Raw genomic sequence first — 72,089 nt, forward strand, 5'->3', positions numbered from 1 at the left:
GATGTATTCCCTGTAACACACACCGTTGAGATTGCATGCAATGACAACAAACTCAGTCCGATGATGCTGTGACACACCGCTCCAGACCATGACGGACCCTCCACCTCCAAATCGATCCCGCTCCAGAGTACAGGTCTCGGTGTAACACCCATTGCTTTGACGATAAACGCAAATCCGACCATCACCCCTGGTGAGACAGAACTGCGACTCGTCAGTGAAGAGCACATGAAAGACAGGGTCCTGAAAAAGGGACGTTTCTTTTTTTGTTAAGTTTATATTTGGGAGTTTCTCCCATTCTTCTCTGCAGATCCTCTCAAGCTCTGTCAGGTTGGGTGGGGAGTGTCACTGTACAGTTATTTTCAGGTCTCTCCAGAGATGTTCGATCGAGTTTGATCGGGTTCAAGGCTCCTTCTGAGCCACTCTAGGACATTCAGAGACTTGTCCCAAAGCCACTCCTGCGCTGTCTTTGCTGTATCCTTAGGTTCGTTGACCTGTTGGAAGGTGAGCCTTTGCCCCAGTCTGAAGTCCTAAGCGCTCTGGAGCGCTGTTCTTTGCTCCGTTCATCTTTCCCTCGAATCCTGACTAGTCTCCCAGGCCCTGCAGCTGAAAAACATCCCCACAGCACATTTCAGTTTCATTTTACGTTTAGAACATTTTAGTTCTTCTTTCGCCAGTTCACCTGTGCTTTCCTGCACTACTTCACGAGCAGCTAGTAACAGCCAAGTTAACCCCTCCTCCCAATCTGCAGACAGTTCTGTACAGCATGCACAAAGCAAGGATCTTGTTTCTGGAAAGGTGAATTTTTAGAAGTAGAAGGAGAGAGATATATTCTCTAGAGACGTTTATACCAGGTGATGTCATCGCATATGTATGAGGTGGAAGAACATGGTTGGTTAAGGCATATTGAGCAGGGCAAGAGGCTCTACAGTGAAATAAGACAGCAATTACTAACCAGGACATTAATGGACGAGGCATATTGATATTAGAGAGAAGAATGCATAGCCAAGTGATCATATGGGTCCAGTGGTTGGGCTGGCTGAGGACATGGCGATTCAGACAGTTAGCAGGCCTTGGCTAATAAGCTAGCAGTTAGTAGGATGGGGCTAACAAGCTAGTAGTTAGCAGACCGGGTCTAGCAAGTTAGCAGAAGGGCCTTTGGGGGACGTCGCGATGGAGGTAAGTCTGTTTTTGCTGCATCGTGCGGTGACGTCGATAGACCGGTTGTGGATTAGTAGGGTCCCAAGTAGCTCTAGGTAGCTAGCAGGCCGCGGTTAGCAGAATGGGCCTTCAGCAGACGTCGCGCCTGAGGGGCCTGTTGGAATCCTCGGGCAGATTATGTCGGTATTCCAGTCGTAGAGGATCGGAGGGGTTCAGTGCCCCGTACCGGCAGTAGAATGGGTCCGGATATTGTAGCCCAGGAGTGGGCTTCGGTGGTAGCCCAGGAGCCCTAGCCGGGCTAGCTTCAGGCTAATTGGTGCTTGCTCCGGGATGGAAACGCTAGCCAGGAGTAGTCACCCGGGATTGCGGTTAGCTAGTTATGAAGATCCAGATGAAAATATTCAGAGTTTGCGGTAGGAATCCAGGGATATGGCGAGAAAACAAAATAGCTCCCTTATGCTCTGGTTTGAGTCACGTTGTACGAACTGGCGAGAGCTTTCCGAGCTAAAGGTTAGCTGATGACCGCTAGCAGTGGTTTGCTGATTGATAGCTGGTAGCTGGTTAGCTGACTCACTTCAGTTGAAGGATTCCAGAACCGAAGTAAATAGAAATAGGTTAGAAAAAAACAGATCCACGCCATATTGGGCGAGGCAGGGTTACAGGAGACTATTTAGAAGTAAAGGTATATACAAGGGACAAGACAGGACAAAGACGTCTGACTGCTATGCCATCTTGGATCGTTAAATTGTTATGGCTGTATTGTTTAAAAAAAAACAAGAATGTTGTGGGTCCATCAGACCCGCGAACATTTGGTGAATAACAAAAACATGAACACCAAACAAGGGTTAAAGGGCACATTGTCGGCTGTCTAGTGCGCTCCTTTGTAACGCGCGTTCAATCCCGGCCAATGTGTTGTATACACTTCTTAGGCAACCGGCACCTTCAATGACAGTTTAGAATGAAAACATAACTCAAATCAAATATAATAGGAAGCTCAGTAACAACAGTGAACACTAAATAGGATATAGCTCAACAATAAATATGCCCAATTCTAATTGTAAATGCTTCAAATATTTTTAAGGTTTCAGGTAACTTATTTCTTCAACAGTCCAGACATAATACAGCTATAGACGTTTACTTTTATTGTCACATACACCAGATAGGTGCAGTGAAATGTGTTGTTTATACAGTGGTTTACAGCATCTGTTAAAGTCTACAGCCATGTTCAGTAGCCAACACCCCAGAGGAAGGAAGAGAGAGATCTGGAGAATGGCCACAAGAAGGCATTGAAGGACCATGTGGAGGTTATAGTGCATTACACGTTGACATGTATTTCTGAATAAAACTTAAAATTAGCACACTTGATTATGTTTGAGTTAGCACACAGCACAATTACTGTGCATTGTGATGTTACTTCTTAGGCACAAGCTATTTTACTTTACGAGCTGATGGGAAAGAAGCCCATGAAATCTTCGCTTTTTTTAAACATACTATGCCATGTGTTGCGTAACAACAGAAAAAGATACCACATAATCAAATGAATACAACCAAATATATTTGTATACTTTCTTTTCTATTTTTTTCACAAATCCATTTGACAAAAAGTGTTTCAAAGCAATTTGCGCATACATCCCCAAGGGCAAGCTGAAGTTAACACCGGCAAGGTACAAGTCTCCAAGTAGAGAGACACACTGAGCCTCTAAAGGGGTGGCCTTCTCCTGTTGTTTTCTGAGAGATGTTCACCTGCACTTAATACAGATCGACCTACAGTATGAAGTACATTGTGTGTGTTCCTGGTCACTTCTCTTCACTGGTATGGCCTTACTCTGCCATCCTCCCACAGACCACGTCATCAGTTTTACAGTACAAACAACCTTGTAGGTCTGGACACAGAGTGCATTCCACTAGAGTATCACCTCTCCCTCACACACACATACATACATACACACACATATACATACACAATCCCAGGACAACATTCATCAACGTCAGGGGACTTTTCGCCAACAGTGCATTTCTATACAGCCGTGTCCATTTCAGTTGTCCCTGTACAACTTGGGGTTTTGCAACCTAGTACTGTACATACAGTCTAAGCCAAGGTTCCTCTGTATATGTTATATCACTGCTGTCTATAAGGCAGCCTCTCAACAGGTGATATTCAGTGCCTACGGAAAGTATTCAGACACCTTGACTTTTTCCACATTTCTTACGTTACAGCCTTATTCTAAAATGGAAGAAATAAAAATAATTCCACATCAATCTACACACAATACCCCATAATGACAAATCGAAACCAGAAATATCTCATTTACATAAGAATTCAGACCCTTTGCTATGAGACGCGAAATTAAGCGCAGGTGTATCCTGTTTCCATTGATCGTCCTTTAGATGTTTCTACAACTTGATTGAAGTCCACCTGTGGTAAATTCAATTGATTGGACATGATTTGGAAAGGCACACACCTGTCTATACAAGGTCCCACAGTTGTCAGAGCAAAAACCAAGCCATGAGGTTGAAGGAATTGTCCGTATAGCTCAGAGACAGGAGTCTGTCGAGGCACAGATCTGAGAAAGGGTACCAAAACACTTATTCATCATTGAAGGTCCCCAAGAACACAGTGGCATCTATCATTCTTAAATGGAAGAAGTTTGTAACAACCAAGACTCTTCCTAGAGCTGGTCGACTGGCTAAACTGAGCAATCGGAGAAGAGCCTTGATCAGGGAGGTGACCAAGAACCAGATGGTCATTCTGACAGAGCTCTAGAGTTCCTCTGTGGAGATGGGAGAACCTTCCAGAAGGACAACCATCTCTGCAGCACTCCACCAATCAGGCCTTTATGGTAGAGTGGCCCGACGGAAGCCACTCCTCAGTAAAAGGCACATGACAGCCCGTTTGGAGTGTGCCAAAAGGCACCTAAACGACTCTCAGACCATGAGAAACAAGATTCTCTGGTCTGATGAAACCAAGATTGAACTCTTTGGCCTGAAAGTCAAGCGTCACGTCTGGATGAAACAAGGAACCATTCCTACGGTGAAGCATGGTGTTGGCAACATCATGTTTTTCAGCTGCAGAGACTGGGAGACTAGTCAGGATTGAGGCAAAAATTTACGGAGCAAAGTACTGAGACATCCTTGATGAAAACCTACTCCAGAGCGCTCAGGACTTCAGTCTGGGGCGACAGGACAACAGGACAACGATTTTAAGCACACAGCCAAGACAACAAATGAGTGGCTTCGGGACAAGTCTCTGAATGTTTTTGAGTGGCCCAGCCAGAGCCCCGTCTTGAACCTGATCGAACATGAGAGAACTGAAAATTTGACATGTTAGTTATTTAGCATATGCTCTTTTCCAGAGCGACTTACAGTTAGTGCATGCATCTTAAGATACAGTTGAAGTCGGAAGTTTACATACACCTTAGCCAAATATATTTAAACTCAGTTTTTCACAATTCCTGACATTTAATCAGAGTAGAAATTCCCTGTCTTAGGTCAGTTAGGATCACCACTTTATTTTAAGAATGTGAAATTTCTGAATAATCGTAGAGATATTTATTTGTTTCAGCTTTTATTTCTTTCATCAGTGGGTCAGAAGTTTACATACACTCAATTAATATTAGTACACTCAATTAGTATTGCCATTAAATTGTTTAACTTAGGTCAAATGTTTCGGGTAGCCTTCCACAAGCTTCCCACAATAAGTTGGGTGAATTTAGGCCCATTCCTCCTGACAGAGCTTGTGTAACTCAGGTTACACAAGAGTCAGGTTTGTAGTCATCCTTGCTCGCACACACTTTTTCAGTTCTGCCCACAAATTTTCTATAGGATTGAGGCCAGGGCTTTGTGATGGCCACTCCAATAACTTGACTTTGTTGTCCTTAAGCCATTTGGCCACAACTTTGGAAGTATGCTTGGGGTCATTGTCCATTTGGAAGACCCATTTGCGACCAAGCTTTAACTTCCTGACTGATGTCAGTTCTATTTTTGTTTCATCAGACCAGAGGACATTTCATCAAAAAGTACAATCTTTGTCCCCATGTATTACGCCCTGACCTTAGTTATCTTTGTTTTCTTTATTATTTGGTTAGGTCAGGGTGTGACAAGGGTGGTTTGTGTAGTTTTTGAATTGTCTAGTGGTTTTTGTATGTTTATGGGGTTTTTCCTTGTCTAGGTGTTTTTATGTCTATGGTTGCCTAGATTGGTTCTCAATCAGAGGCAGCTGTTTGTCTCTGATTGGGGACCATATTTAGGTAGTCATATTCCTTGGATAGTTTGTGGGTTGTTATTCTATGTTTAGTTGCCTGTTTGCACTAGTCATATAGCTTCACGGTTTGTTTTGTTGTTTTGTACAGTTTTGTACAGTTTTGTTCAGTGTTCATTCTTTTCATTAAAAGAGTTATGTACGCTTATCACACTGCACCTTGGTCTCCTCTATACCACGAACGTGACAGATCAACCCACCAAGAAAAGACCAAGCAGCGTGCTAAAAAGGAGTGAACATCTTGGACCTGGGAGAAAGAGGAGTGGAGGACATCCTGGACCTGGGAGGAGGTAATGGCAGGGGACAAGACCCTGCCATGGAAGCAGGTGGAGATAGCACAGGAGGAACGAGGGTACATATGAGTCGATATGAGGGTACACGGCTGGCATGGAAGCCCGAGAGGCAGCCCCAAGGTTTGTTTTGGGGGGGGGAACACGAGGAGATTGCATGAGTCAGGTCAGGTAGACCTGAGCCAACTCCTTGTGCTTACTGTGGGGAGCGTGTTACTGGTCAGGCACTGTGTTATGCGATGGAGCGCACAGTGTCTCCAGTGCGCTATTCTAGCCCGGTGCGCTCTATTCCAGCTCCTCGCATTGGCCGCGCTAGAATGGGCATCCAGCCAGGAAGAAGGGTGCCAGTTCATCGCTCCTGGTCTCCAGTGTACCTCGTTGGACCAGGATATCCTGTGCCGGCTTTGCGTACTGTGTCTCTGGTGAGTCTGCACAGCCCAGTGCGTCCTGTGCCAGCCAGAAAATAAACATCCAGCCAGGACGGGATGTGTCAGCTCTACACTCCAGACCTCCAGTACGCCTCCACAGTCCAGTACGTCCTGTTCCTGCTCCCCGCACTCGCCCTGAGGTGCGTGTCCTCAGCCCGGTACCACCAGTTCCGGCACCACGCACCAGGCCTCCAGTGCGTCTCCAGGGTCCAGTACGCCCTGTTCCTGCTCCTCGCACTTGTCCTGAGGTGCGTGTCCCCAGCCTGGTACCACCAGTTCCGGTACCAGGCCTACAGTGCGCCTTGGCAGTACAGAGCGTCCGGCGCCAGTACCCAGTCCAGAACCTCCAACTGCGTTCCCCAGTCCTAGTTTCTTTATGTCTAGGGGTTTCTTTATGTCTAGGGGTTTCTGTATGTCTAGGGGTTTTGTATGTCTAGGTGCTTATATGTCTATGGTTGCCTAGATTGGTTCTCAATCAGAGGCAGCTGTTTATCGTTGTCTTTGATTGGGAATCATATTTAGGTAGCCATATTCCTAGGATAGTTTGTGGGTTGTTATTCTATGTTTAGTTGCCTGTTGCCGAGCGGCCTTTCAGGTTATGTCGATATAGGACTCGTTTTACTGTGGATATAGATACTTTTGTACCTGTTTCCTCCAGCATCTTCACAAGGTCCTTTGCTGTTGTTCTGGGATAGATTTGCACTTTTCGCACCAAAGTACGTTCATCTATAGGAGACAGAACGCGTCTCTTTCCTGAGCGGTATGACGGCTGCTTCGTCCCATACTTGCGTACTATTGTTTGACAGATGAATGTGGCACCTTCGGGCATTTGGAAATTGCTCCCAAGGATGAACCAGACTTGGGGAGGTTGTGAGAACAAAATTGCTAAATTATGTTATAATACTTTTATTACATCAAATAGTTGTGTTATGCAACAGAATAGAGTATTCTTAACTATTGTGTGTGTGTTCTACTGAGGATGGGCCTCTGGGAGATAACACTGACAGGAGATTTACCATGTCTTTTGGGTGGTAAAACCTAAAGAGCATTCCAGAGCATGAGTTAATGTTTCTGCTATATACCGTACCAGGGAGTGTTGGTTCCAATTTGGAGCCGGAGGGCCAGACACTGGTCTCTATACAATGAAAACTGTTGACACAGCAGATACTGTTCGCTATGTATTATAGGTATCTTTCATACACATTTTAACCTTGTGACCCATTCTATATATATGTTGTTCATCATGTAGGTTGAAAGGGGTGTTTCTTGGCTATAAAAGTACTTTTGTCTCGGGGCTCTCAACGAATCATTTGATCTTGAATCGTCGACCAGCCATGACCAGCCATCATTATCGTGGAGCACTCAATCGATTCACTTTATATGTGTGCGTTGTATTGAACAGCTCCCTTATTAATAAGTGATTCAAGTTTTAGTTTAAGTGTAACTCTGACTTGTGGGATAAGTTTGTCTCTCCTCATTTGATAGTAAAGAAATTAACCACCACAAGGTCTACAATTTGTTTCTGAGGTCTTGTCTGATTTCTTTGGATTTTCCCATGATGTCAAGCAAAGAGGCACTGAGGTTTGATGGTAGGCCTTGAACTACATCCACAGGTACACCCCCAATTGACTAAAATTATGTCAATTAGCCTATCAGAAGCTTCTAAAGCCATGACATAATTTTCTGGAATTTTCCAAGCCGTTTAAAGGCACAGTCAACTTAGTGTATGTAAACTTCTGACCCACTGGAATTGTGATACAGTGAATTATAAGTGAAATAATCTGTCTGTAAACAATTGTTGGAAAAATTACTTGTGTCATGCACACAGTAGATGTGCTAACCAACTTGCCAAATCTATAGTTTGAAAGAAATGGAAAGAATTTTGTGGAATGGTTGAAAACAAGTTTTAATGACTCCAACCTAAATGTTTCTAAACCTCCGACAATAACTATAGCTCGGTGGGGCAACCACATATCACAAGCATAGTAAGTACACTGATCCTCAATAAAGTAGTTATTAGCAATGTCAGAGCTAGAAAAAGCAGGGAGGGTAACACTTTGGAGTTGTCAACCATGATGGAGAGGTTGACAACTCTCCAACAGCTCCATCTTGTCGAGGTTGAGCTTGAGGTGGTGGGCCGACATCCAAGCTGAGATTCTAACATCAATTAATCAATCAACCAATGAACACATATTGTCCATGCTGTGAATATTATCTGACTAAACATTTGAACCCAACATCTAAAGTGAAGTAAACCTAGGAGCAAAACAACCTCTGATTCACATGCAGTCAGATCCCTTCACAGTCAGATCAGCCTGCCATTCACATTAAGCCAACCACTTCAGTCCAGTTAATCTTCAAACAGTGCATCCCTTTATATATTTATGCACAGACACACGTGGCCTAACACTGATCAGGGAACTGTGTTTAATAGAGAGCCTCTTACAAACAACTAAACCCTGGAGAAAAGAATACATACTGATCCCATGCCACTCTCAGCCACGTACTGCCTCAACACACACACAAATGCATGCGCGCATACACACACGCACACTTGGTGCGCACCCACACACAGACACACATCTGCGTGTACACACACAGACACATGCAAACACATACATCTGCACACACATATAGACACACACAGATACAGACACAGCAAATCACATTAGCCACCAGCACGGCTTTGTTTCAGATGTAGCTACACATAGGCAGCCACTCGTATGCCGGAGAGGTTGGATGTACTGCAGGAGGTCACCCCTCTGATCTATTGTTTTTCAAACTCATTCATTATTTCTACGGTGTTTTGAACACTGTAGGTGTAAATCTTCATGTTCAGTGTTTTGGATAAAACACAACAAAATGTGTTTGTGGTACGATAACGGGTGAGAGCTTAAGTAAGACTAAAATATTCAAGACATACTTCCAGTCTATGCAAACAAACATTTCCAAGAGTTTCATTGGAAACACATAACCAATATACACACACCGTTAAGCTAAATGATAGTGAACACGTCATCTTAGCTCAAATATACAGTCAGATCCATAATTTTTGGCACCACAGCGTATCTTAGCTCAAAATAGAATGGCTATCAATATTGTTTACATCTTTGAAACAATAAATGATTACATCAAACTCATCGTTACCTTCTCCTGCACACCACAAACACATATTTGACCAGAGCCAGTTTTGGCCTGTGTCAGTGTAACAGTCATCACCAGGTTTTGGTGATAGGTTCAGCATAGCGGGGAAGTCTTCCCACGGAGTATCACATGCATGCACATACTCAAGCACATACACACACAAAACAGAACCACTGCTTACAGTGTGGAAGCTTAAATTCACCAACCCGGAATGTTCTGTCATGTCCACATCGATCCAACTTATTTAGTTATTTCTCTCTTAGCAGGGGAAAAAAACATACATACATTCATTCATCTCTCATTTTGTTCCTCTGTCTTCTCTGTCTCAAGAGCAGAGCTGAGCAATGTTCTCTAAATGGTTTCAAGACGTGAATTGTTGAATTAAAACTCAACATTTTCTGGCCAACTTTATGTGCTTTCCAATTAGTTTTCCCACCATGTAGAAACCCACTGTTTTGAACATCCTCCTTTTATAGTTAATTGTGTTTTAATTGGCTATCTTGGAGCCATCTGTAGACATGATGTGAGAAAAACTACTGTATAGTTCGACACTGTGCTACCCTATCCTTCCTCACTGAGTTTCTATGTTCAGGGGATCATTTTCACGCCAAATGAAATGTGTCATAGACAAATAAAAAGCCCAATTGTCCCCCTAGGTAGCTGAGGGGGTTCTCTTTACTCCATGGTTCCCCCTCTGGTTTGGGGGAACAGAGCACTGAATCAACTTTAAAGCCGATGTAGGCTACTCTCAGTATTTGATGCTGTTCTGTTGCATTAACCTCCATCCCGCAATGCCCATATTTAATGTGTCGAGTCGGGCTTTCTCTCACACTGGGCTCAATGGTGCAGAGCTCTCCAGGTCTCATTGGGGAGCTACCATCATACAGCCGCACTGGCGCACTCTACCGCACCGCAATGCACCGTGTGTGTGTGTGTGTGTGTGTGTGTGTGTGTGTGTGTGTGTGTGTGTGTGTGTGTGTGTGTGTGTGTGTGTGTGTGTGTGTGTGTGTGTGTGTGTGTGTGTGTGTGTGTGTGTGTGTGTGTGTGTGTGTGTGTGTGTGTGTGTGTGTGTGAGTGCATATTCAGCAGCACCCAACGAGTCCATTCAGCGTATTCGTAAGTGATTACAGAAATCAATGCCTGGCTGTCACTGCTGAGGGTCCAATGCAGGGACCAGGATAATGAAAGAGCCTGTACCTGTTCACGTCCCCTAGCCACCTGTACACATCCCCTAGCCACCTGTACACACACACTATGTACACAAACTATTTTGACTCATCACATGCGCTGATGTTACTATTTATTATCTATCCTGTTGCCTAGTCATTTTATCCCTACCTACAGTATATGTGCATATATCTACATCAATTACCTCGTACCCCTGCACATCGACTCGGTACTAGTCCCCCATGTATGTAGTCAAGTTATTGTTACTCATTATGTATTTATTCCTTGTGTTTTTTATTTCTATTATTTCTGTATTTATTTTCTCTCTGCATTGTTGGAAAGGACCCGTAAGTAAGAATTTCATTGTTAGTCTACACCTGTTGTTTACAAATCATGTGATTTGATTTGACATTCAGTCAGTTCAACATGGATATCAGAACCACAGAAGCCTGCGGACTCTCCCTGTCTCAGTCTGTTACGACATAGTCTGTAACACGCTGTGGACTCTCCCTGTCTCAGTCTGTTACAGCACGTCACAGTCTGTAACACGCTGTGGACTCTCCCTGTCTCAGTCTGTTACGACATAGTCTGTAACACGCTGTGGACTCTCCCTGTCTCAGTCTGTTACAGCACGTCAAAGTCTGTAACACACTGTGGACTCTCCCTGTCTCAGTCTGTTACAGCACGTCACAGTCTGTAACACGCTGTGGACTCTCCCTGTCTCAGTCTGTTATGACACAGTCTGTAACACCCTGTGGACTCTCCCAGTTTCAGTCTGTCACAACACAGTCTATAACACGCTGTGGACTCTCCCTGTCTCAGTCTGTTACAGTACAGTTGTCTAGGGTTTTTTTGTAGGTTATGGGATTGTGGTTAGTGGGGTTGACTAGAAAAGTCTATGGTTGTGTAACGGCGTTCGTCTGTTGAAAGAAGAGAGTCGGACCGAAATGCAGCGTGTTGGTTACTCATGACTTTAATGAAAGAACGCAGTACATGAAATAACTGATACTAACTACAAAAACAACAGAACGGAACGTGAAACTAATTACAGCCTATCTGGTGACTACAACACAGAGACAGGAACAAACACCCACGAAATACAAAGCAAAACTATGGTTCCCTAAATACGGTTCCCAATCAGAGATAACGAGGATCACCTGACTCTGATTGAGAATCGCCTCAGGCAGCCAAGCCTATACAACACCCCTAATTAGCCGCGATCCCAAATACTACAAACCCCAATACGAAAACAACATATAAACCCATGTCACACCCTGGCCTACCCAAACATATAACAAAAACACAAAATACAATGACCAAGGCGTGACAGGTTGCCTGGAGTGGCTCTCAATCAGAGGCAGGTGTTTATCGTTGTCTCTGATTGGGAACCATATTTAGGCAGCCTTATTCTTTGAGTGTTTCGTGGGTGATTGTTCCTGTCGCAGCGTTTTTTTGCACCAGATAAGGCTGTTTAGGTTTTCACGTTACGTTTATTGTTTTGTATTGTTCGTGTTTATCATCTTCATTAAAGACGTATCGAAATAACCACGCTGCATTTTGGTCCGCCTCTCTTTCGACGGAAGATTGCCTTAACAGTCTCAGTCTGTTACGAAACAGTCTATATCACGCTGTGGACTCTCCCTGTCTCAGTCTGTTACAGCACAGTCTATAACACGCAGTGGACTCTCCCTGTCTCAGTCTGTTACGTCACAGTCTATAACACCCTGTGGACTCTCCCTGTATCAGTCTGTTACGACACAGTCTATAACACCCTGTGGACTCTCCCTATATCAGTCTATTACGTCACAGTCTATAACACCCTGTGGACTCTCCCTGTATCAGTCTGTTACGACACAGTCTATAACACGCAGTGTACTCTCCCTGTCTGAGTCTGTTACGACACAGTATATAACACGCTGTGGACCATCCCTGTCTCAGTCTGTTACGACACAGTCTATAACACGCAGTGGACTCTCCCTGTATCAGTCTATTACGTCATAGTCTGTAACACCCTGTGGACTCTCCCTGTCTCAGTCTGTTCACGACACAGTCTATAACACACTGTGGACTCTCCCTGTCTGAGTCTGTTACAACACAGTACTGTAACACCCTGTGGACTCTCCCTGTCTCAGTCTGTTACGACACAGTCTATAACACGCAGTGGACTCTCCCTGTCTGAGTCTGTTACGACACAGTCTATAACACGCTGTGGACCATCCCTGTCTCAGTCTGTTACGACACAGTCTATAACACGCAGTGGACTCTCCCTGTCTGAGTCTGTTACAGCACGTCATAGTCTGTAACACGCTGTGGACTCTCCCTGTCTCAGTCTGTTCACGACACAGTCTATAACACACTGTGGACTCTCCCTGTCTGAGTCTGTTACAACACAGTACTGTAACACCCTGTGGACTCTCCCTGTCTCAGTCTGTTACGACACAGTATATAACACGCAGTGGACTCTCCCTGTCTGAGTCTGTTACGACACAGTATATAACACGCTGTGGACCATCCCTGTCTCAGTCTGTTACGACACAGTCTATAACACGCAGTGGACTCTCCCTGTCTGAGTCTGTTACAACACAGTTTGTAACACGCTGTAGACTCTCCCTGTCTCAGTCTGTTACAACACAGTCTGTAACACAATGTGGACTCTCCCTGTCTGAGTCTGTTATGACATGGTCTATAACACCCTGTGGACTCTCCCTGTATCAGTCTGTTACGACACGGTCTATAACACCCTGTGGACTCTCCCTGTATCAGTCTATTACGTCACAGTCTATAACACCCTGTGGACTCTCCCTGTCTGAGTCTGTTACGACACAGTCTATAACACCCTGTGGACTCTCCCTGTATCAGTCTGTTACGACACAGTCTATAACACGCAGTGGACTCTCCCTGTCTCAGTCTGTTACGACACAGTCTATAACACCCTGTGGACTCTCCCAGTTTCAGTCTGTTACAGAACAGTACTGTAACACCCTGTGGACTCTCCCAGTTTCAGTCTGTTACAGTACAGTACTGTAACACCCTGTGGACTCTCCCAGTTTCAGTCTGTTACAGTACAGTACTGTAACACCCTGTGGACTCTCCCAGTTTCAGTCTGTTACAGTACAGTACTGTAACACCCTGTGGACTCTCCCAGTTTCAGTCTGTTACAGTACAGTACTGTAACACCCTGTGGACTCTCCCAGTTTCAGTCTGTTACAGTACAGTACTGTAACACCCTGTCGGATGCCTTCTCTCCCCAGAGCCAAGTGCCAGGATTGATCTAGCTGTAAAATGGAACAGTACTTCTTTATGAGACTCTGTTGTTTTAGTGTTGGCTGAGGTTGGGGACTACAGTAAATCAGCTGCTTTGAGATGCTACTGTGTTTGCAAAGCAGTACTACTGGCACCTGTCACACCCTATTTCTCATATCGTGACCCCCCATCTCCTACTAGATTGTCATACTTGCACTGACTATGCTGAAAACCACTTTACTGAGAAAAAGATGTGGTTGTCTCACCCAGCTATCTTAAGATGAATGTGCTAAATGTAAGTCACTCTTAATAAGAGCATTTGCTAAATGACTGAAATGTAATGTAATTTTTTTATATATATGTTTGACCAGGCACATAGGGTATTATACTTAAGCAATAATGCACGATGTGGTGTGGTATATGGCCAATATACCACGGCTAAAGGCTGTTCTTACGCAAGACACAACGCGGAGTGCCTGGATACAGCCCTTATCCGTGGTATATTGGCCATATACCATAAATCGCTTAGGTGCCTTTTTGCTATTATAAACTGGTTACCGACGTAATTAGGGCAGTAAAAATAAATGTTTTGTCATATTATATTATTATGGTATATGGTCTGATATACCACAGCTGTCAGCCAATCAGCATTCAGGGCTCAATCCACCCAGTTTATAATACAGATCATGTCACATCTGTGGAACATCAACCAGAAAATGTAGTGATTGGATATTTTCTCACACAGTGATCAATGTGATAATCAATAGATTTGCTTCCATTCATCCACAAGACCATTAGTGAGGTCAGTCCAGATGGTGTCCATATAACCATTTACATCCCCATGCATCACCGTACAGCCAGCCCTGCTGACAGAATCATTTCCCCCAACGTCCACCACAGCAAATTGATTCTACACATCACAGATTATGCCAACATTGTACAGGGACACAGGGTGGAAGTGTAATGAAGTGAATCAGGAGGAAATTATATACTTCTCTCTCTCTTTCTGTAATTAAGCAACATAAATCTGATTAGTGGATGTTATTTTAGTATCAGAAGAGTTTAGAGAGAGTGAGAAGGAGAGAGAGAGAGAGAGAGAGAGAGAGAGAGAGAGAGAGAGAGAGAGAGAGAGAGAGAGAGACTGGCATGTTTATTGCGGCCATGATGCTGCTGGCTGACTGAATATTCTGAACACAGGCGTCAGACTTTAAGATGCTGCTGGCCCTGACTGAGTACTATTAACACAGGGGTCAGACTTTAAGATGCTGCTGGCCCTGACTGAGTACTATTAACACAGGGGTCAGACTTTAAGATGCTGCTGGCCCTGACTGAGTACTATTAACACAGGGGTCAGACTTTAAGATGCTGCTGGCCCTGACTGAGTACTATTAACACAGGGGTCAGACTTTAAGATGCTGCTGGCCCTGACTGAGTACTATTAACACAGGGGTCAGACTTTAAGATGCTGCTGGCCCTGACTGAGTGCTATTAACACAGGGGTCAGACTTTAAGATGCTGCTGGCCCTGACTGCATAATCTGAACACGGGGAACAGCCTTTAAGATGCAGAGATACAGTATTTTGCCCTTGAATATTCATGGACATTGCCGTTTAGTCAGTGAGTATAATAAACAAAAACAAAGTTCAATCCAAAACATCTCGTCCCATAAATCATTTTATTCCATTAACATAATTTTTTGCACAGATTTTTTTGAATAAACATTTTCTGGATAGGAGAACAGTCAACTGAGAAGTAAACTCACATGTCAGCGCCATTGTTACATGTGTCAGCGCCACGGTTACATGTGTCAGCACCATGGTTACATGTGTCAGCGCCACGGTTACATGTGTCAGCACCATGGTTACATGTGTCAGCACCATGGTTACATGTGTCGGCACCATGGTTACATGTGTCAGCACCATGGTTACATGTGTCAGCACCATGGTTACATGTGTCAGCACCATGGTTACATGTGTCAGCACCATGGTTACACGTGGCAGCACCATGGTTACATGTGTCAGCACCATGGTTACATGTGTCAGCGCCACGGTTACATGTGTCAGCACCATGGTTACACGTGTCAGGGCCATATATCATAACTGTGTGGCCTCCCTTGCATTGAGACTGTCAAGGTGGCCGCATAGTGGTTGATTGACAGTACATTACAATAATGACTCTTGGATGGATTCGGGTTGTGCTTGTCAGTCCCCACAAGATACTTAGACCCATCAGAGGTCCAATCTGTCATTGGAAATTCAGGATTAAGGGACATCAATTTAAATCCTCTAATACAGAAAACAATTTGTGTATTAACTAGTACTTGACAGTGTGCAATAACTCTTGGGTTTGAACATGTTACCTTGTTGCAGAGACACACCATGCATTGTAAAGGCGGAACAAATAACTTTACAGTAACCTTCTGGCATCTAGTGGCAAGTAATTTACCGTGAATTTACAGTACGGTACAGTATTTATTCTGTGTTGTGGATTACAGTACCATCAGAAATATAGAAACTATTTCACCACCCACACATTTTTTTCCATAATGCACCACAATTTACAGTATGCTGCAATATAACACATGCGGTATTTGACTTGATAATACATTCATTAACTGTGTAAATTACAGACGTCCTTTACAGTGTGGGAAGACAATTATGGCATGGACACTAGCCTGCAACATTGGAAGTTAGTTGTCAAAATATCTGGTTAGGACCTAAGGGATGCATTTTACAGTAGCGTGTACATTAGCTCCTACTCATCAGTTTCTGGCAAAATCACAGAGCTTAGCCAGTAGTATAACACAGTCCGTTGTTAGTTACATAACCGTACTTTAATACGAGTTTTACATGGCTCCTTACAAATGCTGTTTCCCTTATCTCAAACTACAAGCCCCATGTTATTTTAAGCCTGGGTGTTAATTGAATCCATAAAAGTATTACTCTTTGAAATGGAGAACACATTCCGCCTCGGCTTTTCCCCCCAAGACAAATTATTAACGAGATTGAGTTTTTCTTTTCAGAACTATAACGAATGAGCTGTGCAGAGTAGCTCATACTACTGTACACCTGTTATCTATGAAAATATATTTATGGTGTATCTACTGTACGTGTCAGTCTGTCCGTCCGCCCGCCCGTGTGTCTTGTCCTTGTCCCTTGTCTGTCTGTCTTGTCCATCTGTTAGTCTTTCATTTCCAAAACCTGTTATCAACTTCAGCTGGTGGAATGCATTATCATGATTAACATTGCATAGCTTTCAGCTGCTGAGGATTTCTACTCATAGAGGACACTGTTCCTGTCCTCTGCTGAACTCTGTGTCGTAATCATAATGGTTTGCATATCAATGTTACAGTTAATCATTGTGTCACTCACTCATCTGATAATGAACCCTTTGAAATTGGTTGTGAACAAGTTCCAAATGAATGTGCTCACAACATTCTGCTGTGGTCTTATTAGCATGCCGTGTTGTTTATTGCCAAGTAAATGTGTCCAATAAAAACAGAAGTCTGCATCTGGCATGAAAACACTGTAAAAATCCCTTTCAGATTCAAATACAGTGTGTTTAGTTCTAATAACTGGCTGGTGGTATGTGAATGCAGTTGATTGGCATTTTAGTCATTCAGCAGATGCTCTGATCCGGAGCGAATTAGAGTGAGCTACACGGAACTCAGTTGAGTTGGACGAGGAACAACCGCATGTTTCCCACAGTGTTCATGCTTTATGTGATCCTGTAAGTGTAATCTTAAATGTTTACTCATTTACAGAAAATCAGTTCTTGCAATATTGCAGAATATGAAACAAAAAAAATGTACACTATTATTGCACAATCTGAGGTAGCCTCAAAGACAGTTTCAAAATATGTTTTTATGTTTGTTTCTACTGAACGTGGAATAACTCATTCCCATGTCTTTACACTCGATCAATCTCACCTATAGAACCCAGTGTGTTTGATTTATCAGCCTAATCTTCTGGATGACTGTAGCCGATGCTTTTTACAGTTTCAACAGCGTTTATTTATCTATAAATGCAGACATAAATCAAGTGTGAGTGATGTTGTTAAGTTGATGTATGGCTGCTGATATTCAATAGATCTCCTCTGCTTTTATTCAAATTGATATTATAATCACCGGAGAGTAGTTAAGCAGAGAGTTAAGCTGTGTGTTTGTAGAAGCATGCCAGTGTGGCAGAGCAGTTGTTCTCCCAAAGGACGGTGAAGCTCAGTGAAGTAAGTCCAATCAGCTGGTCCTCTTGTCTTAGTTTCCACAATGGATATTTGAACGCCTGGTTGTAGAGTGCTCAGCTATCGAGTGCATTCTGCTTTTCAAGGTATAATCTGAAATAGTATGTCATAATATACAGTGGGTCAACATCCTCCTTACAAAAATCCACAATTACAAAATAGAAATCTACTAAGACTATCACAATATACCTTAAAGGAGGACATAAATTAGGAAGAGTCAATAGTGGCAGTCTTGGCAGATTTAACTTATCTCACTTTTAGTAAACAGGAAGTTGCCCTGGTATGTATGATGATGTCACATTTCTGTGTCTACCTTTAAGAATCAACCCCTTCTTGTGGTCAAAAACCATTGGTAAGCCGTTCAGAGTTGCTTCAATACCACTGGCCCTATCCCTACTTCCTTACTTTCTTTCCAAACTCTGTCCTTAAAAATCCAGGATTTTATGTGGAGGATTGATGTATTAAAAACATCACCATAGTGAACAACACTATCCTAATACACACAATGTATCCATAAACTCCTCCAAGGACAATCTCAAATCCATCATACCATACTAAATGTCAGTGAAAATGATTGGGTTATTTTTGCAGTGCATGCAGCATCTCTGTAGTGGAGAGACGGCAGTTTGGGGAGAGAGCGGCTCCACTGATGCCAGGCGGCAGATGCTGTGTTGAGGTCAGATACATCCCATTAACCTGGCCGTCCCACCTAACTACAGTGCTTATTTACGCTGTCTGTCTGCCAGCCAGGGCTCTGTGTTTGGGAAACAACCCTATTGTCATGTTCAGCACTGTGGACAGGCAGGCCCATGTATTATTCAGAGCTTCTCTCTGTCTCTCTCTCTTACTCCACCCTCACCTCTCCCTTTGTCTCTCTAGCGCCATCTTGTACTCTCTTTGATCCTCTTTCTCCCTATTTTCCCTCTCTCACTATCTATTTCTCTCTCTCCATCTCTTCCTATCTATTTGTCTCTCTCTCCCCCAGGGAAGTGTTCCACTGAATAGGAATGAACCCTAATACACCTCCTGGGCTGCCAGGTAGTGAGACCAACTCCAACATACAGGGGATGTGTCCCAATGGACAAGGATGTTGCCTTTTGAGGCAGAATTTCTAGGCTGGACGTCAGAATTAGCATATCCCTATCACAAAGTACCTTCAAATGCTGCCTTCTAAGGTGCCTTCATTAGGGATATTTTGAAGGCAGCGCCCCATGTATCCTTCGCCGGGGAGGCTATCCCAGAACAACATGCTCCACAGCAAAAAAAACAACAATCAGAATTAATGGTGGATAGAAGTCCCTGCTTGGTAGCCAGCAGAAACCTGACCCGCTTGCTTACAGCTGCACTAGGGTCAGACAGTATTCCTGTGTAAATACAACCGAGTGGAGCCAGCGCGAGATATGGCTCAATCCGTGGTTGAGAAATGTGTTGTACTCTGAATTGTCCCATTGTCCCAACTGTTACACCAAGAATAGTTTGTAAGTCGCTCTGGATAAGAGCGTCTGCTAAATGACTTAAATGTAATGTAATCAAATCAAATCAAATCAAATGTATTTATATAGCCCTTCGTACATCAGCTGATATCTCAAAGTGCTGTACAGAAACCCAGCCTAAAACCCCAAACAGCAAACAATGCAGGTGTAAAAGCACGGTGGCTAGGAAAAACTCCCTAGAAAGGCCAAAACCTAGGAAGAAACCTAGAGAGGAACCGGGCTATGTGGGGTGGCCAGTCCTCTTCTGGCTGTGCCGGGTAGAGATTATAACAGAACATGACCAAGATGTTCAAATGTTCATAAATGACCAGCATGGTCAAATAATAATAAGGCAGAACAGTTGAAACTGGAGCAGCAGCACAGTCAGGTGGACAGGGGACAGCAAGGAGCCATCATGTCAGGTAGTCCTGGGGCACTGTCCTAGGGCTCAGGTCCTCCGAGAGAGAGAAAGAAAGAGAGAATTAGAGAGAGCATATGTGGGGTGGCCAGTCCTCTTCTGGCTGTGCCGGGTGGAGATTATAACAGAACGTGGCCAAGATGTTCAAATGTTCATAAATGACCAGCATGGTTGAATAATAGTAAGGCAGAACAGTTGAAACTGGAGCAGGAGCATGGCCAGGTGGACTGGGGACAGCAAGGAGTCCTCATGTCAGGTAGTCCTGGGACATGGTCCTAGGGCCCAGGCCAGTTGAAACTGGAGCAGCAGCATGGCCAGGTGGACTGGGGACAGCAAGGAGTCATCATGTCAGGTAGTCCTGGGGCATGGTTCTAGGGCTCAGGTCCTCCGAGAGAGAGAAAGAAAGAGAGAAGGAGAGAATTAGAGAACGCACACTTAGATTTACACAGGACACCGAATAGGACAGGAGAAGTACTCCAGATAAACAAACTGACCCTAGCCCCCCGACACATAAACTACTGCAGCATAAATACTGGAGGCTGAGACAGGAGGGGTCAGGAGACACTGTGGCCCCATCCGAGGACACCCCCCGGACAGGGCCAAACAGGAAGGATATAACCCCACCCACTTTGCCAAAGCACAGCCCCCACACCACTAGAGGGAAATCTTCAACCACCAACTTACCATCCTGAGACAAGGCCGAGTATAGCCCACAAAGATCTCCGACACGGTACAACCCAAGGGGGGGGGGGGAACCCAGACAGGCCGACCACAACAGTGAATCAACCCCCCCAGGTGACGCATCCCCCCCCCAGGGACGGCACGAGAGAGCCCCAGCAAGCCAGTGACTCAGCCCCCCGTAACAGGGTTAGAGGCAGAGAATCCCAGTGGAAAAAGGGGAACCGGCCAGGCAGAGACAGCAAGGGCGGTTCGTTGCTCCAGAGCCTTTCCGTTCACCTTCCCACTCCTGGGCCAGACTACACTCAATCATATGACCCACTGAAGAGATGAGTCTTCAGTAAAGACTTAAAGGTTGAGACCGAGTTTGTGTCTCTGACATGGGTAGGCAGACCGTTCCATAAAAATGGAGCTCTATAGGAGAAAGCCCTGCCTCCAGCTGTTTGCTTAGAAATTCTAGGGACAATTAGGAGGCCTGCGTCTTGTGACCGTAGCGTACGTATAGGTATGTACGGCAGGACCAAATCAGAGAGGTAGGTAGGAGCAAGCCCATGTAATGCTTTGTAGGTTAGCAGTAAAACCTTGAAATCAGCCCTTGCTTTGACAGGAAGCCAGTGTAGAGAGGCTAGCACTGGAGTAATATGATCAAATTTTTGGGTTCTAGTCAGGATTCTAGCAGCCGTATTTAGCACTAACTGAAGTTTATTTAGTGCTTTATCCGGGTAGCCGGAAAATAGAGCATTGCAGTAGTCTAACCTAGAAGTGACAAAAGCATGGATTAATTTTTCTGCATCATTTTTGGACAGAAAGTTTCTGATTTGTAATGTATTGATTGAAAGACTGCTAGTTTTTCCGGAGAACTGTCCTTTTCGTCCTCACGCTTAGGTAGCAGAAGCCACAGCAGCCATTTTGGAAGGGCAGTGTCAGCCAGTCAGCTCCTTTGTTGTTAAACACAACGTGCCATTCTATAATGGCTGCTGCTGCTACTGCTAGCTAGCATGAGGACAAAAATGGCAGCTTACTTAAAAACTAGCAGCCGTTCAAACATCTAGATAGCTAGCTTAATGCAGTGTATGTTTACTTAATGTTAGCAAACTTCCCATATTGTGTTGCACGATTGGGTTTGGTGTTAGTAATCAAAAAGAGAGACTTATTCTAGTCTTACTGTAAACAACTGACCAAGCCAAAAACAAAACGAATGCACATTAATAAACGTAGTTGTGGCTACAGCGACATGAACCATCTGCTTATTCCAGGTTGAAGGACATCCCACCCTGACACCCTGCAGATGTAAAGAACTTGTTTGGAACCTCCCAGTCACCAGGACAATCACCATATACACAGATTTTATATGAAGGAGTGTGCAACATCACAATGTAATATAGAAATAGATTCACCTATGTTATTGTTTATCATGCAGATTTGTCGGGACATTGCAATTAATGAAGCTCATTCTAAAACACACACTTGATTTTCTGTCCCAGGGGATTGCACTGTGCCCAAGTCTTCAATTTATACCACAATTAGTTGAATGAGGTGTTAGTAAAGGACTGGGGAAAAAAACTGTAAACTCACATTTTCACTCTTACTGAACAAGTTTATGAATGGTGGAGGATAATCTCTTTGAGATGCCCCTCACGTTTGTAATTTGTTATTTTGTACAATGGACTGTGTTTTAAAGACTCATGCACAGATACAGGAAAACCAGTACAAATGTTAAGATTTATTTAAATGACAAGTGTTGATGTCTCCACACGTTTTGGGTTTTGTGGCTTGGGCATCTGGTGATGCAGTTCATCTGTCTAATCCCCTGAGAAAAAGGCATCGATAATATTACAATGTTGTATTCATTTAATTGAATATATATTCCTGTTTGATATACATTTCTATAATTAAATTATATTATATATTATATATTATATTATATATATATTATATTATATATATATTATATCAAATGCCAGTATTTGTTTTGTATCCAATGTATTTATCTTAGCTACATTAGGATGAAGTAGCCAATGCCTTCGAATCTAGTCAGTTTGCATCATATCACCTTTGAATACCATTTTACCCTGACTATATGTGTCATTTAGTAATATACACGGGTGTGATAGTTGTTTGAATTCATCGCAATGTAGTCTTACTCATTAGATAAAACATTAGCAGCTCAAATGCAATACTAGCTTCACAGAGAAACATCACAATTCTGGCTATTATTCATTCTTAAACAGTCATGAAAAATAGCTTATTTACCGATCTCAAAGAAAAATGGTGTCCTGTATCAGGCATACAAGTTTCCAGTTCACAACGATGGAGCAGCAGACCAAACAATATGCAAGAGGGGGACCCTATAGAGTAGGATAGTTATTCTGGTCTGTGTCAACTTCATTCATTAACAGGTACAGAGGAGATTATGTTACTTGTTTACTTGTTATTCGTGTCAGATATTTCCATTTCACTAGCACTAGTTGCTCACGCTGCTACAGTGGCTACAATGTAAACAAACGCCTCGCGTTCAGTGGAATCTGAATGCGTTGTCATGTGCAGTGGTGTAGAGTACTTCAGTAAAAATATGATAAAGTACTACTTACGTTGTTTTTGGGGGTTTCTGTACTTTACTATATATATTTTTGACAACTTTACTTTTACTTCACTACATTCCTAAAGAAAATAATGTACAGTGCTTTTTACTCCATACATTTTCCCTGACCCCCATTTTGAATGCATAGTAGGATAGGAAAATGGTTCAATTCCCGCTCTTATCAAGAGAACATCAATGGCCATCCCTACTGCCTCTGATCTGGTGGAATCACTAAACATATGCTTCATTTGTACAGTAAATAATGTTTGCGTGTTGTAGTGGCACAAGAAAATTGTGCCATCTGATTTTATTAATATAAGCAATTAACTTTAACTTTTGATATTTAAGTATGTTTTTGCAATAGATTTACTTTTGATACTTAAGTGTATTTAAAACCAAATACTTTTAGACCTTTACTCAAGTAGTATTTTACAGGGTGACTTTCACTTTTACTTGAGTCCTTTTCTATTAAGGTATCTTTACTTTTACTCAACTATGACAATTGGGTAATTTTTCCACCACAGGTGGATGGCAGTTACCTGCTGAAAAAGTGCTGCCTACTAATTGGTAGGTGCCTTTGGAGGCAGGTAGGCAGCAGGCGAGAGAGTCAGGTGCAGGACAGCAGATACGAGTTTAAAAAAACATGCGTTACTCAAAAAAGACAAATATACAATGTAACATCTTGAGCACACACAGACAGACTGAAAATTACAATAAACAATCACTCACAAAAACCATGTGGGGACAGAGGGTTAAATAATGAACGAGTGATTGTGGGATTGACAACAGGTGTGAGAAACAAAGACAAAACAAATTGAAAATTAAAAGTGGATCAGCAGAAGCTAGAAAGCCGGTGAAGTCGACCACCAAACGTCGCCCGAACAAGGAGAGGGACCGACTTTGGCGGAATACTGGATGGGGACACATCCAGGTTGTCCTTGTCAATACACTGTCTGTCTTTTTCAAATCAAATGAAAATCTAATCAAATTGTATTGGTCACATACACATTGTTAGCAGATGTTAATGCGAGGGTAGCAAAACGCTTGTGCTTCTAGTTCCAACAGTGTCACGCACGTTGTTGTAAGAATCGGACCAAAATGCATCGTGGTTTGGGTTCATCATATTTATTACGTGAACTGGCATAAAACAATAAAGAACAAAACGAACGTGCAGCTATACAGTGCTCAAGGCAACTATACACAAACAAGATCCCACAACCAACTGGTAGGAAAACGCTGCCTAAGTATGATCCCCAATCAGAGACAACGATAGACAGCTGCCTCTGATTGGGAACCATACCAGGCCAACCTATAAATAAAGAAACTAGAATGCCCACCCATGTCGCACCCCGACCTAACCCAAAATAGAGAATACAGGATCTCTAAAGTCAGGGCGTGACAAACAGTGCAACAATATCTAAGAATTCCACAACAATTACCTATTATGCACAAATCTAAGTAAAGGGTGGGAATAAGAATATGTATTCTAAAATACAGTATACGAATGAGCAATGACTGAGCGGCAAAGGCAAGATTCAATAGATGGTATAAAATACAGTATATACACATGGGATGAGTAATGCAAGATATGTAAACATTATTATTAAAGTGGCATTAATAAAGTGACTGGTGATCCATTTGTTAGAGTGGCCAATGATTTCAAGTCTGTATGTAGCATTTATCACTCCCCAATCGTATTCCTGGGCCTGTCAAAGATAACCACCACACAAATCCCACCACCACCCAAACCCCCAACCATGCTTATTTTGCATTTGAATCTTGCAACATTATCAGAAGTCCGTGGTAAAAAAAAACTGCGGTGGTAGACAATACGTCTTCTTTTTCTTCTTCTTCTCTCCTAACTCCTCCAAGGGATGGTCTGATGCTTCCTACAAGAGCAAGGGTACCTCGAAATGTGACCCGAAATCAATAAGCGTTTTTCACACTGCATTCATCTTGATGTATGCATTTGCCTCATAGGCAATATAAAAATCACTGGCTCTCAGTTCAACCTCCATAGTGATGCTTCTGTGAAAGGGAGAGTGTGTTAATGCTAATCTGGTATTTCTTATAAGCTCTGGCATTTCTGCCCTGTTCAACATCTTAATTGGCTCGGCCTACCTAATGCGGTCCTCATTATCTAGAGGCCCCCCCACAGGGCCGTGTACAGCCCTTTCAGATCCCACCAAACCCCAAAACTCATCATTCATCTCTTGAAATTCGTCACACGCTCACTGCCTCTGTAACGAATAAAATAGAAAAAAGTTGTATCTTTTGCATCGGCCTATTGATTTCTGCAACAACACAATCACTCATCACAACATATAAACAAACTAGTTACAGTGCCTTCTAAAGACATGATTGATATTGGGAAAAGAGGGTGGGCTATCAGCTAATCATTTATGTTGATGATTGATGTAGTTAGCTATCTTGATTATTGTTTTTACGGAATGTGATTTACTGTATCTTCAATGCTCTTGAATAATAACTGAATATAACTTCATAATATTATATTTATAATCTTCTAACACGTGATATACACTGGGTGTACAAAACATTAAGAACACCTGCTCTTTCCATGACATGGACTGACCACGTGAATCCAGGTGAAAGCTATGATCTCTTATTGATGTCACTTGTTATATCCACTTCAATCAGTGTAGATGAAGGGGAGGAGACAGGTTAAAGAAATATTTATATTCCTTGATACAATTGAGACATGGATTGTGTATGTGTGCCATTCAGAGGGTGAATGGGCAAGACAAAATATTTAAGTTCCTTTGAACGGGGTATGGTAGTAGGTGCCAGGTGCACCGGTTTGTGTCAAGAACTGCAACTGGGTTTTTCACACATAACACTATCCTTTGTTTATCAAAGAATGGTCCACCATTCTTTGTTAATCAAATGTTATGCTGCTGTGGCAATAGTAACACTGTTGATATTTAAACTAGGTAGCTAGCTACACACACTCGACCGCTGACCGCATATCAAGCCAAACCTGGCGTGCGCAAGTCTCCGTAACAGGGCAGACTGGGAAAAAGGCACAACCTGGTGCATGCAAGCTCTGTAGAGGGCAGACCAACGGACAGGGTAGGGATGGGGGGGGGGGCGAACTTGACGGCGTTGCGACGACTTCAGGGCAGTGGGTTAGAAAAAACAACGACAAAAACTGTATACAAAAGAAAATTGGATTACACCACCACCCAAAAGGGAGAGTGGAAGGGCAAAGAAGCAGGTGCAATGCCTACCCCTCATCATTCTCTTTCTCTCTGCATGTATGTCTGTGTTTCTGCTTTCATTCTCTCTTTCTGTCTGTATGTCTGTTTCTGCTTTCATTCTCTCTCTCTGTCTGTATGTCTGTTTCTGCTTTCATTCTCTCTCTCTGTCTGTATGTCTGTGTTTCTGCTTTCATTCTCTCTCTCTCTGTGTCTGTATGTCTGTGTTTCTGCTTTCATTCTATCTCTCTCTCTCTGTCTGTATGTCTGTGTTTCTGCTTTCATTCTCTCTCTCTCTGTCTGTATGTCTGTGTTTCTGCTTTCATTCTCACTCTCTCTCTGTCTGTATGTCTGACTTTCTGCTTTCATTCTCTCTCTCTCTCTCTGTCTGTATGTCTGTGTTTCTGCTTTCATTCTCACTCTCTCTCTGCCTGTATGTCTGTTTCTGCTTTCATTCTCACTCTCTCTCTGCCTGTATGTCTGTGTTTCTGCTTTCATTCTCTCTCTCTCTCTGCCTGTATGTCTGTGTTTCTGCTTTCATTCTCACTCTCTCTCTGCCTGTATGTCTGTTTCTGCTTTCATTCTCTCTCTCTCTGCCTGTATGTCTGTGTTTCTGCTTTCATTCTCTCTCTCTCTCTGCCTGTATGTCTGTGTTTCTGCTTTCATTCTCTCTCTCTCTGCCTGTATGTCTGTGTTTCTGCTTTCATTCTCTCTCTCTCACTCTGCCTGTATGTCTGTGTTTCTGCTTTCATTCTCTCTCTCTCTGCCTGTATGTCTGTGTTTCTGCTTTCATTCTCTCTCTCTGCCTGTATGTCTGTGTTTCTGCTTTCATTCTCACTCTCTCTCTGCCTGTATGTCTGTTTCTGCTTTCATTCTCACTCTCTCTCTGCCTGTATGTCTGTGTTTCTGCTTTCATTCTCTCTCTCTCTCTCTGCCTGTATGTCTGTTTCTGCTTTCATTCTCTCTCTCTCTGCCTGTATGTCTGTGTTTCTGCTTTCATTCTCTCTCTCTCTCTGCCTGTATGTCTGTGTTTCTGCTTTCATTCTCTCTCTCTCTCTGCCTGTATGTCTGTGTTTCTGCTTTCATTCTCTCTCTCTCTGCCTGTATGTCTGTGTTTCTGCTTTCATTCTCTCTCTCTCTCTGCCTGTATGTCTGTGTTTCTGCTTTCATTCTCTCTCTCTCTGCCTGTATGTCTGTGTTTCTGCTTTCATTCTCTCTCTCTCTGCCTGTATGTCTGTGTTTCTGCTTTCATTCTCTCTCTTTCTGCCTGTATGTCTGTGTTTCTGCTTTCATTCTCTCTCTCTCTGCCTGTATGTCTGTGTTTCTGCTTTCATTCTCTCTCTCTCTCTGCCTGTATGTCTGTGTTTCTGCTTTCATTCTCACTCTCTCTCTGCCTGTATGTCTGTTTCTGCTTTCATTCTCTCTCTGTCTGTATGTCTGTGTTTCTGCTTTCATTCTCTCTCTCTGTCTGTATGTCTGTGTTTCTGCTTTCATTCTCACTCTCTCTCTGTCTGTATGTCTGTTTCTGCTTTCATTCTCTCTCTCTGTCTGTATGTCTGTGTTTCTGCTTTCATTCTCTCTCTGTCTGTATGTCTGTGTTTCTGCTTTCATTCTCACTCTCTCTCTGTCTGTATGTCTGTCTTTCTGCTTTCATTATCTCTCTCACTCTCTCTGTCTGTATGTCTGTCTTTCTGCTTTCATTCTCTCTCTCTCGCATGCACGAACGCATGCACACACAGACACACACATTATGTAGAGTGCGATTAGAGATGCTTTAGGAATCTACCCAGTTGCTGCATGCTTTAACCTTACTCTCTAGTTCCAATATATGTATGGCACTTGTATGTGTGTTGCTGCCTGGTCCTATGCTGTGGTTGTTTTCAGGTTGGTTGACCCCCTGTGTCTCTCCACAGGGGCCCAGGCGTGTTGTGGTAATTGCTTTGCTGCAACTGTGATATCTGGTTTCAGGAAGCGCATCATTGCCAGGAGTTTGATTGGAAACAGACACGCCATTGTTTCAATCCCGAGAAGAACAACACCTTTAATGTATCTGCCTTGATGCTTTTGCTTCCAATGAAATTAGAAAATGAATGTGGTATTGACAAAGCACACATGAAAGCAAAATTTAAATTAAAAAAACAAGCAAGCAAGCCTGTTGTTAATTTCTCCTCCTGGGTTTGTGTCTTCGGAAAAATTGTCGGCAGATTATATTTTAAAGAGAAGTGTCAGGACAAAGCTGGCTCTCTGAGGTTCCCTGACAACCTGGGAAATTGAACAGAGACAGGAACATGATTGGATGCATCAGTGCTGAGACAGATAAAGAAGGTAAAAAACGGTCACTGATGATAATAGTGCAGAAGGGTTTTGTCATATATACAAAGGATAGAAAACATGTACAGGGGAACCATCTGACCATACCGAGCTTTATTGCAATTGACAATTAGAAAACCCACATTCATTCCAGATAGAGATTAATCCTAACCTTCATGATACATTATTTCTCAACGTCACTTGGAAGATCTACTCTGTGCTACCGAGTTTGTAGCTCAAGCTGGCTAATGTTAGTCACACATCATGCTCTTCACAGACTTGGTGGGAACCCATTAGCACTGCAGGCTCTGGTAACTTTTTTACATTTCACCTTCATTTAACTAGCCAAGTCAGTTATGGAAAAATTATTATTTACAATGACGGCCTACCCCGGCCAAACCTGGACGACACTGGGCCAATTGTGCGTCGCCCTATGGGACTCTCAATCACGGCCGAATGTGATAGTCTTCTTCTAACTGTGTAACGGTAGTACCTCATCTGTTCTCATTTTTGTTTTGTCAACTTTTCAGCACGTTCTCTGTGAAGTAGGCTATGTTGGTTTACTTTAATGTAGCTGTAAGCTAGGTGTTGATAGCAACATTCAGTGCTAATGACACGTTAGCAAGTTAGTTGACTAGCAACCTTGCAAGTTGATTTGTAACAATCAATTCATGAATAATTTGCTTATACTGTAAGTTGTGCCATACTTCAGTTTTCAATCAGTTCCTCTCTGGTCTACAACACATCTGTCTCTTTTTTACACTGGAGACTGTGCCTGGTCACACAGACACACATGATCGATGCCCCCGACGCTCCATGCAATAAAGAGTGAACATGTTTAATGACGCGATACCCCATCCTCAAAAAGAAATTTTCCACTCCTTTTATTGTTTGATCCCTACTTCTCTGAGACCTCAGAAGCACCCTACTGTCTCTCTGCCAATCACTTCTGTGACTCAGCTGTCAACAACGTGTGTGACATCCTCTCTGAGCGTTTGAGAGGCCGGCATCTGCCTAAAGGCTTATCCAAGCTGTTCAACTGTGCAGGGCTGCTTACTGCTTGGCTGGCCCTCTCAAAACACTATTTCTCTTCAAATGTTTTTAACCTTCCCCCTCTCCTACTCTTCTCCCAGTGGTCCCGATTATCTGCTTAGTCTTCACTGCTGTTAATTGCTATTTTGGAAAGAAATTATTGAAATAATTTCTAATTATGTCAACTGCTATGATGATTTAACCTTAATGTCAAAGATACTCCAGTGCCACTCTAAATGAACAATGGCTCAGCACTGCTGACTGCTGGCTGGGAGGGAGGGAGGGAGGGAGGGAGGGAGGGAGGGAGGGAGGGAGGGAGGGAGGGAGGGAGGGAGGGAGGGAGGGAGGGAGGGAGAAATTAAATGCATCGAGACTGACTCCCAAGTAATCTCAAATGATCTTAAAGCTGAAAAACAGTCATAATCTTTATTAATACTGTAATAACCTCAATGTGTGTGTCTTTTGAGATTGTTTGAAGATATGCAGAAATGTCATTGTTTTGCGTAAGCATTCACTGCTGTTAATTGCTATTTTGGAAAATAAATGATTGAAACATTTTAAAATTATGTCAACTGCAATGAAATGGATGAGTTAACCCTTATGCAACCCTAATATCAAAGATACTCCAGTGCCGTTCTAAATGAACAATGGCTCAGCCCTGCTGATTGCTGGCTGGGAGGGAGGGAGGGAGGGAGGGAGGGAGGGAGGGAGGGAGGGAGGGAGGGAGGGAGGGAGGGAGGGAGGGAGGGAGGGAGGGAGGGAGGGAGGGAGGGAGGGAGGGAGGGAGGGAGGGAGAGGCTGGCTCCCAAGTAATCTCAAATAATCTTAAAGGGAGAAAAACAGTCATAATCTTTGTTAATACTACAATAACCTCAATGTGTATGTCTTTTGAGATTGTATGAAGATATGCAGAAAGTTCATTGTTTTGTTCTTGTGTGTCACGACACCTGCCCACCACAATAGATTGCAGAAGTCAGTGAACCTATATATAAAATCAGGCTTTTAAACAGTATTCTGTCACACCCTGATTTGTTTTCTCCTGTCTTTGTGATTGTCTCCATCCCCCTCCAGGTGTCGCCCATCTTCCTAATTATCCCCTGTGTATTTATACCTGTGTTCTCTGTTTGTCTGTTACCAGTTTGTCTTGTTTGTCAAGCCAACCAGCGTTTTTGTGTCAGCTCCTACTTTCGCCCAGTCTCTCTTTTCTCGTCCTCCTAGTTTTTGACACTTGCCTGTCCTGACCCTGTACCCACCCGCCTGACCACTCTACCTGCCCCTGACCCTGAGCCTGCCTGCCGTCCGTTGCCTTTGCCCCACCTCTGGATTACCAACCTCTGCCTGTACCCACCCGCCTCTGCCTGACCTGACACTGAGACTGCCTGCCGTCCTGTACTTTTGCCCATGTTGCTGTAATAAACATTGTTATTTCGACACGGTCTGCATCTGGGTCTTACCTTGATATCTGATATATTCAGATACTTTCTAACATCCTGCGTCAACAGACAAATACTTCAAGAATTCTCTGGAAAGTGGAAACGCCTCATTAAAAACTACCAATGGAGATTACTTTATGCGTGACATTACTCTCTCTACACATTTCAAATCTTGTCTGCAATAACAATGTCTGGCAATAACTGGAAGACTTGATGTGGTGATTCAGAAGCTGTTGAAGGATAATGCCCTCAGTGGGTAGTCTATGTCTGGATTGATATTTGATACTCCTTTTTGATTTATTGCGCTAATAGGATATGAGAAAATAAGATGTTGCCAGCAGTATCATGTCTTTGTTCCTGTTCTGTTTTGCCATATGGCAATATTCATTCATTGCGTTTGGCTTTCAATTTCTTTAACTTCTTTTATGGGAATGTTTATTTTTGAATGCATTAGAAATGCTCGTAATGTTCTTAACAGAATATACAAAGTCAATTGCTCCAAGACCTAAAATAGCTTTTTTCATAATCTTATTTCTCCGATCGTCAGAATGTCAATGTTGATTTGAACTCTTGCCAGCCGTCCGCTCATAAGCATGGATGGAGGGCGAAGCACCTGTATTTTTGCAGACACAAGTACTATTGATTAAGCACTAACCTTTAAAGCAGGGATGCCTATTTCTTACCAAATGTCTTCATCTCAAGTTTAGAGGCCCTTTTGAGTCCCAGTGCATTTCTCAACATTTTAACTATTTGGCAGTCTGGTACATTTGTGTGTCAGTCTGGTACATTTACGTGTCATTCTCATGAATGCAACTGTCAATCTGTTTGGTGTTTTGAATTATAATGGGTGTACAAAACATTAAGAACACCTTCCTAATATTGAGTTGCAGTCCCTTTTGCCCTAAGAACAGCCTCAATTATTCGGCTGTTATTACCTCTACAAGGTGTTGAAAGCGTTCCACAGGGATGCTGGACCATGTTGACTCCAATGCTTCCCACAGTTGTGTAAAGTTTACTGGAAGTCCTTTGGGTGGTGGACCATTCTTGATACACACGGGAAACAATTAAGTGAGAAAAACACAGTGGTGTTGCAGTTCTTGACACACTCAAACCGGTGTGCCTGGCACCTACTACCATATCCTGTTCAAAGCGCTGAAATATTTTGTCTTGCCCATTCACCCTCTGGATGGCACACAGACACAATACATGTCTCAATTGTCTCTGTCAGGACCCGGTTACAAAGTCGGGTCTCCGGTGGGAGAAACAGTCACTTAGCAAACTGAGCCACTAATAGTCGGCAGAACCCAGAAGATGAGGCAGACACAGCAGTACTTGAGACGGTGTATTTAATGAAGTAAAAAGTGAAGTTCTTCAAGAAAACATGTAACTCCACAACCTCAAAAGGAATTCCACAAGAACAAAGGTAATCCTCCAAGACAAAAAGGTAAATCCACAAGGTGGAAGGTATAGCACAAAAAGCCTCAAAAAATACTCAAAAACAAACAAACAAAAACAAAAAACAGAATTCTACAAGAGAGTCCACCGGGATCAACAAGAGTTCACAGAGAACTAGGGCTGGGTGCTAACATACAAACAGAGCAAAGGACTGAGGAAAACAAAGGCTTTAAATACAATCAGGGGAAACGAGGCACAGGTGCAAATAATAATGGGGATCAAGGGAAAACAAAAGGTCAAAAGGCACAATGGGGGCATCTAGTGACCAAAAACCGGAACAACCCTGGCCAAATCCTGACAGAATCCCCCCCCTAGGAACGGCTCCTGACGTTCCTACCAGCTCTCTCAGGGTGGAGGGCCCTGAACTGACGAATGAGGTCAGGGTCCAGTATGTCTTTGGCAGGAACCCAGGAGCGCTCCTCGGGACCGTAGCCTTCCCAGTCCACCAGATACTGCCAGGACCGCTGCACCCGGCGGGAATCCAGTATCCGATGGACGGTGTAAGCCGGCTGGCCTCCAATGACACGAGGCGGAGGGGGAGGTCTGTCTGCCGGGACAAGGGGAGAAAAAACAACAGGTTTTAATAAGGAAATGTGAAATGTGGGATTAATCTTAAGGGATCTGGGTAAGTGTAGGCGATAAGAAACTGGGTTAACTCTCCTGGCAACCTTAAAGGGACCAATGTATTTTTGGGACAGCTTGCGAGACTCCACCCGTAGTGGTAAGTCTCTTGTGGAGAGCCAGACTCTCTGGCCGGGGCGCAGGGTAGGCCAGGGACGGCGACGTCTGTTGGCTTGTTGTTGGTACCTCTGTGAGGAACGCATAAGATTAAGACGGGTCTTCCTCCACATAAGCCGACAGCGTCTGACGAACTTCAAGGCTGAAGGCACTCTGACTTCTGCCTCCTGGTCCGGGAACAATGGAGGGGCATAGCCAAACTGACACTCGTGCGGGGACATACCAGTGGAGGAGGAGAGCAAGGTGTTGTGCGCGTATTCGGCCCAAACAATGAAGGACGACCATGTGGACGGGTTGTTACGAGTCATACATCGGAGGGTGGTTTCCAGCTCTTGATTCATCCTCTCTGTTTGGCCGTTGGACTCCGGATGGTACCCTGAAGATAGACTGGCAGAAGCCCCCATGAGTTGGCAGAAGGCCTTCCAAAACCTAGAGGCGAATTGGGGACCTCTGTCAGAAACCATATCTTGAGGAATGCCGAAGACTCGGAACACATGATTAATTACCAACTCAGCCGTTTCCTTGGCAGAAGGTAACTTAGTCAGAGGGACGAACCTGGCCGCCTTTGAAAACCTGTCGATTATGACTAGGATAGTAGTATTGCCATGGGATGGAGGAAGGCCAGTAATAAAGTCCAACGAGATATGGGACCAGGGTCTGTGGGGAACAGGTAAAGGGTGAAGGAGTCCTTGCAGGCGGAGGTGAGAAGATTTGCCCTGGCAGCACACGGGGCAGGCATTGACGAAAGTGGCAACGTCTTCTCTTATGGTAGGCCACCAGAACTTACGCTGGATGAACTCCAAGGTGCGACCTACGCCCGGGTGACAGGTGAGGCGAGAGGAGTGCCCCCACAGAAGGACCTGAGTCCTCACTGCCTTGGGGACAAACAACCGATTGGCAGGACCTCCTTTCGGGTCCGGTTCAATAGCTTGAGCTCGTCTCACGGTATCCTCAACTTGCCACGAGATCGGAGCCACGATCTTAGCAGCAGGAAGGACAGGCATGTCCGTGTCATCTCGAATGGCAGGAGCGTAGACTCGGGACAGGGCATCCGGTTTGAGATTCTTCGACCCGGGCCGATAGGTGAGGATAAACTGGAATCGATTGAAGAAAAGAGACCATCTAGCTTGTCTAGAGTTCAACCGCTTCGCCTGCTGGATATACTCCAGATTTTTGTGGTCCGTAAGCACTTGAAACGGGTGAGAAGCCCCCTCGAGCCAGTGTCTCCATTCCTTCAATGCCATCTTAACCGCTAGGAGTTCACGATCCCCCACATCGTATTTCCTCTCAGCCGGGGTAAGCCGGTGTGAGAAGAAAGCGCACGGATGAAGCTTCTTGTCTTCACCCCTCTGAGACAGGACAGCTCCAACACCAACCTCTGAGGCGTCTACCTCCACCACAAACGGTTCATCCGTAGTCGGTAGTATCAGGATGGGAGCAGAGAGGACACGTTGCTTGAGTCCTTGGAAGGCAGTCTCAGCTTCTCTTCCCCACAAAAACCTTGCATTGCCACCCTTGGTTAAAGCTGAGAGAGGGGCTGCCACCAAGCTGAAGTTCTTGATGAACTTGCGGTAAAAGTTAGTGAAGCCCAGGAAACGCTGAACTTCCTTAACGGATTTGGGGGTGGGCCAATCCGCTACCGCCCCTACCTTCCTGGGGTCCATTTGGACTCGACCGGGTTCCACTACAAATCCCAGGAATTGTACTCGGGATGAATGGAATTCACATTTTTCCGGCTTAACGTACAGATGGCTGTCTAGGAGGCGTTTGAGTACTTGTCTGACATGCTTTGTGTGTTCTTGAAGAGAGCTCGAAAAGATGATGTCATCCAAGTAAACGAACACAAATATGTTAAGCATATCCCTAAGCACATCGTTTATGAGCGCTTGGAACACCGCTGGGGCGTTGGTCAGGCCGAAGGGCATCACCAAGTATTCATAGTGACCAGTAGGCGTGTTGAAAGCGGTCTTCCACTCGTCACCAGGTCTGATCCGCACAAGATGGTATGCGTTCCGCAGGTCAAGCTTAGTGAAAACAACTGCTTCCTGGAGCAGCTCGAAGGCTGTGGCCATAAGGGGTAGCGGGTAACGGTTACGGATGGTTATGGCATTGAGTCCCTGGTAGTCGATGCAAGGACGTAATCCACCGTCTTTCTTGGCCACAAAGAAAAACCCTGCTCCCGCCGGGGAGGTGGATGGACGCATGAGGCCTGCTTCCAGAGCGTTGATGTAGGTATCCATAGCAGCTCGTTCGGGTGGAGATAGGGAAAAGATCCGACCCCTGGGGGGGCAAGTGCCCGGAAACAGTTTGATGGGGCAATCATAAGGTCTATGGGGTGGTAGCATGGTGGCCCTCTGTTTGCTAAATACCAGTTTGAGGTCATGGTAACACTCGGGAACTCGGGTCAGGTCGATGGATTCTAAAGACTCTGGAGTAGAACTCGGGGAATTCAGGAAAATACAAGTAGCTTGGCACGTAGGACCCCACTGCTTGATAGTGCCCACAGACCAGTCGATGTGAGGGTTATGGCTGTGAAGCCAGGGGTATCCAAGGACGAGAGGGAACTCTGAACAGGAGATCAAATGAAAGTTCATCAATTCCTGGTGTTGTGAAACTGAAAGTCGCAAGGAGGTAGTGACATGAGTGACAAGTCCAGATCCCAAAGGGCTTCTATCCAATGTAGTAACCCTCATGGGGTCACTTAGAGGTTCAGAGGGAACGCCATTCTCCTTCGCCCAGACACCATCCATGAAGTTACCTGCGGCTCCAGAGTCTACCAAGGCTTGAAGGTGAAGCTTGTGGTTGTCCCAGGAAAGGGTGACTGGAATGAGCAGACGGGAGTAGGACGGATGGGAGGAGGTTGTTTCCCGTTACAGTTCCCCCCGGTCTGTACGGGACAGAGCGTTTCCCTGGAGCCCGGGACATGTGGAACGGAAATGGCCCGGTTTGCTGCAATATAGACAGCGTCGCTCCCTCATCCGGCGGTCTCTCTCAGCCTGGGAGATGCGTACAATCTGCATGGGTTCCGGTGGAGCCAGCGAGGATAAAGGTGGGGACTCGGAGCTGGGACTGATAGGGGCTAGAGGTCTACGGTTGAGTTCTCTCTCTCTCAGACGCTGGTCAATGCGTGAGGCCAACTTGATCAGGGACTCGAGATTGTCCGGTGGTTCCCGACTGGCCAGTTCATCTTGGATAGTGTCGGAAAGGCCTTTCAGAAAGCACACCGTGAGCGCCTCGTTGTTCCACCCACTCGCTGCTGCCACCGTGCGGAACTGGATGGCAAAGTCCGTCACGCTGCGCCGACCTTGGTGGAGAGTCAGGAGCTGCTTGGCTGAGTCAGGACCACTGCTTGGGCCTTGGAACACTCGTTTGAATTCCTCAGCAAAGGCAGAGTAGCTGGCACAGCAGGAACTATGGGCATCCCACACAGCAGTAGCCCAGGCCAGGGCTTTTTCCGACAGCAGAGTGATGATATATGCGATCTTAGACCGGTCGGTGGGGAACGACGAGGGTTGCAGCTCGAAGGAGAGAGAACATTGGGTGAGAAACCCTTTACAAGCACTTGGATCACCTGAGAACCGTTGGGGAGGTGGAAGACGAGGTTCAGCCAGAGGGTTAACTGCCATGGGTACGTGAATCTGAGGTACTGGGACGGGAACTGTTGCCGGGGTAAGTCGATCAGATATCTGCTTTATGGAAGTCAGCATCTCCGACAGAAGATGAGAATGTCTAGCCATTAAGGCCTCTTGCTGAACCAGGGCAGCTTCGTGGCGTTGGACAGTCTCCTGGTGGTGGGACAGCATGGCAACAAGGTCCTGGGAACTGGCTGCCTCTGGGTTCATTTTTGGCTCTGTGTTTCTGTCAGGATCCGGTTACGAACCCGGGTCTCCGGAGTGAGAAACAGTCACTTAACCAACTGAGCCACGAATAGTCGGCAGAACCCAGAAGATGAGGCAGACACAGCAGTACTTGAGACAGTGTATTTAATGAAGTAAAAAAGCGAAGTCCTTCAGGAAAACATGTAACTCCACAACCTCAAAAGGTATTCCACAAGAACAAAGGTAATCCTCCAAGACAAAAAGGTAAATCCACAAGGTGGAAGGTATACCACAAAAAGCCTCAAAAAATACTCAAAAACAAACAAACAAGAACAAAAAACAGAATTCCACAAGAGAGTCCACCGGGATCAACAAGAGTTCACAGAGAACTAGGGCTGGGTGCTAACATACAAACACAGAGCAAAGGACTGAGGAAAACAAAGGGTTTAAATACAATCAGGGGAAACGAGGCACAGGTGCAAATAATAATGGGGATCAAGGGAAAACAAAAGGTCAGAAGGCACAATGGGGGCATCTAGTGACCAAAAACCGGAACAACCCTGGCCAAATCCTGACAGTCTCAAGGATTTTCCCTGTCTCCTCCCCTTCATCTACACTGATTGACGTGGATTTAACAAGTGACATCAATAAGGGATCAAAGCTTTCACCTGGATTCACCTGGTCAGTCTATACCATGGGAAGTGCAGGTGTTCCTAATATACTGTGTATATCTCTGTTGTGTGTCTCGCATGTTTATGTTGCATTGCCATTGTTCTCCTATAGTATACTGTGCCAGGCTCCATTCAATAACATTGTAGCTATGTCATTAATGACCTAATCTTCACCAGGGGAAGAAATCATGGAGAAAATGGTGCCAGTCATCTCAGTATCCTTCCTGCCTCTCTGCAGCTCAGTGCTCTAGCTTTCTCACATGCAGGTTGTCCAGACTAATATCCACAGAAGCAGCAAGCCTTTCATCCCATTGTGAAGCCAGCAGAGTGGTAAATGTCACAGCTTCGCCGTGGCTCAAATGAGATATTGAAATATTAAACTGTCTGAAAAACATTAAAAGTCCCCCCAGTACGGCAGAGTAATGTTTAATGCTGTGGATCTGGGCTGAAATGGCTCGGGCTTTGCATGTTTTAATATTTTCCAATTATGCATAATGCATTCTATCTGCTAATTATGAGGGGTCATAGGGAATACACACCACTGAGAAGGCTAGGAGACATGGACAGGGCTGTGGTGTGTGTGTGCATGCCTACGTGTGTGTGATGGAAGGGTGGATTGGTATGCAACACAGTGTGGCGGCCATTCAAACAGACCTCTGGAGAGTAATGAGGCAAACTGGAAACCTGCTCTAACAAGGAAATGTCCTGTTACACTGTTGAATAACAAATATGGGCTCTTTTAATATTGTCCACTTACAGCAAAGCCAGACATCGAAATGAACAAACAAAAGTATTTGGTTTGTGCATAGTTTTTTGACTGGGGAATCACAATGTTATTGCCCAGAATGAGTCTTCTGAATGAGTATTATCATGAAGGTATTATCATTTAGTGCTGGCACCGGGCTGCCAATGCTAAAATATGGAGCGCAAAGGTAGCCATCAGCTCATTTTCAGGGATAAGATAGGCCCAAGTGGATTGAGCCAAACAACAATTTCCAGAAGCCAAGTGCTATCTCTTCACATTACCCACTGCAATGAGGTTCGGATAGGTTTTTTTTTCTTTTTTCCAAAGGCAGCTTCTCTATCTGTCGCTGAAAACAACACCTGCAGCGAAAGTGCTTAAAAATAATGTCAATCTCACTCCAAAGCCTTGACTTAAACCTGAGGGGTCAGAGAGCTCTCTCTTTTCCAATTTTAAAACATTCCACCGCCGTTGTGAGAGTTCGACCTTGGGAAGTGAACAGTTGGAACCAAAACAAGTCACAGAGTAAACACAAACTGCTCAGTCGTGTTGTGTCGTCTGGACTGACATGATAGTTTAGCAAACAGCCTTGCTGACAGCTGGGAATGCGGATGTTTCTCAATCAATCTTTGTCATAAATGTACTGTAAAAAAACGTACCGTACGTGGATATTGATGATTTTCCTTCTGTTAGGTGCTTAAGAAGTGCAGACCTACAGAGTATTTACTGTATACAGTACAGGTTCACAGGTAACACTTCACAGGGTCTACCAAATGTGTAAGACAGTATATTGGTTATATACAGTCATTCAACATTATATTCAAAATGGGTGTTTTTCAGTGATAGCTATGGTACTTCTATGGTACTTCTGTATCCATAGGGATACATTCTCTCTCTCTCTCTCTCTCTCTCTCTCTCTCTCTCTCTCTCTCTCTCTCTCTCTCTCTCTCTCTCTCTCTCTCTCTCTCTCTCTCTGTCTCTCTCTGTCTCTCTCTGTCGCTCTCTCTCTCTCTCTCTCGCGCTCTCTCTCTCTCTCTCTACCAACTACTCTCTCTCTCGCTTTCTTTATCTCTCTCTCTCTCTCTCTACTCTCTCTCTCTCTCTCTCTCTCTCTCTCTCTCTCTCTCTCTCTCTCTCTCTCTCTCCTCTCGCTCCCTGTCTATCTCTCTTTCTCTCTCTCTCTCTCTCTCTCTCTCCCATCTCTCTCTCTCTCCCTGTCTCTGTCTCTGTCTCTGTCTCTCTCTCTCCCATCTCTCTCTCTCTGTCTCTAGCTGCTTATTTTTGTCATTCTCTCTTTCTCTCTCCATCTGTTTCTGTCACTCCTTGATCTTTACCGTTATTTCCACCTCTATCTCTCTTAGGCTCTCGCTCACTATATATACACACTGAATAAAAATATAAACGCATGTTGGTCCCATGTTTTATGAGCTGAAATAAAAGTTCCCAGAAATGTTCCAGATGCACAAAAAGATTGTCTCTCAAATTTTGTGCACATATTTGTTTACATCCCTGTTAGTGAGCATTTCTCCTTTGCCTCGACAACCTGACAGGTGAGGCATATCAAAAAGCGAATTAAACAAAATGGTAATTACACAGGTGCACCTTGTGCTGGGGGACAATAAAAGGCCACTCTAAAATGTGCAGTTTTGTCACACAATGCCACAGATGTCTCAAGTTTGGCAATTGGCATGCTGACTGCAGGAATGTCTACCAGAGCTGTTGCCAGAGAATTGAATGTTCATTTCTCTACCATAAGCCCCCTCCAATGTCGTTTTAGAAAATGTGCCGGTACATCCAACCGGCATCGTGTGGGGGAGAGGTTTGCTGATGTCAACGTTGTGAACAGAGTGCCCCATGGTGGTGGTGGGGTTATAGTATGGGCAGGCGTAAGCTACGGACCACCAACATAATTGTATCTTATCAATGGCAATTTGAATGCAAAGAGATACCGTTAAGAGATCCTGATCCAGATCCATTATCGTGTCACATACCTGCCCCCATCACCTCATGTTTCAGCATGATAATGCACGGTCCCATGTCGCAAGAATCTGTACACAATTCCTGGAAGTGGAAAATGTCTCAGTTCTTCCATGGCCTGCATACTCACCAGACAAGTCACCCATTGAGCATGTTTTGGATACTCTGGATCAACGTGTACGGCAGCACCAATATCCAGCAACTTCGCACAGCCATTGAAGAGTGACGCAACTTTCCACAGGCCACAATCAACAGCCGGATCAACTCTATGAGAAGGAGATGTGTCACGCTGCATGAGGCAAATGGTGTTCACACCAGAAACTGACTGGTTTTCTGATCCACGCCTCTACCTTTTGTTTAAAGTGTCTGTGACCAACAGATGCATATTTTTATTCCCCCGTCATGTGAAATCCATAGATTAGGGCCTAATGAATTGATTTATATTAACTGATTTCCTTATGAACTGTAACTCAGTAAAAATCTTTGAAATTGTTGCAAGTTGCGTTTATATTTTTGTTCAGTGTATATATTTTTCTATCTCTCTCCATACGTTATAATGTTCTATATAACTATAAACTTTAAAGGCCCAGTGCAAAAACGAGATTTCCTGTGTTTTATATATATTTCCAAACTATGCTGGGAGTCGGGAATCAAGTACACAAAGTGTAAATCAATGAACATGGAAAAAAACAAGAAACACTGTAGCATACGGACATGAAACAGGAACAGAAACAATAATGCCTGAAGAAAGAACCAAGGGGAGGGACTGACAAAGGGAAGGTAATCAGGAAGGGGATGGAGTCCAGGTGAGTGTCATGAGGCGCAGGTGGGCGTAACGATGGTGACAGGTGGGCGTAATAATAAGACAACTGGCCACATCGAGTGCCAGAGATGGGTAGCGCGACTGAATGTGACAATAATGCCTTTTAAGTGTAAGAGCTGTTTGAAAAGACCAGCTGATATGTGAGCCTGTTTTGGTAGGATGGACTTTTGGCCTGCCTGGTAACATTACCAACATTGTATTAGTTAATAGACCAATATTAAAGACAGTTCCAAAGGTAGTTTTCACCCTTCCGATTCAGACCACTCACAGACAGTCCGAGCAAAATTGCTTTTTGTTAAGAAGCTATTTTTGTTTATTTTTTACCACTTTAATTGAAAACAATCACAGTCAGATACATAATTGTTACCCAGAAAGGATTTGATATTGACATAAAAACAGCTGCATTGGACCTTTACATATCTTCTCACTGCCAGGCTAGTAGAGAGAGGGGAGAAAGAGAGAGAGGGACGTGTGATAAGGAGTTTGTCAGCTATTCCCTATGCTCAGCCATCCTATGCCTTTTTATGAGGGCTACTGACACCTTCTCTGAGTGCTGGTATCTATCATTTGCCTTTACCCACACTCCCTGTAATAATACTGTATGGCAGCCATGCCGACGCTGCTGTCTATATTTAGTCCAGTCAATGTCAGGTAAGGACAAGGGAGAGGACAGGATGTAATATCCACTGTGTAAGCATATATGTGAAAACAGATACTGAACTACGGCCAAGGCCTTCCATGTAGCCCTTGAGCGCTCTCCACTCTCTATGTTCACAATTAGATAGAGTATTAAACAGCTGACTGTCAAATGTGGTTCCTGCTCATATGAGGGCACTTAGGTTCACACAGGTATGAGTTTAAGTTTTAAATGAACTTTCTAGTGTTTCCAGATTTCTATGAAATATGACCTGTAATTAATTACAATATGAGTGAAATAGTTTTCCTTCCAATTTAAAAATGAAGTCTGATGTTAAAAAGCTACTTTTCTGTGTTGGAATGGTGTGGGCGTACCCAAACAACAGAATGCTGTGGACGTATACCAGTCATTATAAATATTAATGTGAGTAGACCGCTGATTTGCCAGCTCATCATCCACAGGAGGATGACATCGTCCTCTATATGGAAATAGCAAGGATTTTTGAAACAGTATGTTTGAGATACAAGTTTGAGGTTGTTTTTTTTAAGTATCTTTCTTCAGTTTATGTTTTAGCCATAAATACCAGTATAGGATGAGTCAACAACATTAACTTTTTAGAACTTTTAAGAAGTGAGATTTTACTTTAACACTGGCCGTTTCAAAATTGGAGTCAATTATGTGGAATGGAGTCTCAAGCCGATTGTCCAACCACTCGTAGTAAAGTAGACAGCTGTCTCTCCTGGAGAACGATCCTCTAGAGCAGTCCCCATAGAAACCTGTTGTGGTCGATACGCTCTCTGATAGAGAGAGCACGATACCTCTCTCTCGTCCCTCTCTCTCTCTCACCTCTCTCTTTCCCGCCCTCTCTCTCTCCCTCCCTCTCTCTCTGATCTCTCTCCTTTGGTAGCTTACATGCAATTATCTGAACACGGTTTTACAGTATAGTGAGTTTTCTAAACACTACTTACTATTTCTCTGATGCATCAACTTGCTCTTATTTATCCCTGAATATGACTATTTAAGGTTTGCAAACACCAATTTCATAGGCAAACCATTGTCTCGCCCTTTCATTGGAATGGGAGCTAAATTATGCCATACTATTTGAGGAAAAACAATGACTGTATTTTTCCAACTCTTTCCTTTCTGCCGTCCGTGGTCTTTGTGTAGATTCCTGGCAGCCATAACAGGTGGATGACAAGTGGAGCAATTTCAGGTCAGTGGATTCAATTACGCTCTTCAGAAAATGATACCTTCTCCACCACGTCGGTGCTGTTTCTTAAGTGATACATTCATAGAGTAACACTGAGTCTATTTTCAGAGGTAGAGTGCTCCCGAGGGTCGGCTTGTGTAAATACTTTATGGAGCCTGACGGCCTGTTGTTGTGGTGTGTTTTATGCTAGTGTGTGATTGGACTAGAGTCGCCAACAAAGACTTACTGTATCGCTGAACTGGGATCAACTTCATTCAGTATAAGGTGAGAACAATATACTGGTATTGACACTGTGAATGAGTAGTGTTACAACGGTTTCTATAATCACATTCCTTAAATTTAAATATTGTAGATCCATACACTGACAACCACAACATTTCCTTTTGTTAGACTCTAGATTTCTGGTATGGACACCAAGAAAGCTCCAACTAGTTCTATTACACCAAACTGGATGCTTCAGCTGAGAACATAAAGATACAGAGTCACACAGTATTTGAACCACAATACTTTACATTTGGTGACATCACAGTAGGACGACCCAGGCTGGGCTAGGTGGCGGTCTGGCTCTGTCTTCCTTTCTTGCACCTGCATCTCGTTATCCTCACCTCACTCCCCAGCTATGACGTTGAAAGCCATCTCCTTGCTTCCTACAGAAACTAAACAGATGGACAGTAACTCAACCTCAACCTTATCATAACCAGAACAAGTGGATTCTATTCATTTCTGCAAAACATGTTCTAACACCTGACAAAAGGCTCATATACAACCCTCATGGAATCGGGCCCCTTCGATACCTTCAATATTCCTAACTACAATAGACATAGATTATTCAGCCTAACCCATAACAGGATCATTATTACTGATATGCTAATTATACAAGAAAAGGTGCTCAGGTCATAATGGTCTCCAACACTTCAAAACAGAAACCGCACAACAAAGAAGAAGACTGGCATAATAGATCAATCAATCAATCCATCTGTCTGTGCTGCAATATGGTATGTTGAACAGAAATTGACTTATGAGTGGTGTCCAAAAGCAGAGTGATTGATATTCGTGTTGTGGTGATGTGATGGCAGGCAGGCCCATTCATCAGACATCACACAGAGACAGAGATGATGAGTCTGGCTGAGAGGGTTTGTGATTCCAGGAGGGGATATAACAGGGTGAGCACTGTGATATTTAGCTCTGTTCAGGCTACACCTCTAAGCTCAAGGTTGTACCTGTTCTACATAATATGTCAAATCAAAGCACCTTATTTATCACATGCTTCGTAAACAACAGATGTAGACCAACAGTGAAATGCATGCTTACGTGACCTTTCCCAACAATGCAGAGTTAAAGATCTAAACATATATAAATACTCAGTGAATAAAGAATGAACAATAAAGAGTCAAAATAACGTGCCTATACAGGGGTACTAGTACCGAGTTGATTTGCAGGGGTAAGAGGTCATTGAGGTAGCTATGTACATATAAGTAGGGATGAAGTAACAAGGCAACAGGATCGATAATAGATGGTAGCAGCAGTTTATGTGGTGAGTGTGAAAGTGTGGCGTCAGTTGGAATGTGTGCGCGTCTTCTATTTGTCTGGGCCTATGAAGTGTGTGTTGGGGTGTCAGTGTTAGTATGTGAGAGTGTGTGGGTAGAGTCCAGTATGTATGCAAAAAAGGGTCATTGCAGATAGTCCGGAAAGCCATTTGATTTGCTATTAAGCAGTCTTGTGGCTTGGGGATAGAAGCTGTTCAGGGTCCTGTTGGTTCCAGACTTGGTGCATTGGTACTGTGGCAGAGAAAACGGTCTACTGGAAGCTGGAATATATGACCATTTTTGGGGCCTTCCTCTGACATTCTGACATCCTGGTGCCATTGACCAATCAAAATGACATGGAAATCACAACAGGCGCTCCAAGAAAAACAGAACTAACACTTTCATTCCATTTTCCCTTTTCATTATATTGTTATTTACCCCCCTTTTTCCCCCCAAATGGCAGTCTTATTTCATCACTGCAACTCCCATACGGATTCGTGAGAGGTGAAGGTCAAGAGCTGTGCATCATCCGAAACACAACCAAAGCCACACTACCCACTTAACCCAGAAGCCAGCCAATGTGTCGGAAGAAACACCTTATACACCTGGCGACCGTGTATTGCGCCTGTCCCGCTACAGGATTCATTGGTGCACGATGGGACAAGGACATCCCTGACAGCCAAACATAACCCCTAACCCAGACAATGCTGGGCCGCCCCATGGGTCTCCCGGCCACGACAGAGCCTGGACTGGAACTCAGAATCTCTAGTGGCACAGCTAGCACTGTGATGCTGTGCCTCAGACCACTGCACCACTTGGGAAGCCCTATTTGTTACGAGTATTTAACGATTGTAAATGGAAAACCATCTCAGTATCTTCTAACCCTTTCAGTTAGCAATGTATTATTTAGAGGTTCAGTACCAAACCTCTCCACTCAAACACCTTTCAATGACTTATTCTATTAGAACCTCATTTGTTAATTGACTCAACAGAGTTTAATAGAAAGATTGCAAGGACAGCAGCCTGTGTGAATCAGAGCCGGACTACAGAGAAGTCCTCATCTTGTGACAGATATACAGATCCTACTCACATCCTTTCTAGCAGACAGACAGCAGCAGTGCAGTAGAAGGTGGAGACAACTGTCTTGTTAGCAATGCATCACTCTGACTGTTGACATTTTGATGAACCTATATAAAATACATGATAAATAGGGAATTTTTGATCTGACTTTGGTCATTAGTTGTTGTGTGGTTCCACATCTTAGGTATCTTGTTTTAAAAATGAGAAAGTAGTTGAGGTCTGGAGGTTGTTTTACTGATGACATAGACATTCTACCATTGAGGGTTAGAGAGAAACTCCTTCAGAACGTCAAACCTTCAACTGCTGAATGTCTGAAGGTCTACAGTAGGGGTCAGTTACATTTCAGCTGTTACGGTAAATGAGTGAAGAGGTGTGGAGTCAGGCGCAGAGAGCAAAAGATGTGGGAAAAACAACACGCTTTAATGTCCCGGAAACATAACATGTACAAAAGTGGAAACACAAATGAACAGAAATATAAACGGACAGCGTGAAACCCAAATGCCAACAAAAATACACTCAAACAACAAAACAGACGAACAAGCCCGCACGAAACAGAAGCGGGCTGAACAGACTATATATAACCCTATCCTAACAACCAAACTAGAAACAGGTGCTACCAATTAGACAAAACTAAACGAACACAGAACAACGGATCGGCGATAGCTAGTAGACCGGCGACGACGACCGCCGAGCACCACCCGAACAAGAAGGGGAGTCACCTTCGGTAATATTCGTGACATCAGCTTACAACTCTGATGAAATAAACTCAATTTGACTCACCTTTTCCCTGTTCAATTACCCAGATTACCCAGATTGTGTTTTCTGAAATATTCTGAATGGAATCAAAATGTACAGTAATTGCCCCTGATTGAGATTGTTGGCATCTTTCAAACCTCTTCGCCATCCTCCTTTCCATCCAATCCTCCGTTAATGACTATTCCTCTTCTCTCTCCTGATTGACTTCCTACGGTATTCCCATCCCCCATTCTTAGGCACAGTCTGTTATTAAGCAAATTACTTCCTGGCCCAGTGGCCCTTATCATCTAATACGTTTACACACTAGGTTAATGACAGTGTCATACAGTACAGTGGGGATGGGAGTGAGAGGCGACCCCACCGAGCATGACGCTCTGGTACGTACATATAACCTTTGACCTCTGCCCTTCAGAGAGGTCAGTCCATGTGGTGTGGTGCCTGGCTGGGGCTGGCTGGATCCCATGGGATGGGTGATAGTATTGAAGAAAACAGAAGGCACCAGATGCTCCAGTGTTGCCCAGAAACATCATCATTAACCAGGCTGGGAGGGAGGTACTGTAGAGGTACTAGATACACACTTCTTGGGTGAACACCCTTACAGTTTATTATGTAGGTGTAGCAATAAGGGCAGCAGATGTACAGCAAATTACCTTGTACAGTAGTTGGGCATGGTGTGTCTGAGAGATGGCTGTAATACATATCGTGCTACTGGTGGTCTTCAGTTGCTTTATTGTTAAGTAGATTTAGCAGTAAAGTCAGCAGATGTGAACTAATTAGCTTGTACATCAATCTATTATTACTGTGTTTGCTCTGCAGATACATTCAAATGACATCTATGGCTATTCTACTTACTTGTTCTGTACATTCCAGTCGGTTGCTGTATAGCAGAGAATGGATTCTCAGTTACTAAGGAAGTAGCACCAATCTCTCAGCAGTAAGTTGAAGGCCTACAGTTACAGAATGACAGTAGCTACTATAAAACTTTAAGCCACTTGTGCTGCTGCAGCTGCTGCTGGCACGGGGCAGAGCAGACAGCTGATTGATGTAATGCAGTGGCTCAACACTCAATCACAATACTCAGCGTCCTTAGAGAGGGAGATCAAGGGGGGAAATTAATTACATTTCAAATTTGATTTCATTTTTATTTGTACAACTTTCCCCTTTTGTAGATTAAAACTGAGTCATTCAACATACAGTTGATGTCAATCCTCACTGAGGTTAAATACCCACTTCTCTACCCCCTTCTAATCCCCTTCACTCCCCTCTTCTCTGTAGTTTTGTTTGCAGCTTGTTTTTCTCGGTCAAACAGTACCAATGAGTGACTGAGGACTTTTCACTTTTTGTTTTCTTTAGACTGATCCAAATATCCCCAATCGGAAATCTTTGACTGTGGGTTAATTGCTGTGTTGGAAGGAGTCGACCTCCATCTGCCGAGCCTTGAATGAATCCTTTCTGTGTCTCCTGCAAGCCGAACATTAGAAGAACAAAAATAAATAGCTTGAATCCTCCGGGTTGGCAGTGCCAACAGACACAGTCTCTGGCTCAGCGCCTGTTTTCAGGAGAATACACTTTCATTTGCTGGAGGCTTTGCTCCATCGACAAGATGATATAGGTAGATGATGTGTGGTGGGGATTTTGTTACATTGCATGAAACATTTTCTCTTTTAATTTGAAAGCAGGGTGTTTATTTTTACACATCAACATTGATTACAAGTGAGCAGATTTATCAAGGCTGTGATAGGCTTTAGCACCTCTGAATGTGACGTAATGTTTTGATTTGGGTTTTAGCTTTTGTTATCAATTATCAAGGAGCATAGTAGCTATACAGTGGCGGTTGGTGACGTTTAAGATGAGGGAGTACAATTAATTGTTTTTATGAACATGACCTTATTTACGTATTGGATGACTGTCATTCATATTCCATTCACCCAGTTCAATATAATATCGATAGATTTAGGGTATTACATGATACTAGAAGTTTCCCTATACCCATCATGAGGCTGCTACAACCTAGCCTATGAAATAAAGTTTACAGCATAGGCGCACAGGTCGAGAGAGAAATTTGAATAATCAATTTTCACTCTGGCTATCTACTCTGATTTCAGAGGACTCTCGTCTGTGTGCCAGAGCCCAGAATACCACGCAACACCCGTTGAATATGACCAGTGTCAGTAAATGTTGGCAAAAAAAACATAATTAAATTAAATTGTTGCCAGCAGTACAGTTAGAGTCACTAACACTCTAAGTAACATGAAGTAGTCTGGAAGTAGCTAGACAACTTTAGCCAGTTAGCTTTGGGGCTTGACTGCCGTTGTGAGGTCAGAACGCTCGGATCAATCCTACTAAATGCTTTGAGAGTGATGCCCTGAATTTACAAATGGACAATCTGACAACACTTTGAATTTTAGAACGCCCAAAGTGCACTCTGGCACTCCAGATTGAATTTACGAACCTACCCAAGGTGACAGAGTGATACATTCAATACAGCCTTGCACACTCTTGTATGTATCTAGCTGATCTATGGTGTAATCATTAGTCCAACAGTTGCAAACAAGTTTCTATTGGACAAATTCTGGTATGTTATCCCTGTTTCGTTCTGTTTGCTTCCATTTAAGAAATGTTTTTCAACAGAATCGGCAGAATGAATACACCCCTGATAACATGCAACCACAGTTCACTTTCATAGCAGCCACATACAAACAGCTCGTTGTGTATATAATTCCTTCTCGAAACTATCTACGCGCTCTCCTCCTCTTACCGTTTTCCTTAGCTTGTGGACTTCAGTGCACAACACATCAGCTGTCTGTGACCAGGCAAAAAAAACTTTCCAAGCCAAACCTTCATATTATGAGTGCAAACAACTACACACAGTCTACATTGTTGTCACATCATAGTCAATCACCATTGCTACTAGAACTAAAGCATTAGTAAACCTGCTACAATCATGCAGTACAGTGTCCAGTCAGCAGCATATACACCGGTGGGCCCCAGTGGCAATAAATTAATCAAACCAAAAGCTTACCTTGACTTGGAAGAGTTCCAGTGTTGGATAGCCATAGACAGCTAACTAACGTAGCATCCATCTCTGTTTGAGCCAGGTGTTTGAGTAAGCTAAACTAGTTAGCTGCATTTGATGCTAGCTAAGTAAGTGAAAGTGAAAACAAATATACTACGAAATATAGCTATCTCTCTCTCGCTCTCTCTCCCTCTCTCTTTTGCTTCTCTTTAATTTAGGAAGAAATTAATTTGTTAACCTATTAAGGATCTGCCCCATTTTTTCAATTTTTGCCTAAAAATGTCATACCCAAATCTAACTGCCTGTAACTCAGGCCCTGAAGCAAGGATATGCATATTCTTGGTACCATTTGAAAGGAAACACTTTTATTTTTTGTGGAAATGTGAAAGGAATGTAGGAGAATATAACAAAATAGATCTGGTAAAAGATAATACAAAGAAATAAACAACCGTTCTTTTGCATTTTTTTGTACCATCATCTTTGAAATGCAAGAGAAAGGCTATAATGTATTATTCCAGGCCAGCTGAAATGTAGATTGTGGTCACTAGATGGCAGCAGTGTATGTGCAAAGTTTTTCACTGATCCAATGAACCATTGCATTTCTGCTCAAAATGTTGTATCAAGACTGCCCAAATGTGCCTAATTTGTTTATTAATAACTTCCATCTTCAAAACTGTGCACTCTGCTCAAACAATAGCATGGTATTATTTTACTGTAATACCTACTGGTAATTGGACAGTGCAGTTAGATTAACAAGAATTTAAGCTTTCTGACAAAATCAGATATGTCTACAGTGGCAAGAAAAAGTATGTGAACCCTTTGGAATTTCTGGATTTCTGCATAAATTGGTTATAAAATTTGATCTGATCTTCGTCTAAGTCACAAAAATAGATAAACACACTGTTCTTAAACTAATAACACACAAATTATTGTATTTTATTGTCTATATTGAATGCATCATTTAAACGTTCACAGTGTAGGTTGGAAAAAGTATGTCAACCCCTAGCCTAATGACTTCTCCAAAAGCTAATTGGAGTCAGGAGTCAGCTAACCTTGAGACCAATCAATGAGACGAGATAGGAGATGCTGGGTAGAGCTGCCCTGCTCTATAAAAAGCATTCACAAAATGTGAGTTTGCTATTCACAAGAAGCATTGCTTGATTTGAACCACGCCTTGAAGAAATGAGGGTCTCAAATGAGTCCACGGTAAGGCAAATTGGCAAATTGTCTATAAATGGAGAAAGTTCAGCACTGTTGCTACTCTCCCTAGGAGGGGCTGTCTTATGAAGATGACTGCAAGAACACAGCGCAGAATGCTCAATGAGGTTAAGAAGAATCCTAGTGTCAGCTAAAGACTTACTGAAATCTCTGGAACATGCTAACATCTCTGTTGACGAGTCTACAATACGAAAAACACAAAACAAGAATGGTGTTCATGGGAGGACGCCACGGAAGAAGCCACTGCTGTCCAAAAAAAACATTGCTGCACGTGTGAGATTCACAAAAGAGCACCTGGATGTTCCAAAATATTATGTGGACAGAATATTTTAAAATAAAGTTGAGTTGTTTGGAAGGAACATACAACACTATGTGTGGAGAAAAAAGGCACAGCACACCAACATCAAAACCTCATCCCCACTGTAAAGTATGGTGGAGGGAGCATTGTGGTTTGGGGCTGCTTTGCTGCCACAGGGCCTGGACAGCTTGCAATTATCGACGGAAAACTGAATTCCCAAGTTTATCAAGACATTTTTCAGGAGAATTTAAGGCTAAACTACTCACCACATGCACTGCTGTGCAAGCTATCTGTAGCTTATGCTTTCAATACTAGATTCATTCTCTGATGCTTTGTTCGGGTGGACAACATGTCAGTTAATGCTGCAAGAGCTCTGATAGATTGGTGTACATCCTTTGGAATTTGTCATAATTACAGTGTAAGTCTATAGAAGGGGGTGAGAACCACGAGCCTCCTATGTTTTGTGTTGAAGTCAATGTACCCAGAGTAGGACAGCGGCTAGCTGTCCTCTATCTACACCACGGTGCTACCCTACAGAGTGCTGCTGATGCTACTGTAGACCTTCATTGCAAAAAAAAAGTGTGTTTTAACCAATTATTTGGTGACGTGAATCTATTTAGTATAATCTATAATCCTATCTATGAAGGATAACTTTTTAAAATATTTCACTATTTTTATTTTTGAGAAATTCACTGAGGAGGATGATCCTGTCCTCCCTTTCCTCCTCTGAGGAGTTTCCACTGTAGCTATAATCATTGCAATGAATTCCTAGAAATCCATACAGACATTTCAGGGGATACTGCTGATCACAATAATATGTTGAAGTAGATAGAAATAGATTGGTACAAGAGCAAACCAAATCAAAATGGAAAATACACTCTAAACCATTTTTATATTCCTGTCTTGGTATTTATTGTTGTGGCTCATGCCCATGGCTATTTGCTAGTCATGCAGTTGTAAAAAATCTCAAGGGGAATAAGACAAAAAACATGTTTGACGTTTCCTATGTGAAGATTAGCTTTTATATGATCTCCTCTCTGAAGAATGAACACGCTACTCAGTAGCTCCACACATCAGATGTTATCCTACAGCACGGTATAAGCTCTGCCTCAGGTATGCAAACAACATTACCACAAAGCACTGAATGAGTGGAAAACACTCCTATTCTCTCTCTCTCTCTCTCTCTCTCTCTCTCTCTCTCTCTCTCTCTCTCTCTCTCTCTCTCTCTCTCTCTCTCTCTCTCTCTCTCTCTTCCCAGAGGGAAGATGGGGATAAGTAGCCGGGATATATGAGACAACATGAGTTAGGAGCACTGGTGTTATGAGTAAGCCTATAGTATTAGCTACTTCCAAAACCTTTTCAAATCAAAATCAAGTCAAATTTGATTTGTCACACGCCGAAATGCTTACTTACAAGCACGTAACCAACAATGCAGTTTAAATTTTTTTAAAACAAGAATTAAAAGTAACAAATAATTAAAGAACAGCAGTAAAATAACAATAGCGAGGCTATTCCTTCTCACCCCCCCCCCTTAAAAGATTTAGTTGCACTATTGTAAAGTGGCTGTTCCACTGGATGTCATAAGGTGAATGCACCAATTTGTAAGTCGCTCTGGATAAGAGCGTCTGCTAAATGACTTAAATGTAAATGTATTAGTTGAGGTAATTGAGGTAGCATGTACATGTAGGTAGAGTTATTAAAGTGACTATGAATAGATAATAACAGAGAGTAGCAGCAGCGTAAAAGGGGGGAGCAATGCAAATAGTCTGGGTAGCCATCTGATTAGACATTCAGGAGTCTTATGGCTTGAGGGTAGAAGCTGTTTAGAAGCCTCGTGGACCTAGACTTGGCACTCAAGTATCGCTTACCATGCGGTAGCAGAGAGGACAGTCTATGCTAGGGTGGCTGGAGTCTTTGACCATTTTTAGGGCCTTCCTCTGACACCGCTTGGTACTGAGGACCTGGATGGCAGGAAACTTGGCCCCAGTGATGTACTGGGCCGTACTCACTACCCTCTGTATGGCTTGCAGTCACAGGACGAACAGTTGCCATACCAGGCAGTGATGCAACCAGTAAGGATGTTCTCGATGGTGCAGCTGTAGAACCTTTTGAGGATCTGAGGACCCATGACAAATCTCAGTCTCCTGAGGGGAAATAGGTTTTGTCGTGTCCTCTTCACGATTGTCTTGGTGTGCTTGGACCATTCTAGTTTGTTGGTGATGTGGACACCAAGGAACTTGAAGCTCTCAACCTGCTCCAAGTGGAGACCCATCAATGAGAGTGGGGTCGTGCTCGGTCCTTCTTTTCCAGTAGTCGACAATCATCTCCTTTGTCCTGATAACATTGAGGGAGAGGTTGTTGTCCTGGCACCACACGGCCAGGTCTCTGACCTCCTCCCTATAGGCTGTCTCGTTGTTGTCGGTGATCAAGCCTACCACTGTTGTGTCATCTGCAAACTTAATGATGGTGTTGGAGTTGTGCCTGGCTATGCAGTCAGGAGTGAATAGGGAGTACAGGAGGGGACTGAGCACGCACCCCTGAGGGGCCCCTGTGTTGATGATGAGCGTGGCGGATGTGTTGTTACCTACCCTTACCACCTGGAGCAGCCCATCAGGAAGTCCAGGATACAGTTGTAGAGGGAGGTGTTTAGTCGCAGGGTCCTTAGCTTAGTGATGAGCTTTGAGGGCACTATGGTGTTGAATGCTGAGCTGTAGTCAATGAATAGCATTTTCACATGTGTTCCTTTTCCTTTTGTCCAGGTGGGAAAGGGCAGTGTGGAGTGCATTAGAGATTGCATCATCTGTGGACCTGTTGGGGCGGTATGCAAATTGGAGTGGTTCTATGGTTTCTGGGATAATGGTGTTGATGTGAGCCATGACCAGCCTTTCAAAGCATTTCATGGCTGCAGACGTGATTACACAGTCATCCGGAACAGCTGATGCTCCCATGCATTTTTCAGTGTTACTTGCCTCGAAGCGAGCATGGAAGTAATTTAGCTTGTCTGGTAGCCTTGTGTCACTGAGCAGCTCTCGGCTGTGTTTCCCTTTGTAGTCTGCCACATCTGACGAGCATTGAAGCCGGTGTAGTACGATTCGATCTTAGTCCTGTATTGACACTTTGCCTGTTTGATGGTTCGTCTGAGGGCATAGCGGTAATTCTTAGCGGGAGTCGCGCTCCTTGAAAGCGGCATCTCTACCCTTTAGCTCAAGGCGGATGTTACTTGTAAACCATGGCTTCTGGTTTGGGTATGTACGTACACTCACTGTGGGGACGACGTCATCGATGCACTTATTGATGAAGCCAGTGAGTGATGTGGTGTACACCTCAATGCCATCGGAAGAATCCCGGAACATATTCCAATCTGTTCTAGCAAACAGTCCTGTAGCTTAGCATCTACTTCATTTGAACACTTTTTTATTGACTGAGTCACTGGTACTTTCTATTTTAATTTCTGCTCGTAAGCACTAATCAGGTGGATAGAATTATGGTCAGATTTGCCAAAAGGAGGGCGAGGGAGATCTTTGTACGTGTCTCTGTTTGAAGTAAAGGTGATCGAGAGTTTTTTTTCCCTCTGGTTGCACATTTAACATGCTGGTAGAAATTTGTTAAAACGGATTTATGTTTCCCTGCATTAAAGACCCCGGACACTTGGAGCACCGCCTCAGGATGAGCGTTTTCCTGTTTGCTTACGGCAGTATACAGCTCATTGAGTGCAGTCTTAGTGCCATTATCAGACTGTGGTGGTATGTAGACAGCTACGAAAAAAACAAATGAAAACTTTCTAGGTAGATAGTGTGGTCTACAGCTTATCATGAGATACTCTGCCTCAGACTAGCAAAACCTTGACAAACAATGCAAAAAATAAATAAAAATAACACAGTTGGTAGAAGATATAACATAGTAGAAGATAGAAGATATAACATGGTTGGTAGAAGATATAACATGGTGAACACTGTGGTATTTAGCCCTGTCCAGGCTTTACCTCTGAACTCAAGGTTGTACCCATTGTACATAATATGTCATTTGCCAGGTGCCTTTCACCTATCAGGCTGTGTGAAAATCCCGACAGGAGCTCCAAGAAAAGTGTGACCTAATACTTTTTCATTATAGTGTTACGAGTATTTAACGATCGTGAAGGGAAAGTCATCTCAGTATCCTTCCAACCCTTTCAGTTAGCGATGTATTATTTAGAGGTTCAGTACCAAACCTCTCCATTCAGACCCCTTTCATTACTTATTCGATTAGAGCCTCATCTGTTCATTGACTTGATGGAGTTTAATAGAAAGATTCCAAGGACAGCAGGCTTGGTGAATCAGGGCCGGACTCGAGAAGTGGAAGGCCCAAGGGCAGTGGTTATGTCACAAGTTCTTTCCTCTCATCATCCCTCAACCCCTTTTTCATTCCTTTGCTTTTTTCACCAGAGGAGTTGGGTTGGTCTTAACAACATCAGTGCTTATTTGTCTCACAACTTCAAACATCTCATCCCCCCCAGTGAATGCAGGGAGAGAGCAATTAAACCCATAAACAAAAGTGAAACCAGAAATCCAGAGGGGAAGCATGGGGAATCCAGACGGTCCATTCTGTTATTCCACTGGGTTCAGACCAAGGTCAAGTGTTAAACACCACAATGTCTCCCCTGTGCTCTCTCTGACACTGGGATGCTAACAATGTACAACCGGTGTGATGGGGGTATACTGTACTCACAAGCACACACACATGCACACATACACACACTGCTTGCTTGTGTTTGTTGTGTTGTAACTTCCATTGTCCTCCAGAGAGTGTCTGAAAACCTTCCAAAAGCCTATTCAACTCATGCATCTTGGTTGGACTGCATACAAGGTAGCAACAGCATGCCTTCCTCTCCAACACACATGCAGAAAACATGTTCCAGTACTGTAGGCCAAGTCTTCCTTAATGATTTATTAATGTATTCCCATGAAGGCATGTTTCTTCACTGTTGTGCTCTGACCTATTTAGCGATGCTCACTATGGGTAATAAACGATGTCAGTCTTATATAATTTACTGAGTCTCCAAAGGACAATTGTCACCTGTTGTAGCACACCATGGAGTCTGTTTACTAATGCATAATTTATGCTGTGCAATTAAACAGAATCAAGCACACTATCATAGCTATAATAGCCCAAATGAAAGCATGTTCCGAATGCCTTTGATATTTGGGTTTCACACTGTCAAGGGGAGAAATAATTTGGACTTGCTGATAAAGCATGTTGAGATATAATGAGCGACCATAAACACTCACAAAATCATACTGGTCCCTCCTCCATAATAAACAGGTATGCAGTTTCTAGCCAAACAGAAGGGGACATCATCTCAGGCTTCTTCTACGGTAAGCTCAGAAGACGGTTTTGCCTTCATGTTCTATAAGATGTTTCAGATTCAAAGTGATCAGCTTTTCATTGATATGAAATCAGAAACACAAGCATTTGTTTCTGTCTGACTGTGAGTCTCATTTAGGTAGCCTCAGCATGCATCCACAATTATGGGCTGCTATTTAGATGGTTCCTTCTATTAAGGAATGTCGTCCAGGTCCTGAGGCAGCAAAGCACCATGAAACCATCACACTACCACCATGCTTTACCGCTGGTATGAGGTTCTTACTGTGGAATGCAGTGTTTGGATGTCGCCAGACATAAAGGGACCCATCTCGTTCAAAAAGCTGACTCAAGTTTGCCAAAACACACCTGGAAGCACCTGGATGATCATCAAGACTCTTGGAAGAATGTTCTATGGAGAGATGAGTCAAAATAATAACATTTTGGATGACATGGGTCCCATTATGCCTGGCGAAAATTAACACTGCATTCCACAGTAAGAACCAAAGGTGCTTGGGTATGCTTTGCTGCCCCAGGACCTGGATGACTTGCCTTAATAGAATGAACCATGAAATCGGCTCTGTATCGGAGAATTCTACAGGAGAATGTCAGGGCATCTGTCTGTGAGCTGAAGCTGAAGTGTAGCTGGGTCATGCAGTAAGACAATGATCCAAAACACACAAGTCTACATGAAAATGCCTAAAAAGGAACACATTTGAAGATTTGGAATGGCCTAGTCAAAGTCCAGACCCAATCCCAATTGAGATGTGACAGGCCTTGAAACGAGCAGTTCCTGCTTGAAACCCCACAAAGGTATCAGAGTTAAAGCAGTTCTGCATGCAAGAGTGGGCCAAAATTCCTCCACAGCGACGTGAGAGACTGATCAAAAACTACAGGAAGCATTTGGTTGCAGTCATTGCAGCTAAAGGTAGCACAAGCCGTTATTGAGTGCATATGTGAAATGACTTTTTCACACATAGTAATTGGGTGTTGCATAACTTTGTAAATTAAATAAATAAATATTATAATTTTTTTTGTTATTTGTAAACTAATTTGTATAGCTAATATTATGTTTTGGATGAAGATCTGATAACATTTAGTATAAAGAAATTGGCCAAAATAGAGAAAATCAGGAAGGGAGCAAATACTTTCCCACTGCATTGTACTAGGTAGTTATCTACGGAGGAGTGGCTTATATGGAGGAACTTTGAACATCTGAATGTTTGAAGCCCTGGACTAGAGCAAGCTAACAAGCTTGTGTGCAGCGGCACCAGAATTCAATACAAGTTGTTGTGACGTGACTTATATTAATCTGATGACTGTTATGTATCGAATCAACTAACTATGTTATTTTTACTCACTTAAATGAATCATGTAACAATTAACTCATTAGGATTTTTGGGAACCTCGGAAGAAGTTATTTAATGAGCTACCATCTCCCGAATGAAACTCTGGATGATATATAAAATATCTATCGATAACAGTAATTTATTAATCATCACCTCATATCAGCCTCATAATTCTGAATGTCGCATACTCTTTGCATCTGCACAAACCCCAGCCTTACTTATAATTCCGTACCACACAAATAAATGTTGTTATTTATTTACTAACTAAATTATAACACAGGATACACACACACACGGTATAGGTTATTGATTAGAAACTTAATATGATGAAAACAGGTCCCTAGTGGACTAACATCAACATGACTGCTTGTTTATCAAAAGAGGGAAGAGGGGAGAAAGAAATAAAGAAAGAGAGACGACACTTATACACTTGTAACTATGCTCACAGTAATCCTAATACTTTGCCCCGAACCACCACCCGTTTGGGTAATAAATAATGAATGTATTTACTTGAATGACTTCCTTCGTCGTGTATCTCTGTTGGACAAAGGCCTTCGTGAAAAAGGTCAGTGGGGCCTTCTCCCGAGCTCTCAAGGGTAAGGCTGTGATTGTTCACAAGAGGTCACAATGTCCTTCTTCTTAGTTGCCCGTGGCTTCACTTCCACTCGTTCTGGAAGAGTCGTCCTCTGAAGACAGCTAATCAGCCGTATCAATGATCCCCAGTGGGGTGATGAGAACAGTGTAGTCGACGATGATTTGAAGAGAGTAACATGATTGTGCTACTTAAATTCACTTTCTTAGATACAGTACTTCTAACAGCTCCTCAGCCGTAACAGCGGTTGTTATTGAGGCTACTTTGTCGTCTTCACCTCATGTTGATTTTCAGGGTTGTAACCAATGGAGACATAAGCTGCAGCTTGAGTCCTTCTGGTCTGGTATGTTAATTCTCAAATCATTCTTTATACACTCATAAAAAGGGGATGTTTCTGTCATGCTGACATGCTGTCTGAGCTCCCTCGGGCAGGTGTACTTACTGGGCAAAGTATCATCAAAAATATGAATCTTGTTAGAAAACTAAAATCACATTCCTATCTTAACGAAAATATGATCTTCATCCTTGATATTTCCTACACAACGTAAAGGATATAAACATGACATACACAGTGTAAAAACTATTCAATGTACAATATTTTCGTTATATAATTTTTATGCTATTTGTAATGACATCACAAAATAGACATTCATTTCCCATATTCCATCTCTCATCATTCCCAACATCTGGATAATAGACATATTGTCCCAGTGTTCACTTTTGGACGTGGAGTTTTTGGGCGGTAAAATGTCTCTGTAACAAAGAGATTCCAATAACCACTACTGAATACCACTACTGAAGACCAAAAAGACTCCTACGCTACATACAATTTATGACCGGGTGTGTGGTGTCATAAAACACCCACATCAATCCCTTATCCCCTCTGCGGGAGAGAGGGGTCTAGTGGAAGGCAGATCCAATGTAAACCTGATCTTTGGATCCTCACAGGAGAGTCATGACAATGTCTTACCTAAATCCAATGTGAAACTTGATAACTAACCGTATCCTTAACTAGCCTAGAACAATCTGGCAGGCAGACAATGGAAGGAGAAGTTTCTGAGTGACAGAGTGAGTGATTTGCATAAGCACTTTGTTGGCATAAAAATGCTTTGAACTTTAAAAAAAAACTTTATTAACCGATTCTCAGGAATTTAAAATAACGGTTCTGTTCTGGAACACTAGAGATCACATTTGTTCCTTGTTCTGTTTCCGTCCCTCAAAATGTTTAGTTATTTTCCAGTTTTCAGTTCTGTTCCCTGAACTGGCTCCAACCCCTGATGCTGAGGTAAGGTGACAATGGATGAATTGATTGACAGAGAAAGAGTGTTCTGTCTGTGCTCCAATCGATGGCAGGAGGAGACTTTGTAGAAGACAATTACCCTCCATTATAACAGCTTTAAAGATGTCCCTAGCACCAGGAATGTGTATGTAAAACAGGTTGTCCTAATCCATCTATTGATTCTGCAAGTCTATAAGTGCATCTAATCATGTTTATACAGTGGGGAGAACAAGTATTTGATACACTGCCGATTTTGCAGGTTTTCCTACTTACAAAGCATGTAGAGGTCTGTAGTTGTTATCATAGGTACACTTCAATTGTGAGAGACGGAATCTAAAACAAAAATCCAGAAAATCACATTTTTTTACCTATGATAAAAATTACAGATCTCTACATGCTTTGTAAGTAGGAAAACCTGCAAAATAGGCAGTGTATCAAATACTTGTTCTCCCCACTGTATATTATATTGTGTTGTTCTTTGGCTTTGGCACAAAATGTACCCTCGAAAATGTTTTCCTGAAAATGTTTTGTGATGTTGTGGATATATAACCTGGAACTATATGGCACAGATAAGCGGAGTTAATAGTCTAATAAATAGAATAGCTGGAGCACACCCAGGGAGAATTATTTTGTGTGGAGGTGCTGACTAATGGCGAATAAACTGTAAGCTATAAAAGTTCATAAAGAGAGTCGCACACTTTATATTTACACCCAGTAATTTATTGGGTAAATTACTGTGAGTTTATATATAGAGAGCGTGCGACTCTTTTTTTTATTTTTTATAGCTTATAGATAAGCGAAGTGTAGCCAGAGGTGTTGCCCAGTCTCCCCACTGTAGCCCCTCGGATGTGTGTGTGAGAGGTGCAGGGTGCAGACAGGTGGGTGAATGAATGACAGCTGTCTGAGGAGAGAAGTATCTAACAAAAAATGCCCAGATTTGCAGCAGAGGAGCTGATGAGTAAACACTTGGCGACTAGAATAACAGCCAGTGATAGGGCCAGGGAGTTTCCAGCTGAACTGTACGAGGATGGAGCAGTACTTTCCTTAGTCTGTCAGCATTCAATCGACGACATACTGTGTCATACTGCGGTGGAGCACCTGAGGTCACTCCGACACAAAATAGGAGGGCTAGTGGACCAGGTAAACATTCTGATGCTTTAGCTAGCTACAGATGTATCAACTAGATTGAAGGTTTGTTCTAGTTAGCTAATATCTGTTCATAACAATTACATTTTTGTCTGTATCTATATAGAGGCAAGTTAACTAGCTATCTAATGTGCCTGGCAGACTTCCCATGTTTTCACTCCAGCTCCTTCAAGTGATTTAGGCTAGCTAGCTAACTTAGTTGAGTTAATGTTAGCTAGCTAACAAGTTAGCCAAAGTGACGCGGTAGAGCTACCACAACAAGTGACAAGTCAGGAATTATAAAAGCAGCAACTATCATTGTTTGAAAATGACTTTGTGTGTGAGACATACTGTCCGGTTAATGGGCTGTGTGTGTGTGTGTGTGTGTGTGTGTGTGTGTGTGTGTGTGTGTGTGTGTGTGTGTGTGTGTGTGTGTGTGTGTGTGTGTGTCATGCCGTTATGTCCCTTTGGGTTTAGGGTGGTGTCAATACTGTGAAGTCTAAATATTAAGAGTTGTTAACAATGATGTGTGTGTCGCTTGTCTGGCAAAGACCCCCTCCACAGCTGAGAGAAATTAGTTCATCTTGGACTTCACAAGAATATTAATCAAAGTAGATACACCTCTTGAGAAGGGGCTCAATTTCTTCACATTTCTTAAGAAACATTGCAAGCAGGGAGGGTCTGTCCCAGCACCATCCCATCTGCGTACAGAGTACCTGACAGAGCTCTATCCACAATATGAGCAGGGCATCAAAGATGATGTAGAGGGAAAGGACATTTATGTCATCCTTGATGAGATCAATACCTTTGGAAGATGTGCACTCGCTATCCTAATCCAGCCAGTGGGTGAACGACCTGTTGTAGCAGACCGGGCTTTCTCTGATAAAGTCCACTTTACCACCGTGTCCCAAGTTGTCATTTCCTGCCTCAACAACACTGGGGTTGACTTAAACAATGTGTGGGCTTTTGTAAGCGACTCAGCTAGCTACATGAAAAAGGCTTTCACCCGCATCTTGAAGGGCCTCTTCCCCAACTATGGACACATCACCTGCTTTGCCCATCTCCTGAGCCTGCTGGAGGTGCTCTGGTGAATAAGGTGGTGAGGAGGTGCTCTGGTGAATAAGGTGTTTTTTCAGGCGCCCCAGCGTCGTCTGGAGCTGTGATCATTCATGCTGGAAATTGGCCATTCTCCTGTGATGCCTGGGCATGCTGTGTAGACCAGGTGGGGCTCCTGGATACGTGCTGTGGAGTACCTGGCAGAGTACATGGATGTGCTCACCGACTTCACTACGACCTTACCAGAAACGGCAAAGTGTGTCCAGGACCTTTGTGAGCTGCTGAGGGAACACAAGGCCCAGCTGAAGGCCCAGACAGTGCTCATTGTGAAGCATAGTGTGGAGATAGTGGCTAACCTGACAAAGCTGGAGGAGACCTCTGTGCCAACAGCCCACAACATCGCCAGCAAGCTGGAGGACCTACAAATGCAGTCTGAGTATAGCAGAACAGCTGGGGCTGAGGACTGGCTCCCTCATACAACAGAGCTGCTGGGGCAGTTTCCAGAGTTGTTACAGTCTGCCATGGCATCATGCTCAATCAAGCTGCAGACTGTGCTGGAGAAGCACCCCTGCCTTCACCTGTTCACGTCACTAACTGTTCTAGATTCAGCCCAGTTGGTAGGCGCAAGAAAGGACATTAAGGACTATGTCCATGCCATCCCTGCTCTGAGCCAGGTGTCTGCAGAGGAGTGGCACAGATACGTGGGCATCAACAAGGCAGACGCTATGGAACTGTGCAGTGAGCTGGTGGGACGCTAGGCAGGACAGGATGCCAGTCTTAGCTCACATTGTGGTGATACATCTGTTCCTCCCAACTACCTCTGTGGATGTTGAGAGACTTTTCTCGTGTTATCAGATGCTACTTAGTCAGCGTAGAAGGAGTCTTACAGAGAACATTTTTTTAAATGTTGTTGATTGCAAAGTATAATAGCATTAAGCACTAAAAAGTCAGTCACACACACACACACACACCCACACCCACCAACTCTACCACTCTTTCAGTGTTTTGGTTTGAAGTAATTTCATAATAGTTCATTAATAGTTATATGGGGAATGGAATGAAGAGACAGAATTGTCAATCCAATCTATTTGGTGTATATGTATTTATAGATAGATTCATCAATGTATTATTTGTATTCGTATGCCTTTACACTTTGTTGATGACGCTCTACTGTTTTATCTGTCATGTTTTTCAATAAGGAAACACTTACGATAAAAGGATCATATAAAGGTTGAGTCTGTGTAGAGGTTATATTTGACTGAGATTTAGTAGAAGAATAACCATAGGTTCATTGTCATCTAATACACAGAATTAAGCATTTATTTACATAAAACCATGTTCCCAATGTTATTAAATAATGTTTCTACACTAGTGGCAAAACAAAAAGGCTTTCCGCAGATTTTCAGCAGAAATCGCCGCAGAAAATATTTTAAATGATTCCAGATTCCATTTGGGTCATTGGTTCAAGCCCTGCTCCTGCTTTCTAACATATAAGAGGAATGAGCTTGGCTGTGAAAGAGTTTGAGTCTGTGGGTTCATTAGTCAAATAAGCATCCATCCCATTTTTACTCTCCAAATGTGTCTGTTCCGTTTGGTTAACATTCAGTTCAACCCTGCGAACAGTAAAGATCCTCTCTGGTGATTCTCCCATAAGTAGCAATTTCAAGGCTTTTGTATTTTCGTCATGAGGCTGAAATAATTAAAAAGCATTTAAGTGTGAACAATTTTAATAGCTGATAGTCTAAGATGGGCCTGGAATATAATACTTTGCTGTGAACCAAGGTTGAGGCGAAACCATTATCACAATAAAAAAAATCCCGGCCTTTGCGTTGTTGTTACAGCGTGGTATCTTTACCTCTGTGGAAATGCATCCACAGTGGCCAACCGCACGCTGTTCTAATAGAATGGCTGGTTCCTTTGACTGATCACTTCTATTACTTGGCCAATTACAGGACCATTCAAATGAATGGCATAGGAATGGGGTATTATCGTTCGTCAATTAGAGCCTACTGCTACTCTGTGGGTAACACTGAAAGTAACCATTCATCATCTCCTCGGAGAGAGACGTGCCGTTATGTCCCATTGGGTTTACTGTGGTGTCAATACTGTGAAGTCTGAGTATTAAGAGTTGTTCACAATGATAATTGTACTGCATTGGCAATGGAAGTGACGATTCACGCTGTGCTTTTGTGCTGCAGGGTTACAGGTTATTCAGGCCTATGATGAGGGAATATATATGCTGTATGGATAAAGAGGTGTAAGAATTAAGATCCTACAACATCAGTGAATAGCACCATATCTGTTCATCTTTCTAGCTATCTGTCGATCTCTCTGTTCCCCCATCTATTTCTTCATCCTTTTGTCAGTCTGTCTGTGTATCCGTCTACCCCTCAATCTATCAGACTTGTTTATGGTTAGTACTCCCTGTTACACACTGTGGGTGTGGACATTACCTCTCTTTCTTTCTCGCCCCCTCTTTCTCTCTGAATCGACCAACTCTCTCTCTCTCTCTCTCTCTCTCTCTCTCTCTCTCTCTCTCTCTCTCTCTCTCTCTCTCTCTCTCTCTCTCTCTCACACACTTTCTCCCCTCTCCCCCCCTCTCTCTCTCTCTCTCTCTCTCCCTCTCTCTCTCACACACACACTTTCTCCCCTCTCTCCCCCCTCTCTCTCTCCCTCCATCTCTCTGATCTCAGACAGTCTGATGGTCTTTGGGGGATTTCTGGGTTCCTAATGAGATCCTGGGTCCAAATGAGGTGATGACTCAACCAAACAAAACAAAACCTCACATCCATGCTGTGACTCAGACCTGACTGTTCTGTCTCTGCAGCCCTCCTGTTCCAGGCCAGCATCAGTGGTGCGTGTGTGTGTGTGTGTGTGTGTGTGTGTGTGTGTGTGTGTGTGTGTGTGTGTGTGTGTGTGTGTGTGTGTGTGTGTGTGTGTGTGTGTGTGTGTGTGTGTGTGTGTGTGTGTGTGTGTGTGTGTGTGTGTGTGTGTGTGTGTGTGTGTGTGTGACAACCTGACTAACATCAGTGATATGAAGCTTGGATGTAGCCAGCCACACATATCTCCCCTGAGACTACCTCTGTACTAACACACAGCACAACTCAACCGAAGGCTATGACAGTTTGTATAACAATAGTAATCAGACATGGACATAAAAAGGCCCCCGGGCAGAATAAGGTTTAGTTCAGCATCTAGAGGTTCCTCAAACACAAGCGTCACTGGATGGTCCACAGACATTTGTCTGTTTATTTGTTAAGGACATAAGAAGAAGTAGACTGTTGACGGTCTTTGTTCCAGACCAAACAAGGTGCCTGAAATATAGAACTAACTGGTTTGAGAAAATGATGAAGATAGTCACTGGAAGATAGTGGAAGTTGAACACAAGGTGGTTTTGTTAGGGACATGAGAAAATACACTGACTGTCAGATCCAGAGCATTACACCATGTCATCAACATGCTATGTGTCATCCACAGCATCTAGCATCAAACATGATTTATTTAAACATATCAGTGATTTTACAGTCCCATTGGGCAGTTAACATGTTTAATAATACATATGACACACACATACACACACATTGTGAAATCTCCTTATGATTCCTTGGGTTAAATGAAATGCCAGGTTGCTAGGGGTTACATGTATACATCAAATATACCATCACACTCACTGTCTCTCCATCTCTCTCTCTCTGTGTCTCTCTCTGTCTCTCCATCTCTGTATCTCTCTCTCTGTCTCTGTCTCTCTCTGTCTCTCCATCTCTGTCTCTGTCTCGGTCTGCCTCTGTCTCTCCATCTCCATCTCTCTCTCTCTCTCTCTCTCTCTCTCTCTCTCTCTCTCTCTCTCTCTCTCTCTCTCTCTCTCTCTCTCTCTCTCTCTCTCTCTCTGTGTCTCTCTCTGTCTCTCCATCTCTGTATCTCTCTCTGTCTCTGTCTCTCTCTCTCTCTCTCTGTCTCTGTCTCGCTCTGTCTCTGTCTCTCCATCTCTCTCTCTCTCTCTCTCTCTCTCTCTCTCTCTCTCTCTCTCTCTCTCTCTCTCTCTCTCTCTCTCTCTCTCTCTCTCTCTCTCTCTGTCTCTCTCTCTCTCTCTCTCTCTGTCTCGCTCTGTCTCTCCATCTCTCTCTCTGGGGATTACAAAAATCCATGTGCTGTATCCCTACTGAACAGAAGTGGAATTTCAAATGTTCCGTGGCATACATTGGAAGTCTACTTAAACCGTGGTGTAAGGGCATTGCAACAAAGGACAATGTAAAATGTATAGTGCTGCTTGTCAAAGGGTTATGTTATGACATGGTAAAGATGTAGGAGGAAGGGAAAACCAAGATTTCAGGAGATTTCTGAATGGTTGCATGCAGAGAGTGAATCAATGCACAGAAAAGCAGATATAGTATTCTTTAAAGTACGGAACTGTATACTATAGCTGCGTCCTAAATACTCTCAAAAGCAGGATAGGTTGAGAATTGATTGTTTCTCTCAACTGTTTTAGACTTCTTAGGCCTCTGCTGACTTTCAAAGCAGCTCACTTTAGCTCAGAGAGAGAGAGAGAGAGAGAGAGATAGAGGTGTGTGTGTGTGTGTGTGTGTGTGTGTGTGTGTGTGTGTGTGTGTGTGTGTGTGTGTGTGTGTGTGTGTGTGTGTGTGTGTGTGTGTGTGTGTGTGTGTGTGTGTGTGTGTGTGTGTGTGTGTGTGTGTGTGTGTGTGTGTGTGTGTGTGTGTGTGTGTGTGTGTGCTGTACTGTATCCTGGGACCGATTACTTGTGCTCCTACTCGAGTGCCTCTGGCCCCTTAGAATTTGCCTTCGATTGTTTGGCATAGAGGTCTTATAAAAACAATGGGAAAATATGGCCAAAAGAATCAAAAGACACACACGTGCGAATGCACACGCGCACGCACACACTACTGTATGTTCTGACTGCCCATCATGGTGTCCATTTCACCTCTAGCTTTCCACAGTGGGTACCCTCTACCTCTAAAAGCCCTCCTTTGATATTAGGCATCAAATAAGCTTTCACCTTGTCTTTTTCTTCTTTCCTTTCTTTCTGTTCTTTCCTCTACTTGCCAATTGGAACACCCCTAACATCAAAGCAACCCAAAACTAGCTAATATAAAAAGAGAAAAAATACACTCCAAAATTCCCTGAAAGCCCCTATACAAACTAAACACTGTGTTTTGCTTCTAATCTCCTCCAAAGCACGGTGGGTAATATGCTTAATCTAGCTGGCCTTGCTGGGGTCTGATAGGCTGAGGGAGACAGTGCTGGCAGGCATGCTGTGTTCCAAGGCTATGGTTTGGGTTCTGTCGTTCTGGGGCTTTAGACGGGATGCTGGTTAATATGCATGGACTGACTAGTTAGAGCCCTGTTAGTGTAACAAGGTGGTCTTGAGACTGCAGTACTGTAGTCTACGTTTCAGGCTAAGACAGCACACTAGTGGACTACAGAAGGCAATGTTCAAGGCTATGACAGGCAGTGTCGCAAGGGTAAGCTATAAGCCTGGCTCAGTCTCCATGCTTCAAGGTATTATGTAAGGCTGTTTAGATACAGTGGGTTTAGCAGGTGCACTGTATGCACATTCTGATGGAGCCTCAGTCTGAAAATTCAATTTCCGCTCACAGATCTCAAGTTAGTGAAGTCAGCTCATAGTGAACACTAAGTCCTATCCTCAGAGGAACCTGCCAAGGCCCGTAGGCAGTACACATAAAGTTTGGCACACTGACACCTCTGTCAGAGTAATCTGCACCCCCCCCCCCCCCATATCTCCTCTTCCCTCCACCCTCTCCTCACTCCCTCCCTAATCAACCATATATTACAGCTGTGGCCAGACAGGACTCTCCAGGAACAGACTGCACAGCCCTGAGGTATGACACACACTCTCTCAGCACAACATTGTTTCTATCTTCATCTCCCTACTCTCTCCATCTTTCTCTCTCTGTCGTTCCCTCCCTCTCTCCCCCACTTGACCTGAGACTTGTATCAACATGTACAGCGCTGTCTTGTTTATATGAAATGAAATAAAGAACAAGGTTGATTTAATAAATATAGTTTATTGGTGCACTCTTGAAGGAAAGTGGAAGTTGGATTAAATGTGTCCGTTTGTTATCAAAGACGTACAAGTTAAAAGCAAAACATTTTAACAACAAATAAACCACTTTCAATTTCCCTCCAAAAAGGGCTGAATACATTTGGTAAACACAACGTTTGCATGGCGGGAATACTAAAACAACGCCAGCGTAATTTATCAACAGAAAGTGCACACAGCACCCTACCCTGAAGAGAGAAGAAGGGCATTGAAATTGTCTAGAGAAGCTACAGTTACATTACCATTAGGATTCCATGGCCCTATGAGGTACTGTGTCTACATAGCAGGGGGAAAATACACATGTATTTCTGAATCCACATCTGATTCCAGCTCTGCATGGGGGTTTTACAGTGGCAAATCAATCAATTATTCAGTCACTGAAATACTCCATTCTTTCACAATTAGCTTGCAGAGAGAGAGAGAGGGGGGGAGAGAGAGAGAGAGAGAGAGAGAGAGAGAGAGAGAGAGAGAGAGAGAGAGAAACTATATCTACAATACATACTTCATGTAAGTAAATCACTGTAAATTCTTCTGTAAATGTTGTGGTTTGAGGCACATTTTTAAGCTTAATACATCGTCCAAAACTACTTTATCAGTTACCAACAATTTATATTTAGTTAGAGTGTTGCATACTGTTTGGGTTTTATTGAGCCGCTTATGGAGATTAGAGAAACACTGATGTTTGCCCAGAGTGAGTGTCTCTCTGCGTGTCTGTATGACTACACCAATTAGGTCAGGATGCTGGTGGCCGTACTGATGTCGGATCTTAATTTGATCGCTTTTCTGTTGCAGAAAATTTTCCTGCGCTGCAGGAACTGCAGATGAGCTTTGTAATTTACATAAATTCACTGAAAACCCACACTAACACACAGTTATATTAACAGTATTGCACTTTTCATGTAGCCTGCTTTTGTCCAGCTAATAGCCGAACCACCTATCAAGCATCATTATGGACTAAAAGTTCAAATCCTGTTATCGAGGGTGCAGCGAAATGCTTATGTTGCTAGCTCCTAACAATGCAGTAAAATGTCAAACAGGTACACAAAATCTCAATAAAAACAACAGAAAAACCCCCCAGAAAAAAACTACAAGAAATCAAGAAATGTCAGAACGAATCCAGAGAACAACCAAAATATCACAGTAACAGTATTCCAAATACAGTCAATAAGTATCTACACCAGATGAATTTACACAAGATAAACTAAGAATGATGTGTACAGCAGTAGATATATGAGTGAGCTATGTCAAGAATCAAGTATATGCATAAATATGTGGTGTGTATAAACAGTGTAACTAATATACAGGGTACAAAACCCCATTGCAAAATGTATAGAATTGCAGGAAATTAGCTTCCCGACCTGAGTCCAGAATATAAATAATACGTATATAGGTACAGTTGAAGTCAGAAGTCTACATAGACTTAGGTTGGAGTCATTAAAACTCATTTTTCAACCACTCCATACATTTCTTGTTAACAAACTATAGTTTTGGCAAGTCGGTTTTGACATCTACTTTGTGCATGACACAAAGTAGACACAGATTAATTCACTTATAATTCACTGTATCACAATTCCAGTGGGTCAGAAGTGGACATACAGTAAGTTGACTGTGCCTTTAAACAGCTTGGAAAATTCCAGAAAATGATGTTATGGCTTTAGAAGCTTCTGATAAGCTAATTGACAACATTTGAATCAATTGCAGGTGTACCTGTGGATGTATTTCAAGGCCTACCTTCACACTCAGTGCCTCTTTGCTTCACATCATGGAAAAATCTAAAGAAATCAGCCAAGACCTCAGAAAAATAATTGTAGACCTCCAGAAGTCTGTTTCATCCCTGGGAGCAATTTCCAAATGCCTGAAGGTACCACGTTCATCTGTATAAACAATAGTATGCAAGTATAAACACCATGGGACCACAGGAAGGAGATGCATTCTGTCTCCTAGAGATGAATGTACTTCGGTACATTCATAAAAAACCCAGGCTACGGTTTGCAAGTGTATGTAAACTACCGACTTCACCTGTAGATAATCCTTTAACAACACCAATATGGGCACACAAAAACATAATGATGTTGGAGATGCTGGAGGAAACAGGTACAAAAGTATCCATATCCACAGTAAAACAAGTCCTATATTGACATAAACTGAAAGGCCACTCAGCAAGGAAGAAGCCACTGTTCTAAAGCTGCCATAAAAAAGCCAGACTACGGTTTGCAACTGCACATGGGGACAAAGATCGTACTTTTTGGAGAAATGTCCTCTGGTCTGATGAAACAAAAATACAACTGTTTGGCCATAATGACCATCGTTATGTTTGGAGGAAAAAGGGGGACGCTTGCAAGCTGAAGATCACCATCCCAACAGTGAAGCACGGGGGTAGCAGCGTCATGTTGTGGGGGTGCATTGTGGCAGGAGGGACTGGTGCACTTCACAAAATAGATGGCATTTTGAGGGAGGAAAAGTATGTGCATATATTGAAGCAACATCTCAAGACATCAGTCAGAAAGTTAAACCTTGGTCGCAAATGGGTATTCCAAATGGACAATGACCCCAAGCATAATTCCAAAGTTGTGGCAAAATGGCTTGAGGACAACAAAGTCAAGGTATTGGAGTGACCATCACAAAGCCCTGACCTCAGTCCTATAGAAAATTTGTGGGCAGAACTGAAAAGTGTGTGTGAGTCAAGGTATTGGACTCAGTTACACAAGTTCTGTCAGGAGGAACGGGCCAAAATTCACCCAACTCATTGTGGGAAGCTTGTGGAAGGCTACCCGAAACGTTTGACCCAAGTTAAACAATTTAAAGGCAATGCTACCAAATACTAATTGCGTGTAGGTAAACTTCTGACCCACTGGGAATGTGATGAAAGAAATCATTCTCTCTACTATTATTCTGACATTTCACATTAAAATATAGTGGTGATCCTAACTGACCAAAGACTGGAATTTTTACTAGGATTAAATGTCAGGAATTGTGAAAAACGTATTTTAAAAGTATTTGGCTAAGTTGTATGTAAATTTCCGACTTCACCTGTATGTGAATGGTGTGTATAGACAGTATGGACAGTATATCAATAGAAAATGTGTGTATAGCAGTAGTTATATAAGAGGAGCTATGACTAAAATACAGTATATACATATGAAATGGGTAAAAACTTATGTAAACATTATTAAAGTGACCTGTGTTCAATGACTCTATGTACAGCAGTCTCTAAGGTGCAGAGTAGAGTACCGGGTGGTAGCCGGCTAGTGACAGTATCTGAGATTCAGGGCAGGGTACTGGGAGGAGGCCGGCTAGTTTGATGGGCTGGAGAAAGAAGCTGTTCATCAGTCTCTCAGTCCCAGCTTTCATGCACCACTACTCTCTCCGCCTTCTAGATGGTAGCGGGGTGAACAGGCAGTGGCTCGGGTGACTGGGGTCCTTGATGTTGTACTTCAATACTGGTCAAATTAAGATCCTACATCTGTACACACACATAAACACAGTCCACACACAAATCTAAATACACACACACAGGCAGGCAGGCACAGCTTTGTGTGTGATGGAGAGTGTTTGCGTGTGTGTCCAGTCACCATCATTCTGACCTAATTGGTGTAGTCATATTCCTAACAAAGTGACATGGTGCTTTGAATGACCCCCCCCCCCCCCCCCGTGGCTCTGTGCAATGAGTCTGACAGAGGGGCATCAGCCTGGTCTAATTGCAGTGTTGTTCTGTGCTGAGCAGCAGAGGACACTTTGGCAGAGACATTAATAGACGCAGGCCTAACAGCTCTCAGTGTGACTATATGGTCCTGTCTGCATGTTCATCTCTGAAATGTAGAATATGAAAATACACAAACGTTTTTGGAGATGCTTTTTTCGAGAATATTTTACGGTCAACTCACAAACTTATATACATATCTCTTCATATCCTATGCATGCAGAAATGCACACACACACACATAAACACACACACTTCAAGTTCAGCTCCACCTTGATGCCAGGCAGGTAAAGCATATGCAGAGCAGGCTAGAGTCATCAATCCTCAACCGACCCCCCAGAGAAAGACGCTAAGTTCCCCAGGTGAGCACGGGTCCAAACAGTGTGTGTGTGTGTGTGTGTGTGTGTGTGTGTGTGTGTGTGTGTGTGTGTGTGTGTGTGTGTGTGTGTGTGTGTGTGTGTGTGTGTGTGTGTGTGTGTGTGTGTGTGTGTGTGTGTGTGTGTGTGTGTGTGTGTGTGTGTGTGTGTGTGTGTGTGTACAGTCA

The 72,089-nt window shown here is 43.3% G+C and overlaps 1 long non-coding RNA gene across 1 annotated transcript; it reads right to left on the minus strand.

Moving 5' to 3' along the window:
• Positions 1-21,204: 21,204 nt before the first annotated feature.
• On the minus strand, positions 21,205-23,222 carry LOC123990217. Its single transcript, XR_006830614.1, has 3 exons — positions 23,087-23,222; positions 22,749-22,843; positions 21,205-22,305 (listed from the first exon to the last, which is right to left on the minus strand). It is a non-coding gene; the product is annotated as an uncharacterized LOC123990217 (long non-coding RNA).
• Between the last annotated feature and the right edge of the window lie 48,867 nt (positions 23,223-72,089).

This window comes from Oncorhynchus gorbuscha, linkage group LG12, assembly GCF_021184085.1.
Source record: "Oncorhynchus gorbuscha isolate QuinsamMale2020 ecotype Even-year linkage group LG12, OgorEven_v1.0, whole genome shotgun sequence".
Lineage (NCBI taxonomy): Eukaryota > Metazoa > Chordata > Actinopteri > Salmoniformes > Salmonidae > Oncorhynchus > Oncorhynchus gorbuscha.